General features: G+C 40.1%; 2 protein-coding genes and 1 long non-coding RNA gene across 5 annotated transcripts; 1 reads left to right on the top strand and 2 right to left on the bottom strand.

Moving 5' to 3' along the window:
* Nucleotides 1-12,165: 12,165 nt before the first annotated feature.
* LOC133718864 (uncharacterized) lies at nucleotides 12,166-14,877 on the bottom strand. 3 transcript variants are annotated; one of them, XR_009850630.1, is made up of 7 exons: nucleotides 14,519-14,877; nucleotides 14,101-14,186; nucleotides 13,105-13,173; nucleotides 12,818-12,913; nucleotides 12,532-12,684; nucleotides 12,405-12,445; nucleotides 12,166-12,299 (listed from the first exon to the last, which is right to left on the bottom strand). It is a non-coding gene; the product is annotated as an uncharacterized LOC133718864 (long non-coding RNA). The 3 variants fall into 3 exon arrangements; XR_009850629.1 differs by having other exon boundaries at nucleotides 12,166-12,445; XR_009850628.1 differs by having other exon boundaries at nucleotides 12,166-12,684.
* Nucleotides 14,878-27,794: 12,917 nt separating this feature from the next.
* LOC133713460 (small ribosomal subunit protein eS28-like) lies at nucleotides 27,795-28,734 on the top strand. The gene is made up of 2 exons (XM_062139497.1): nucleotides 27,795-27,965; nucleotides 28,366-28,734. The coding sequence occupies exon 2, from the start codon at nucleotides 28,366-28,368 to the stop codon at nucleotides 28,561-28,563; it is 198 nt and encodes a 65-aa protein (XP_061995481.1). The 5' UTR covers nucleotides 27,795-27,965; the 3' UTR covers nucleotides 28,564-28,734.
* Nucleotides 28,735-30,151: 1,417 nt separating this feature from the next.
* Nucleotides 30,152-45,082, bottom strand: LOC133718870 (DNA-directed RNA polymerase V subunit 1). Its single transcript, XM_062145749.1, has 19 exons — nucleotides 44,904-45,082; nucleotides 43,947-44,050; nucleotides 43,685-43,811; nucleotides 43,430-43,545; nucleotides 42,847-42,900; nucleotides 41,594-41,761; nucleotides 40,669-40,827; nucleotides 38,656-40,548; nucleotides 38,306-38,481; nucleotides 37,856-37,928; nucleotides 37,616-37,755; nucleotides 36,850-37,007; nucleotides 36,127-36,401; nucleotides 35,100-35,273; nucleotides 34,852-34,992; nucleotides 33,483-34,742; nucleotides 32,307-32,731; nucleotides 31,231-31,345; nucleotides 30,152-30,630 (listed from the first exon to the last, which is right to left on the bottom strand). The coding sequence occupies exons 2-19, from the start codon at nucleotides 44,025-44,027 to the stop codon at nucleotides 30,406-30,408; spliced, it is 5,760 nt and encodes a 1,919-aa protein (XP_062001733.1). The 5' UTR covers nucleotides 44,028-44,050; nucleotides 44,904-45,082; the 3' UTR covers nucleotides 30,152-30,405.
* Nucleotides 45,083-72,089: the final 27,007 nt, after the last annotated feature.

Here is a 72,089-nt window from a genome sequence, read left to right as displayed (position 1 = left end):
TTCATCTTTTACTTCTTCCAATTTTCTACCGCTCATACCATACTTTCTTTCTTTTGGTCACATTCCACTCATATTTCTTTTACTTCTTCCAATTTTCTTCCACTCATAACATACTTTCTTTCTTTGGTCACATTCCACTCATATTTCTTTTACTCCTTTCAATTTTCTTCAGCTCATAACGTACTTTTTTTTTTTTTTTGGTTACATTCCACTCATATTTCTTTTACTTCTTCTAATTTTCTTCCACTCATAACGTACTTTTTTTTTTGGTCACATTCCACTCATATTTCTTTTACTTCTTCCTACTTCCTTTTTTCTTTTGTGTTTTACCTTTAATTAATGTTTTTATTTTTCAAAATATTATTTCTCCCAATATAAGTTCTTTTCTCAAGTTTCTTTTTATTCAATAAAAAATGATTTCAATTTTTTTAGGTAATCTATCTGATATTAGTTTCGGTTGCATTCTTATTTTTGACATCTCAATAAAATATACGTCTAATATATTTTAGTTGTTGCGCTAAATTGTCTTATCACTTTGGTAAAAATATACTATATATATTTCAGCCTACTCCGATTTTGAATCCTGAATTCGCCACTGGTATTCGCCTTTGGAGCAAGGTTTTAAATTTCTCCAAAACTGCCGAAATTTCCGTAATTTTAAATTACCGAAACGAAATTCATATGCTGTATCATTTCCGTCAGGAGTTTCCCGAAATTTTCTGAAATTTTCCGTACATTTCCACGAAATTCTTAATTTCTGAAATATCTACACACAAAATATATATTTAAAAATTCACACCGAAATTTTGTCCGAAATTTCTCTAAAATTTCTGTGAATTTTTTGTGTCACCTACAATGAATTTTTTACTTCATACTTTCATAGAGAAAATATGAATTGTTTTTTTTTTTTTTTTTTGCAATCAAGTTGTATACAACAAAAAACCTTTTTGTTTTTATCTGCTACAAAGTTGAATGCTCTAACCACAACATGATTCCCTTTTTGCTTCATCTCAAATATTGTATGCTTCATACACTGAAACATCATATTAGGTAATTCCACAATATCCGATATATGGATTGCATGTGGAAAGGGAACAACACGTACACATACAATACCCATGTGATGAAGTACGAAAATCATTTCCAAAATTCATGTAGTTGGGAGCAGTATTGTATGATACAAAATGAAAGCAGTTCAACCAGCTAGATCGAACTACATCGTAGTAGCTTTTATATTCCTTTTGTTGTACTTGTTCATTTTCATTCACCGGATTTTAGTTTTACGTGCCCCGCCCAGCCCCATTGTAATTTTCTAATTATTAAAAAAAGTAAATCATACTTACATTATCAATATACAACGCATTATCAATACACATAGATAAAAACACTATTTAGCAACCTACTACAGTACTAGTTAATTACTCGTCCATATAAAATATCATAATTAATTCTATTATAAATGTATAATTTTAGAGAGGCTACATTGTAAATAGGTTTATTATAGGTTAGTTTAGTATGTAAAAGTTTCATTCAAAAATATCATTTTATAAATGTAATTAATTTGATTTCTTTATTTTTAACTGAAATTTCCACCGAAATCGAAACTTTCTCCAAAATTTCCTTAAATTTGATGTACTGAAATCGAAACCGAAACTGAAATTTGAAACCTTGCTTTATATGAAACATTAAAATTTAATAAGAAATAAAGCCCAGTAAATGAAGTGGGGATCTCTCCAGACAAATGATTCATGGAGAGATCTAATACCTCCACATGCTTTAGGTAAGATATCTGGTCTGGAATATCACTAAAGATGTTGTTGTTGCTAAGATCCAAGACTAGGAGCTGTAATTGGCTAATTTCATTAGGTATATATGTTTCCATGTAGTTTATTGTTTTCTAGGAATATAAATGGAGCATAAAATAAAAATCATTGTACTGTCAAGGTGTTGCATCAACACGTACTAGGACGGTAGTGGATAGGCAGTTCAATAGAAATATGATTGCACCTTTGTTCAGATACTAACATAGGTAGTGTGCACAATTCCTTTGGAAGTTTTCCGGAAAGTTGGTTGAATTGGATGGTTATAGAATACAGCGAAGAGTCTGCAGCCAATTTGGAATTAAGCTTGTGATTCTGTTGTGATTAAGATTCAAGACCTACAATTTTTTGAGCTTCGATCGCCATGAAGTAATTTTACCACCAAGGTTACATGAACTCAAATCTAAAACTTGAAGATTTTGAGATCCATTAAAACCTACCATTCAACATCGATCGTTCGGCGGTTCCTCACCTAAAAAACTAGATGCCAAAGAAAGGATTACGAGACGTTTGCAACCCATCAGTTGCCCCTGTCACATTGGTTAAACGTTTGTTCCAACCAAGTGAGAGGAAGAACAAGTAATTCAAGGAAAGAATTTCAGGATTTATTTGAACCTCTAGATTATTATAGCTCAATCGAATTGCTTTCAAGGACTTGCATGAGTATAGCCTTCTTGGTAAGATACCAGAGAAGTTATTTTTCTGAATGTCACCTTTACTAAGTTGACAAAGTCTGGAGAAATTAAAGATGGAGATTGTCACGTCTCGGTTTTCAAGCACAAATAATAAACAAATTAAATAATCACTAATACTCCAGGTGTAATGGTTCAAATTTCAACACAGAATACCTGAAAAAATTTCTTTTAACACAAGCAACCAACGATGTCCTGAATCCACAATGTCAATACAAACTCATTCTTTAGAGTCACATATTACATTATACCAAGTTTAAAAATTGAACTGAAACAACAATTCAATAAGTAAACTCACACACTATGCTCACTACACAACGGAAGACTACAAGTGCAACCAACAATTAGGTTCCTAAACCTACAACTGCAACAGCAAGGGACCTCTCAGCTTCAACTACGTTCACCCTAACATGCAGGATAAACTCCTGCACCATTGAATAGTGCACCGGGTTGCAACAATAAATCCTGTAAGTTTTTGAAGCTCATGTGAGTAAACTCAAAACAAACAAGGCAGAAGCACATGCTTAAATCATTTCAACCTAACAAAATCGATAACTTATATCACGACCATTAACAACTTCACATCTTTCAATAATAGGCTTAAACAATCAATTCGTCACTAAAACCCACATGCTGTAATTCTCAACTCAACATTCAATTTCACAAAACTTCAACTAAGACAATTCCAACTCAAGTAACGTTTTAAAATATTTTAAAACGCAACAACAAATCTACGAAATCATCTTTCATTTGTCTCAAATAATCTCAAATAAAGTAATTGTCACATTAATGACATTTCAAATCATTTTTAGTCTCAACGACAAATGCAAGTAATCACACTTCTTTCCTCTCGACAGGAAGCATTTATCACCACTGTGACATTATAAATCATTTCACAACTCACTACAAATCTCGAGAAGAAATGTGAATCTCAAACTACAACTGCACTCACAATTTATAGTAAATAAAACTAGTAATCCATGCATAGAAAATTAGTTCAGGTGATTACCTAAAATCACACAATCCAAGATCATAGTAAGCTCTGCATATAGTTTAGTTTAAGAAACTACATTAAAATCACAACAATATATCGAAATCATAGTAATCCCTGCATATAGTTTAGTGTAGGAAATTACATTAAAATCAATCCATCAGAATCATAGTAACCCCTGCATAAAGTTTAGTTCAGGAGATTGCATTAAAAACCAAATAAACAGAAAACAACAATCCCTCCATAGAATTTAGTTCAGGAGATTACATTAAAATCAATCGATCAAAATTATAGTAACCTCTGCATAAATTTTAGTTCAGGAGATTGCATTAAAAACCAAACAAACATAATTTCACAATATATCTCAGATCAATACTCAAACCACACCTCACTTCTAGGATCAAACCGCCCAAACAAGAGGACGATCCAACAGTTAGATCCTCACAGATTGAAAATAGTACGAACCGAAACCGAAAATAACCTAACATATCCAAAAGATTGAGCAAAGCTAACACAAAACATATCCACATGTTCGTATCAACGAACACATGACTAGACTGCAAAGAACTGCTCCAAAGGTGGCCGGACGTGCCGTTACGCGCCGTCAGAAGCGGCTGCACGTGAGCCCCACTCGCCGCCCAACTGACTTCCAAATCTGGAGGATCAGCTCATACCAACTTGGAGATCACAACACAAGGACCAACTTTCAAACATGTCACCAAGGCCGATTCTGCCTAGATCGAGCTAAATCAAGCTCAAAGGTTTTCGACCTTTAAACTTCAAATCCCCATTCTGAGCTCCACACTTCAAATCGATCTTCAAGGCTTGTATGGATGGAAAGAGCATAAGGAGAACTACAAAACCCAGTAGGTTTCGAGTCCTAAAATCACCAGAATCGGCCAGAGCAAAGCCGGAGACCCGCCGCCTTGTGTCCTTTGATCCACCTTTCACGGTGCAAATCGATCCAAACAACCACCATGGGGAGGAAGAGGGGAGAGAGAGAGAGAGAGAGAGAGAGAGAGAGAGAGAATGGTGCCCGTGGCGCTGTCATTGGGCGCCGGACTGCTGAGTTGTCTCCGGGTCGGGTCGGCAAACACTCGAGTTAGGTCGAGCTGTTGAGAGAGAAAGGTTTCTGGATTTGTCTGGAAACTTTTCAAAATTGGAAAGTGGTGTATTTTTTTGGGATTTTTCTATTGATTCTAAAATTTTCGAGAGAGGAATTAACTTCCGCAGATCATAACTTGTTCATACGATCTCAAAATTTAGCGTGTCGCATGTCCACGAACTCGTATCAACGCGCTCTATGACATTTGTGAAGTAAGTTTTCGAATAAGCTCAACGAATCAAAAGTCAATTCTTGACTCCTCGAAAATAAAATATTTCGAGTAATTATTCGTCCGAAATACTTTCACTTCACCACAAAACAAACGAAAAACATCCAGAAACAAATAATCGCACCAATCAATAACTTATTAATTTTCGGAAATCATCCGAAATTAATAACGGAAATTCAGGGTATTATAGAGATATTGTCTTTCAAGTTGTTGGCTCCCATACGAAATTCTAGAAAGTTTGAGCAATAAATCAAAGATAGGGAGGACGCCAGTAAATTGGTTACAGTAGAGGTCGAGGATTGTAAGGTTAGTCAGGTTGACAATTTCATCATTAATGACATCGGATAATGAATTCCAAGCTAGTGAAATGTCTTCAAGTATGGTAGTATTATAAATATCTTCTGGCAATAATTTGAGGTAATTGTAATCAGCACGAGGAATACTACCATTCAAATTGTTGAAATGTGGGGGTGAAAAATGTTGAGAACGGTTTTAGTTCAGAAATGGATTGAATGAGAGGCAGCCCAATTTGTTTGAGAAAAACTCTTTGAGGCGAAATTCTCTCAAGGCATATCCAAATTGAGGTGATATCCCCTCAAGACGAATCTAGGTGAGGTAAAATCCTCTCAAAGAGAATGCAAATGAGGTGCAATTCCCTTAGAGCAAGTTCACCCGTTGGGTCACCAGGTCACCCACTATTCACTACTTTTTAGTGTTAATTTCACCCTCTGGGTCACGAGCACAGTGTATTTCGTGCCCTGGGTCACGGGCACAGTGTATTTCGTGACCCAGAGAATGAAAATATACACTAAAAAGCAGTGAATAGTAAGTGACCCGGTGACCCAACGGGTGAACTTGCTCTTAAGGCAGATCCAAGTAAGTTGAAATCTGCTCAAGACGGAATGGCAGATTTAGGCATATTCAAGTGAGGTGAAATCCCTCAAGGCAGATTTAGGTGAGGTGAAATCCCCTTCAAGGCTGATCTGAGTGATCGAGGCACAATCCTCTAAAGGCGGAATGGCAGATCTAGGTAATTAAAATGAAATAATGTTCTAGCTAGTCAATGAGATGGGCCAAAAGAGAGACAACTCAATCTATTACGGAGCTCTTAGAAGGTCAGATCCCCTGGAGGAGAAATTCTTTCGACGTGGATCTGGATAGGCGGAACTAGTCAGCAGAATTAGTCAACTAGGCCAAATCTGTAGCAAGCGGGAAGCACTCCCCATGTTGCCTCGAAAACAACGTAATGGATCCACTAAATCATGACTTGAGGACTTTGCACACCACGACGCACGCTAATTAAAATATCGTCTCAAGCTCACCTATAAATACTTGCTGAGGTGAACATTCGAGGGAAGCAATTGATCCAATCTACACCTACAACTCAAAATATTGTTGGCTGCGAAGTTTTTACTCTCACTTGTTGAGTCATAAATTACTTATGCAATTGTGCCCCAAAACTATGGAAATTGATTTATCTTCCATGCTATTTTACCCTCATTAATCCATTTTCTTTTATTTATAGGAAACCATGCTTTGGGAAGAAAATGATCAAATAGGCCTTGAAATTCGGAGATTTGAAGTTAGGAGAGGAAGTCACAGAAATTGAAAGAACATTGCAAATCGGAGTTTCGGGCGACTTTTCCAACGAACTTTTTTGGTGATATTTTCCAACGAGCCACCACTTATGGATGACTCTTTGTCCAGCAAAGGAGGACCATGGTTGTGAGAATCTCGTACCATTTGAAATTTAAATATCTCCTTACACCTTGTCGTTTTGTCACCTTGCAAATTTGGTACTATTTGGGGGATAAGGGTGTAAGAACATCTCTTGCATATCTTGGGACCAAAGGGACATTACTGATCAAAGGAGGTCAAGAACCTTATCTTCATTATTCTTGACTCCACTCCATCATCTCCATCCTAGCCAAGCTCCATATTCTCTCTACAACTCCACCTCCCTTAAATCCAAACACCAAACTCCATTCCACTACTTCCACCATCCATCAATTCCACAGCCACCTAAACTCTACAAACCATCACTAGCTACTCAAGGATTCATCATCTCTACACCATTAAGGAGCTTAAGGAGCAAGGAGGAAGAGACAACCACCACAACATCACACCATGACATGGGAAACCCATCTCCACGACTACTTCCACCACCATCAATAGTCACTTCTCACTCTCTATCTCTCTTTAATTACTTGATGTATTTTAGTATGTTGAAGCTTGTTTATTTTATTATGAGTAAGTAGTGAACTTGTTGGGGCTAGCACTACCCAATCTTGCTTGTGTCAGATGTTTTTTTGTTTATGATTTGATGAAATTCATGTTGTCACCTTCACATGCTAAATTAAAAGTTGAATGCATTTACTTAGACCTAATCAATTTGAGTCAATTTGTTTGCCATGACATAAAGCTTTTCTTAGAAATTGATTACCGTTAGGCAAAAGGGAGCATGAAAGCATACCATGTGTGCATGTGAGGAGTAGTGAGCTAAAATCACCTAGAGATAGATAGGATTGGTTTGCTTGCTTGGTTACCTAAACTCTAAGCTTTATGCATTTAGGGACAAAAAATTGAGACCTATCTGGTAATTGAATTTTTCCCTAGATAATTAACTCTAGACTTATCCGGTTAGAGTTAATAAAATCAAAGGGGTTTAAGACTTAGTAGTCCGGCCTATCCGGATGCTAAGGGGGTAGTTGGACAATTAGCTTTGCATAATTCATATTCAATCGCTTTAATACTTGCATGGGAGACAAAGGGTGAAATCCGATGCCCTAACTCCCATCCATTTTATAACAACTTGTTTAACCTAGCTTAGTTTACATTACTTGCTTTAGTTGTTTCTATTTGAATCAAAACCATTCTCAACATCAAAATCAAATCTCTACACACCATCTTACACATTCTCACCATGAATTTTGGTTCACTTGTGAGCTTTTATTTGTGATTGTACATTTGCATATTCCTTTTAGTTTTCTTCTAGGTCTTCCCTAACTAGAGTGGGATTTGCCAATCCTTGTAGGTTCGACATACTTACTTAATCCCCTATTCTATAACTTGTATCTCTTGCACTTAAAGGTGGCTTCAATGCTAACGAGTTTTTGGCGCCGTTGCCGGAGATTGATGTAAAATCTAATCCCTAGGTCTATAACCTTAGGAATTAGTTAGAAATCTCCTTTTTTTTTTAATTTTATCTTTGTTTACCAACCAGTTTTTGGTCTCCTTCGACCGGTAGTTTGTATTAATTTCGTGTGATTTTTGTTTCATCGACCAGTCGGCAAAAATTTTCGACCGGTCGTTTTATAATACAGAAGTTCACTGACCAGTAGATGGGATTGGTGACCGGTCGATAAAGACCTAACCAAAAAGAAAATTATTTTTCTAATTTTGGTTACTTCACTTTTATTTACTTTTTTTTGTGCCGTAAAAAAAAAAAAAAATTATTTGTTGTCTTTTAGTTAATTTCTTGATGCTTGTTATTAATGTTTTTGGAACCCATAGGTACATATTTTCTTTGAGCCATGGATGGATTGAACCAAGGATGGAACCAGTTTCTGATCTGCAAAATCTATCCATCTTTGGAGGGCTAGTTTGGGATTGATGTGACTTTTAAGTAAAACTGCTGCTGCTGTGTTGTGAGAATAATCAACTGTGAATTAAAACAGTTTCGTGTTTGGTAAATAATATTTTTAAAAATGTTGTCAGTACATAAAACAACCGTGTTTTTATCCACAACAGCTTATAAAAGCAACCTCTGGCCTGCTTCTAAAATCTGCTGCCAGTGACCTATAACTTTCAATTAGAGCAAATGCACCCCAAGAGTCAATAGGCAAGGGCAAAAGGCAAGGTTTTGCCTCCCATTTGTGCACTATTCACTAATATTGCCTTTGCCTCCCAATTTTTTCATGCACCCCAAATAGGCAAGGTCAATGCCTCTCAATCATTCACTATTTAATCCAATGGTTCTTATTTTTTTAGATGTAATCCATTGGTTCCATGTGATCCAATCATCCACTAGTATTCCACCATGTTTAACTACAAGACAAAAATTATCAAAAGCAATTATCTTACATCAGCTTCCATCTGAAGCCCATGTGCCATATTGGTCAACCAAGTCAAAGTCCAAGACTTGCCATTGGGCTTGGTCAGGAAGGCCTCTGGTCGTCCAACAAGTTTGGGGTGCATGCAGTTTTTTTTGTTTTTTGCCATTTTGGCTGGTCTTGGACGTCCAAGATGTATGGGGTGCATTTGCTCTTAAAGCTGCTTTTTATTTATTTACCAAACACATTAAAATCTAAAATTTGAACAAAAGCTGATTTTTTTTTTTAAAGCGAAGCAATCCCAAACGGGGCCGGAGTCTTAGAGTACGGCTTGCAGTCAGTCCCTGCGTTGGCTTTTATAGTACTTTGGTTTGTGAGCTGTCTTTATTTCCTTTTCCAATCTGGTTTGGGCTTTCATTTGAGCCATTGGATTTGTGTAATCAGTCAGTGGTGTGTGGTAATCCAATAGTCATAATTTTATTCCTAGCATTTACCCTATTCAGTTTTTTTTTTCTTTCTTTAAACCAGTTTTACCCGATTTGCACTAGGAGATAGAAGAGTTGAATATTACCTAGGAAACCTTTTTCAATTAGGTATAGGGAACTGTTAGGAACCCAGGTGTTAGAATTCTTGTGTTACTAGGACTATTGCTATCTTTTTCTAAACGCACCGTTTTACTTGCTTTGGTGCTGCGCACCGTTTCAGTATTGTAGATGGAATTGTCAGTCAGTTGCTTATATATATCCATTGTCTGCTTGATGAGTGATATCAATGAAAAATCAGTTTTTATCTACTTATTTTCTCTAGTTTTCTCTTAGTTCCTTTCCTTTGCGATGTCGTTCCATGGCTACGATCCCGGGGATCGTAACAGGAACTCAATGAGTTATGATTGTTGCGTACTTGCTTTTGTACGGTAGGGGTTTGTGTTTCCTTTTCGTAATGAGTCCAAAAAAAAAAAAATTCATTTTAGTAGAGTTCTTTCTATAATGAAATAGGACACTATTAATTCGCTTCTTCCCGTAGCCATTGATCCACAGTTGTTTTAGCATATATATGAGTCAAGCTTGGCTATAAGTTTTTCTAGGGCTTGAAGGTTTAGCATTGCCAGAAATGCCGATGGTTACATTTGTCCATTCAGATTGGAGTTCTTGCTACTTTTCGCAATTTTCTGTCGCATCCTTTTTTTCATCCGACATAAACTACATGATATTTAAATAATGTGAATGAAATTATAAATGATCCCAGAGCAGGGGAGCTGTAATCAAGCTCTGAGACAGTTTTCCGTTTGTCTAAGGTATCTTGCATGTTTCTTGAGGATTAGCTATAACACATACTGAACCGTGGAAATAAGAGTATAAGACCTTTCAATGCGACAACTGATATATGTGCCAACATTTAAGAAAATCTGGTGAATATGTAAATTGGGGACCTGGGATGGAAGAGAAGCATGTGATGGAACTTGAGATGATATAGGAGGTATTATCACCACTCTAAATATATTTTTTTATTTTTTTATTTTTTATTTTTTATTTTTTGGATTAAATTTCATTGATAACGCCAAATATGGGTTGAGGTGGTCTTGTTAAAAACTTTGCTTATTCACAGCAAGTAAAAGATTAAGGAAAGCATTTTTAGTGATTTAGTTTTTGGCTAGTGATGTCCGGAGGCATGACTATATTTGTTTTATGTTCCTGCAAAGTCTGGATCAAGGCTGTAGTTCGTTGGTGTCTAATCCAAATGAATGTGATCCACCTTTTGCAAAAAGTTTTATTTAATTATATGAATTAAAATAATACTATTTGGTAAAAACCCTAGAAAAGAACGCGCCTCACGCGCGACATATCCTGTCCTTCTCCCCCCTTAGCTTTATCGCTCGTCCGGCTGCGCCGCCGTGCTTGTGCGGGCCTTTGGCCTCGCCGGCATGCGACGAGCGTGGTCGGACGGGTTTTGTGTTCATGGGTTCCTCCATGGTTAAGCAACAAGCTCTTCTGGCGTGAAGGTGACCGGGAATGGGTGAGCGGCTCGATGGATTGGAGACCAGATCGGGTCCGGTCTAGATTGCGGAAGGGTGATCGGTTTTCTAGGTCGAAGCATCACCTGGTTTGGCGTCGGCTGGTGGTAGATTTGGGTAGCAGGCGGTGGCGACGAGTGGATCTTCTTGCCGTGAGTGCAGCAGTGAAGAGATTAAGGACGTTGAACGGGCAAAGTCCAGATCTATCCTAATCTTTTGGTTTTGGTTTTCAATGATATGGATGCTGGTTGTCGCCGGTTTTCGTGGTGGCGGTGGTGGGAGAGTGACGCTGAATTGGTGGAGTTGGATTTGGAGGGTTTCGGGCCTGGTGTATCCGCTGGGTTTTTGGGCTGGTTGGTGGGCCTGGATCACGTCATTGGGTTCTTGTTGGGCTGTTGATGTTTTGGCTTTGTTATGTTATAAGTTAATTTTAATTTTATTGTTAGTTTTGATTAGAATAAGTCCCTATCAAGTTTTAGCTGGTCTCTCGAGTTAAGGTTGTAGTCATGGTTTTCTTTGGGTTTGGTTTATAGATTAGGTATTAGTTGTTGGGTCGGGCGCACTGCAGGTTGCGGCAGAGCTCGAGACAATCTTCTCTTTCGCCGTCTAGAGGGTCGTTCCTGTTCTGGAGTTGGGTCAGCAGTGGTGGCGAAAAAGTCTAGCTATGGCTTAGACAATCATCCTTGGCCTTCTAGTGGGTCGTTCCTGTCTGGTTTCGGGTCGGAGGAGATGGCGATTTGGAGCAGTTGTGGATTGACAGTGTTAACACTCGGGAGGTGACGGTGTTGGGTTTACTTTAGTCTCAGGTCTAACGGTCCAGCAATTCATTTTGGTCGGGTTCGAAGTCACAGCGAGTGTAGGCTTGGTCGATCAAAGGCAGGTCAAGTGGACTCTGGGTGGCGAGTTAGTGTTGACAAAGTTGAGTGTCAAGGATTCACTGCTTCTGCGCATGTTGTCTTTGCCGTTTAGTTGTTGTGCAAGTTTTCTTTTAGTCGGAGCCTCTTTGGCTCCTTCAGTCAGTCATTATAGAGTTCCAGTGTGAAGTCTAGTGGCCATTTCTGTGTTAGAGATGTTGCCCAAAATTCGTTGTAACCGATTCATTATTAATGAAGTTTCTTCTTGATCAAAAAAAAAAATTATATGAATTAGTATTCTATAAGGCATCCTGATATTTATAGATGTTAAACTCTTACATTCATTAAACTGTGCGACCAGGTCTAAAATAAAACACACAAAGTGGTAATCTAGTAAACACTGCATGTCTTACTTGAAACCGGGCTTCTTAAACTTAATCCATGTCTTCTCAGTAAAAGCATCAATCTGGACAACATATTTCTCATAGACCACCGGCAGGGTGTGCAGCAAGACAAAAGCTGTCATTCAATTTTCAAGATGATGCCTATTAAAAATGAAAGGTTTCAAAACCAAAATGCAGAAAAACTTCCGAAGGTAGACAAGGGTAGAATGAAATCTTCACTCAAGTAATAAGGTCAGGAAGTCGAACCATTTCCCAATCTTTGACAGAATCCAGAGGACAGCTATAATCTGATAACCAAAGGGACACCTAATGAGTATATACGCCCAACAATTGCTTATTTATACATCCAACTATGAGGGAACAATCAACTTACACCGAGGAATGTCTTCAAACCTCTTCAAAATGCAATATCCCACAAAACATGGAACCCTTTGTTGAGTTCAATCCTCATTGCAGAGGCAAGCTCCATGACACACTTCTCAGGAATTTAACTATTGAGATTTGTGGGGCTGGATCTAGTGGAGCCCTGATCCAGCAACAAAGTGAAGTCAGGGTCAAACGGTATTACATCAAAACATCAAACATGCAAAATATAGCAAGAATATCGAACTACTTGTTGATAAAGGCAGATGCATTGTAAGTATCAACATATGACGCACCAAGGTGATCAAATGGTATTCAAGCAACTCAAAGAAAATCCATAATACAGCGGCTGCACCAAGAACACTTGCTGATACTTTCGAGGATCTCAGCAGCTGCAATGAAAGACTGACATAAGATCATAATTGAAAACATTTTCTTTCAAAGTCCTACTCCCACCCTTCAATCAGGTATAGTTCTGAAACGGACAAATGGAAAACTATTCCAGAAACTTTTGGAGACCATTAGATCATAAAATATCTTTTTCTTTAGATGTTCATGAAAGTTCAAAATATTTAGAAAATACCTGGCTCGCTCAAAATGTGAATTTCATGTCGATGGGTTCACCCATGACAGTTGGCTCGTACTTAATTTCCTAAACATAGGAGCACCAGTAAGATATCAAAGGTTACAACCAAAGTAATAAAAATCTACAGTAGCACACTATGTTACTACAAACAAAGCAGCTGAACATGCAGCTCAAAATCAAACAAATTCAACTCATGCATGGCTTGTAGGGCTCGGAATCCATAAACAAACAAGGTTAGATTTGGATATGTGATTCTATTTACTGCCTTGTCCAGAATTCAAAACATCTGCCGGTACCATCCTAAGTTGTTAGGTCCAACACAGTATGGCTATGAAGGGACTAACCTTACAATATATGGCTCAATTCCACCTAGAGGTGATACATGAAAGTATTGCATCACTATTCTTTTATCCTAACAAATTAAGGAGGGAATACAAAGCATGTTTTGAACACCAATAAAAGCCAAAATATTAACTCTCCTATGCTACTGAACCAGAAACTTCTGCACCACGACTTTGCATGGTTAATCAGCATGAACGTGTAATATGCCAGACCGTCTCACTAAATCCCAACCTTTATCTCTACACGGGCAGATTCAATGTAGTAGTGCTAATTGGAAGTCGCCTAAAAAATTGCACAGATATTCTTAAAATTGTTGCTGTATGCAAACCCTTAAAGGTCATCTCCTCATCGGGGGCATAGCCAGCCAATTCATTTAATTAATTTTGACAAGATTTCATCTGGCTTACCAGTACTATTCACAAAAGTCCTTACAGCATAATTGATATTATGGAGTAACAAGCATAATATCAGACATTATATTCTTTCATAGCATTATTACGAGAAAGGATAATCGAAAGATATCAAAGTACTGTAGTTCTTCTTTTTCAGGTGGAGCAATAGGGTGTAAATCCTACATAAGAATGCACAAAATCTGATAAAGAGCTGCAAAGATCATTCTAGCTACAGTCTTTAGATGCAAGACAATATTACCCGTCCAAGCTCTATTTCCAAGAACAACTTGAGTTCTGCATTATGAAGTAATGTGCCTTATTTGATACCTCCCTCAACTGCCCAACCTAACAACAGAAGGAAAGAAATAAAAATTGAAGAATCAGCATTGATCCATATGCTTACTCACTCCATAAAGAAGCAAAAACAAGGCCACCATCACGCTGCTCTTAAAATAATACACCTAGAGTCTTAGCATGGGGTAATAGTTAACAATATTGAATGCACCTTCAGAGGATTTAAAAGTTTTATACAGAAATCAAGATAATCTAGCTTTATATCTAATATACAAAATGAAAGAACTGCTTAAATACAAATTTTCTAGTTCCACAAGAAACTAAAAAGAAAAAGAAAAATGAAACTTGAAACAGAACATAAAAGAAATATGCATAGAAATTACATGTTGTGTTTCCTTCATGGGAATCAACGGACGGTTTGGACGATATGTATGGTTTTGACACTTCGCCCACAGCCAAAACCGCTGAAATTGAACTGGTATGCCAAACTCCTTAGCAACCATCTCCTGTATAAAATCAATTCATGAAGAATAATGAGAACACTAAGATAATGTTAATTTGCAATAAATAAATACCGACTAGGACAATGTCTTGACACAATCTTTATATTCACACTGGCATCAGAGTAGGTAATGTAGTCATCAATCATTATGCTTTAAACTCGGCTGATATTTATTGTTATTGCCTATCTCATTAGGCTAAAAAATTTGATTGAATTACCACCATATATGCGATAATGCAAAACCACAATACCCTTTATAATATTTCCTTTACTTTTGATTCATCTGCGAGCAAACCTTCTCCCTTCAGATGCTTCTGTAGAGGAATTCACGGATGTTATCGCTAAACACATGTTCCCAAACTACCTTTTCATGTGAAGAAAAAGTTACCTACAATAAAAAGCTGGCTAACCAGTTGTCCAAAAGTTTCATGCTGTATTTTCTAAAATCAAGTCATATTTGAAATTAGTTTGAAGAAAAACAATAGTAGAACAGAAAATACCAACAAATATAAATCTAATTAAAGACCTATCATCCTGTTAATGCATTGGTACAAATGCAACTTTTTTGTTTCATTACTAACAAGCATCATATTTGAAATTAGTTTTTTCTTGCATTTTCTTGCTAACAACCATTTTGTTACCTTTTGTTTTTTTTTTTTTTTGTGGTGAGACCATTTTCTGTATTGAAATGTTTCTTTTTTCGGCTTTTCGCAAACAAAGTCTTAAACCTCTTTTTCGAATTTTGACGATCAAATATTCTTCCTTTTATTTATTTATTGTTTTTAAGAAGAAGAGAAACCTTCATTTAAGTAAACAACGAATACAAACTTTGATAGCGTGGTTACTCTCTTACCGACACTAGTACACAAAAATATCAAATGGTTTTCATGGCATTTTCCAAACATCATGCAGAACGTCGTCTCTACTGGTGCCGTCTTATGTGGCATGATTCGATGACAATTAGAAAACGTCATAGACAAAACAATTTTCGTCACCTCAGAAACACCATTAGATATCTCTAAATAAGATACATCAATTGTTCCACTACTCAGACCTAAAACTAATATGAGGCCCTCCTTATTCCTTAAAGAAAATAAGCTGAAATCATTTTTGAAAAGACCAATAACCATTTCAAGATCAGAATCACCTCGCTGTGAATTGTTTTCCTGATCAACGATAAGAGCTTCAATTCGGCCAGAATTTTTGGTTGCTTGTCTCTGCGCATCATTCGAAGAAGATGGTAACCAATGGTGAAGGAATGAAAATCTGGTTTTATTTCTCAGTCATGCATAGCAACAAATAGCTTCTGCATGTTTATTTCCTGCTATATTCCCAATTATGTTTTCAAGATGCCACTCTATACACATTTTTTTTTTTTTGAAGAGGTTTGGAACCCAGCCAAGCTGGGAGGCCCATCCCCACGCCTGACTTATTATATTAGAATTAAAAAGTTGCATAGAGGGGGACATGACGCCTTGACCTCTAGCAATGTTACAAGCATCCTCATAGAGAACATCCAGAATAATAACAGGAGTCTCATCTAACCAGACATCATTTAGAGCATTATAACCACTCTATACACATTATTTAAATGAACTGGAACTTGCAGTAAATTCAAATTCAAAGATGACATGCAAAAGTGCATACTAGAAATTGTATCTCCCAAACACTTCTTATCTAACACCATATAACATCCAAAGACATTCACATTAAACTTCCAAATGAAAATTTCAGCGCGGGGTCTTTAAATTTTGGGTCAAATTGTTTTATGACTATTATGAAATGCCATGACCCATTTCAGAATCAAAGGCAATTAACAAACGTCATAAAAAATATTTTCACGACATATCCCAAACGTCATGGTCCATTTCAGTCATGACATTTTTCAAACGTCATAAAAACATTTTTCATGACGTTTTCCAAATGCCATGGCCCTATGTAGTTCATGACATTTATCAAACGTCATGAAAACATTTTCAAAAACATCATAAAATTAAGACGAAATTTTTATCCATGACGTTTTCATTAAAAAAGTCATAAACAGGGTATTCAATGACGTTTTCGAACAAATGTCATCAAACATTGTCATTAAAAGTCATATTTGTAGTAGCTAGTGCGAGTAATATATAGGAGCACCACACAAAATCTTAGAAGGCTAAAATAAATATTGGTTCCCGGTAGCTTGTTAAAAACAATCATCATAAGTCAATGAGGCCCAAACTCAGGCTACATAGCAGACCAATTTTCGAGAGCCACGATAAATCCTCGTTATTAAACGCAAGAATAATCACATTAACCTGTTCAAAACCGTGCAACGGCATATCGCTGTCAAATTGACACCAAGAAGATACTGATTGTAAACCATATAGTCCTCAGAAGTAAAAGCCAAATCAATCACAGATCAGTAAACCTGACCCATAAGTCACAATAATTTCTCACAGCCATCCTCAAGAAGAAAATTACTTCTTTCAACATCGCAACCTAAATTTCCACACCACGTGCATGTTGGAGCTTTTCCCCATTACTTTTACCACAAGGAGGTACAACAAATAGCTCCTACATGTGTATCTGGTGAAGGATTGAAAATCTGGTTTTATTCTCTTTGTCATGCATAGCAAAAAATAGCTTTTGCATGTGTATCTGGGAATAATGTTTCCAAGATGCCACTCCATGTGTAAAACCTCTGTTATTTAAATGAACTGGAACTTGCAGTAAATTCAAATTCAAAGATGACATGCAAAAGTGCAGACTAGAAATTGTATCTCCCAAACACTTCTTATCTAACAACATATAACATCCAAAGACATTCACATTAAACTCTTTCACACAAATCACACCTACTGAAGTTGAGATTTCCACCTCCAATTTCCATCAAACATCTTCGCAACAATGTTTGATTTTATCTCCATCTTACTAACAAAATTCAAACTCACTCTTCCACCTATATCACCCAGTAAGATATTGTGAATAAACACATTGGGGCTAATACCACAAACAGAATTCCCGAGCCGGAAATTATCCTAATTGAAACTTAACGAAACAACGAAAAGGCATGCCTCTTTGAGCAAGCCCTATAAGCTAAAGGAAGCTATAACTGAGCAATAACAAAACGAAGCTAATAGGAAACACAATTGAGCAAGAACGCGCTATAATTGAGCACGAACGACTGAAGCTGTAATTGAGCATAAAATCTAATAGAAAACTGTAATAGAGCAAGTGATTCAAGAGCATACCTGTCGAAGCCATTAAAGTAACTTTGAGCACTACACACATAAAAGGAAACCAAACTTCTTCAATGCAGAGGCTGTTGTAGGGTAAAATCAGCAGAATAAGAACCGTAAGAACTCTATGAACCCTAGGGTACTCGATCGATATGAAAAAATTGACCGAAAACGTACCTCTTAGGGTGAGCTTGGTCCTCAAGCAAAGGGGTTTGTCCGTAAAGACTGTACAAAGAGTGAAGCAAGTTTTTTTGGAGAAGAAAAACCAGTCGCCTGGACTTTATTGTAAGTTTGAGGGTAGTGGACTCGGGTCTTTGGGCTTTCAGCGAAAACCCACCATTTTGTTACCTTTTGTTTTGTTTTTGTTTTTTTTTTGTGAAAGACCATTTTCTGTATTGAAATGTTTCTTTTTTCGCAAACAAAGTCTTAAACCTCTTTTTCGAATTTTGACGATCAAATATTCTTCCTTTTATTTATTTATTTATTTATTGTTTTTAAGAAGAAGAAGAAGAGAAACCTTCATTTAAGTAAACAACGAATACAAACTTTTTTTTTTTTGATAAGAACGAATACAAACTTTGATAGCGTGGTTACTCTCTTATCGACACTAGTACACAAAAATATTCAATGACGTTTGAAAAACGTTATAAAATGGTTTTCATGGCATTTTCCAAACATCATGCAGAACGTCATCTCTACTGGTGCCATCTTATGTGGCATGATTCGATGACAATTAGAAAACGTCATAGACAAAACAATTTTTGTCACCTCAGAAACACCATTAGATATCTCCAAATAAGATACATCAATTGTTCCACTACTCAGACCTAAAACTAATATGAGGCCCTCCTTATTCCTTGAAGAAAATAAGCTGAAATCATTTTTGAAAAGACCAATAACCATTTCAAGATCAGAATCACCTCGCTGTGAATTGTTTTCCTGATCAACGATAAGAGCTTCAATTCTGCCAGAATTTTTGGTTGCTTGTCTCTGCGCATCATTCGAAGAAGATGGTAACCAATAGTGAAGGATTGAAAATCTGGTTTTATTTCTCGTCATGCATAGCAACAAATAGCTTCTGCATGTGTATTTCCTGCTATATTCTCAATTATGTTTCCAAGATGTCACTCCATACACGTTATTTAAATGAACTGGAACTTGCAGTAAATTCAAATTCAAAGATGACATGCAAAAGTGCATACTAGAAATTGTATCTCCCAAACACTTCTTATCTAACACCATATAACATCCAAAGACATTCACATTAAACTTCCAAATGAAAATTTCAGCGCGGGGCCTTTAAATTTTGGGCCAAATTGTTTTATGACTATTATGAAACGCCATGACCCATTTCAGAATCAAAGGCAATTAACAAACGTCATAAAAAATATTTTCACGACATATCCCAAACGTCATGGTCCATTTCAGTCATGACATTTTTCAAACGTCATAAAAACATTTTTCATGACGTTTTCCAAATGCCATGGCCCTATGTAGTTCATGACATTTATCAAACGTCATGAAAATATTTTCAAAAACATCATAAAATTAAGGCGAAATTTTTATCCATGACATTTTCATTAAAGAACGTCATAAACAAGGTATTCAATGACGTTTTCGAATAAATGTCATCTAAACATTGTCATTAAAATTCATATTTGTAGTAACTAGTGCGAGTAATATATAGGAGCGCCACACAAAATCTTAGAAGGCTAAAATAAATATTGGTTCCCGGTAGCTTGTTAAAAACAATCATCATAAGTCAATGAGGCCCAAACTCAGGCTACATAGCAGACCAATTTTCGAGAGCCACGATAAATCCTCGTTATCAAACGCAAGAATAATCACATTAACCTGTTCAAAACCGTGCAACGGCATATCGCTGTCAAATTGACACCAAGAAGATACTGATTGTAAACCATATAGTCCTCAGAAGTAAAAGCCAAATCAATCACAGATCAGTAAACCTGGGTCAGGTGTCACAATAATTTCTCACAGCCATCCTCAAGAAGAAAATTACTTCTTTCAACATCGCAACCTAAATTTCCACACCACGTGCATGCAGGAGCTTTTCTAGGTATGGCAAAAATCCCCATCGGGTATTCGACCCTAACGGGGAGAAATTCGGGTAACGGGGATGGGGATCCTCAGTATTCGAATTCTGAAATCAGGTATGGGGCGGGGATGGTATTTTGATCCCTATCCCCATACCCACCCAATAAGAATTATCTGAAATATATATATATATATTATTTATTATATATATTTGATATTATTTATTAATAAATATTTATGTAAACTTCATCTTTTTGTCAATATTTAAATTCTGTTTAATAAACATGTTCAAAAAAAGGAAGATTCTTTTAATAAAAGATTTTTATCAACATGTCAATTTTCCTTGATTGAAATAAGAAATTTATTTTATTTTGATGGTTGATTTTAACTTCATATTTTACAATCTAAGTTTTTGTATGAATTTTTAAATTAGTAATATTGTTAACGGGGATTGGGGCGGGTACGGGGACCTAATCCCCAATGGGGACGGGGATGGGGAATCCCCAGTATCTTATTACGGGGATTGGGGCGGGTAAGGGGAAGGGGAATGAAGTCGGATAAATTACCCTACCTTCTCCATTGCCATCCCTAAGCTTTTCCCCATTACTTTTACCACAAGGAGGTACAACAAATAAATTAAATAGATTATTAATTCATATGTAGGTACAACAAATAAATTAAATACATTATTAATTCATATGTCTTAATATGAGCTAGCTTTTCCCATTAATATGTCTTATAAATGTTTATGTCATTTTAATCAAATCATAATTTATATATTCTCATTATCTACCACTGGAGGTACGTCTGATCAATTTTGGAAGAAGATTTGGAAGGTGCATGTTCGTCCAAAAATTAAAATGCATGCTTGGAGATTAGTGAAAGTCTACCAAGTGCTTCTATTGAATTTTTTTTTGTCTTACTTTGGGCCATTTGGACTGAGCGCAATAATGTTATATGGAAGGGAACTTGCTTTAATCCCTTTCATGTAATAGATTGGGCAACTAGTTGGCTTGAGGAGGTCAGGAGAACGCGCACATGCAGTTCGCATAAGGCTGGAAGTAAGCAAGGTAGTAGATTACATGCTGGACGGTGGTCTTTACCTTCTCCAGGCAAACTTAAATTGAATGTGGATGGGGCCTACTGGTCACAAGCTAATGTTGGTGGAGTGGGGGTGGTGCTTAGGGACGACATGGGTAGATGTGTAGCGGCAATGTCTCGACATTACCCCTTTGTTCTCTCTGCTTTGCACATGGAAGCGGAGGCTTTACGGGCAGGTTTGCTGGTTGCTATTCATGAAGGTTGGGATGACTTTCAATTAACTTACAATCATCAACAATCCGACCTATTGTTGAAGATGAACTTCTATAAGGTTGGGATAGCAGCCAGCAAATCCCACAAGCATGCATAGAAAAAATAGTCAATACCATTCCATCTAACCCAACCATTCCCTAAACATGTGCTTTGAGCCCTTGAGAAATCTGGGTATGCTGAATATATTTGACCATGGTTAAAATAAACGACTAGTTAGTCGCCTTGAGCTAGTCGAATTCCCCTCATGACCGATGTGTGTCAGGGGTTATCCCGTAAAATTCAGCCGGTGCAGGACTTCGAACTTCGACCGACATCGTAACAACGGCGGATGCATGGACTTTATGGAGTGGACCGGCATAGATGGCACCGCACACTATGCTGGCTAGTGACAATGCCTCGTTGCCCCATTCAACTCAGCTCAATTGGACCGAAGTAACAATTTGAGATGCAGTATTTGATGAATTTGGGGCTTCGGTATGTGCGCCATTGGAAATGTAACATATGGTTTGAGGCTTTTCTTCCTAATAAAGTCTGGTTTTAAGCGAAGATTCGATTGAAAACACTTCCGTGTGTGACATGAACATGCAGTTGATTTAATTGATACTATGAAATTCATCGTGCCACTAGAGCAAATCTCGGAACTTTTCGATACTTAGAGGAGTAACAGGAAGATAGAGAAGTGTAAAGGTTCCGCGCCTGAGAAAAAGAGGGGTTTAGAATAATCTAAAGAATTGAGGAAGCCCCTTATGCCCTTTTTATAGATGAACAACAAAGCATAGCATTGCTGTAAGCTCTGCAAATCTTCATCCTTATATCATGACTTACAATGCATTTATAAGATGGCTGAAACCAGTTAGTGATCATGTTATACATCATCTTCTTTGTTCAAAAGATAAACAAATGATCATTGTCTCTCAAAGCATTCAGTTCTTCAACCACTGAGCCGTCGGCCATGGCAACTGTGCTTCCTCTTTTCTCCAACTTAATTTTTCTCTGCATTCACAACATGTAACGAGTTTATGTTAGGATGTACACTTAGCAGACCAACAGATGCTGAAGTATGAGTAGTGAGTTACCAACTAGCTTGTTCGACTATTAAGTCATGGATAACTCCATGTTCCATCAACAACTACTAACAGACTAGTATTCAGCTTTTGTTTCATGTGTATCAGTTTGGAGCAAACACGGATTATGTTTTAATGGAGCTATGTGACGTCATGCATGAGGACGTACATTGTTCACGACAGAGATAGAAAAAGATAAGGATCACCTTAGTATAATACATGCAGTTAAGATTGCCAGCAAAACGGGTCACTTCAGGATGTCGTCAGATCATGAAGACAGAAGCAAGACTGCATCCCCCGGTCACCAAAGAGAATGGGGAATTGTCCAGCTGGAGGATTTTGTTGGAGAGGAAAGATCCCACATTGGAAAAGTGACAAATAAAATATAACTTATAAGTGGGTGGATCTCACCCAATTGTACCGAGGCCTTTTGTGATTAAAACCCAACACCTAATGGGTGGTTAAGTTGGGACAGTATCGGTACAATAGTGGGCCACGGGCCACACTTGTCGCTGTTTAACATGGTATCAAAGCGGGTCCCTCTCCAATTACGTCTCCAATTATCATGGGCCCGAATTTGGGTTCCTTATATTGCCATCGGAAAAATTCCGATCGGATTGTTACCAAGTGTCCGATGTGGGCCTTGGAGACTTGTGTCCCAATTTCCAATGTGGAAATTGGATTAATTAATTTCATGTACAGACCTAGAGTTAGGTTGCACGTGAGGGGGCGTGTTGGAGAGGAAAGATCCCACATTGGAAAAGTGACAAATAAAATATAACTTATAAGTGGGTGGATCTCACCCAATTGTACCGAGGCCTTTTGTGATTAAAACCCAACACCTAATGGGTGGTTAAGTTGGGACAGTATCGGTACAATAGTGGGTCACGGACCACACTTGTCGCTGTTTAACAGATTTTTGGTATAAGACTAGGTCGGTGATAATCATGAAAATGATAAATATAATTCTGACTATGCCAAGCTGAGCTGAATCCTAGCATAGATTCTTAGTTCCGATACATCAACTCAGATTCTATAATGACTGGTAAAGCCTATAATGCAGAAGCGGCTATTAATTGCATGTTTGCAAGGCAGTTGCTCGAGATCAAACTTCCTGCAATTACATGTGTTGGTTTGGAGATCAACAATCTTGTCCATGTCTTCATCATTGACATGGTACTTGAAATTAATCGTATTTCCTCCACGTTCATCTTGGAAGCTTCCTCTAGTGTTTTTATGAGTTTCTGGTTCCCTAAATCAAGGCATAAGATGGTGGCACATAGATCGGTCATCAACCTCCGTTGGGGAAACCATCCCATCAACATGTTCCATATGAACTTAACCAGCAAACAAGTGGGCTGACCACTTGGCTAAACCAACTTGCACCAAGTAATCCCGCGCGCGTTCATTAATTTTAGAAAACGATCGACTGTGGAATTCAGTCATTTTGTATCATTTTGCTGCTCCTTCAAACAAAAACAAGGAAAGATCCTTACTTGTCGGATGCAAGTTTGATTTCATATATCCCTATAGGGATAGAAGTAGTTTACATGCTCCACTTTACGAAAAAAATATTCTTCTCAATACAACTTTTTCTATCCGAAATGAATGCCAAGTCCGGCACATAATTAACCAATCATTGTATGTAGCTTTTGGAAGAACCATTCCCAAGATTCGTCGGTCTCTAATAGCTAGACTGGTGACCTATGCAACTGTTTTGAAGATTGACCTTAGGTTTTTAAATTGATTTATAACCTTATTTTCTAGAATAATTAAAAATTGACCATTTGGGAGAGTAAAAGCCCTTTGTTACCCTTATTACATCTTTGCAAACGAAAATTTCATTCCCGTCATTTTGTTTTCTCCTAGGAGGCTACGTTCTTATACTTTTTAATTATCTTCAACAATGGAAGCATTTACTTCAATTCCAAGCAAGTCATCATATGCCAAGTAAATGAAAATTCCCAGTTCCTTGAGATTAGCATTAAGATATCACGGAGTTATTACAAATTTACAATCTGACATGACTCCTTTAAGTAACAGGTTAAGCGAGTTTATTTCGTGTTCGCCAATAGGCTTTGAAATTTCTGGTCTTCTTCTCATCAATTATAATGTTCATTATAATTCATGTCCTATGGGTGCATCTATTTGGGAGAGTATCAAGCAAGCACAAGTTCGTAACCATGAGGGCCAGGTGGAGGATTGTGCTACATACAGATAAGAATGCAATGCTTGGTCTCCGCCACCAGCTGGAAGACTAAAGTTAAATTGTGATGCATCGGTTGCCGCAAATGGAGAACATGTTGGTGTTGGCATTGTTTGCCGAGATATATAGTGATGAGAATCTTGTCGCAGCGATGTGTGAGAGGGTTGTAGGAGGGTAAGACCATGTGCAGCCGAGTTATTCTCTCTGTCGGGGGGTGTTGATCACTTGATCATGAATGGGCTATGGATCAAGGCTGGAATGGTATCGTTGTGGAAACAGATTATTTGGAGGCTATGAGGCTGGTAAATGGAAGTGATGAATGTTTTACCTGTGAAGGTATCCTTGTGGAGCGGATTAGGGAGCTGTTGGTTTCTTTTGATGTCCATAATATTCATCATGTTCCTAGGGCGGCTAACAAGATGCTCATGTTGTTCCTGGAATGGGCAGAGTTGTTGGTTAGGGGTTGGGGTTTCTTGGCTCATGGATGACATTGGTGATGATGAACCCATAACTGGTTCGGTTTTTAAGGAGGAGAGTGGGGAGTTCATGATCACATTCCCATGCCTTGTAATTTTGTTTAGTTTAAATAAAGGAATTCTTATTCTAAAAAATAAAAAAATAAAAACATTGTTTTAAGTTTCATAGCTTGTTTTTTTTTGAATTGAAGTTTCATAGCTTTTATTGTTGAGAAATATGTATGGGAGAGATCAGAAGTGATGAAAAGGAAAAAAAAAAACAAAAATTAAAAAAAGAGAAAACACAATCATACGTGTAATAGAGGAGAAGAAGAAGTAAACGGCGCGAATTGGAAAGTGTTAATTTTTCATTGAGGTTAATTAAGATATTTTATCGCTTCATACGGTCATTTTTCAACTGTGTTAGAAAACAAGGTTATAAGTCAATTTGAAGACCAAAAAGAGGTTATTCTTCAAAATTTCTCATTCCTTTATTCCTTTTGTGCATTGTTTAGATTGACTAATGCACGTACTTATATTTAAATGGGAGAAGACAACCACTTAATTTTTTTTTTTATGGCATTAGGTGAAGAGATTTTTGTCACATCAGAGTACTTTGTTTGTGGTACGTAGTTGCTTATGATCCTAATAAATAGATTTATCTTTACCTTCTCTCTTTTTCCTCAAAAAAAAAAAAAAAAAAAGATTTATCCAGGAGAATTTTATTGCAGACTAGTAATAGTTAACTAAACCCAATCACCGTCGATTGCATTCAACTTCACACATTTCTGATGCAATTGAAGGTGCTCAATACGTTGCTAATAATAGTCTCACAGATTTGTATCCACGGTTGAGATGTTCAATCCAGTAGTTCCATTTTAGGGCAGTGTAGGGTTAGGGAGTTTTTTAATTTCTACAATTTGTTTTTGCAGTTTCTTTATTTATTTATTTTTTAGAATAATAAACCTTTATTGAAAAATCAAATTACATAACACGGGAATGACCGGTGGTGAACATGAATTCCCCACTCTCCTCCCTAAAACCTAAACCAGTAACGGGTACGTCATCATAAATGACCTCCATGAGCCAAAAGGGCCGGCCCAACCCCTAACCACCTATATCGCCCAATCTCTTGGGCTACAGAGAATCCCTAGAATCTTGATACCACCTCATGAACAACAGCCAGAAAAACCGACGCCCTTTTCCACACAGTGCCCCCAAGATACCAGACCATGTGCAAGGATCGCTCGTCAGCATATTGACCATAAGATAACACCAACAATAAACCAATTCATCCCCAGGATTGACACCACATCCATGGCACCTCTATTTGACCAAACCCTAGCTCAAAGGAGTAAGGACATACTAAAGACCAAGAAAACTTAACCAAAACACTAACTAAAAACACAACTTCAAACAAAATGAAAAAACAGCTGCCACAATCCTCTTCCTTCTCCCCAGGAGGCCCGCCAGTACACCACCACCACAAGGTGAACCCTTTGAGCTCACCTCGCCGAAGAAACCCAAACCACGCAGTAAGCCACGTCAAAACTCCTAACTGTTGTCGGCCAGATCCAGGGTTAAACCCAGATCTCCAAACCACCAAGAATCAGATTGAAGAACATAGTACCTTGCCACCTCAGAATGATATAACTCCAAGAGTCTGTGTCCTTCAGTTGAAGAGCCTGAAACCACCACTACAATCTCCGTCGAACATCCCAATGCAGAGAAGTACCTAGCGCCATACGATCCATGGCATACCGCCGCTATGATTTGGCCACTGGCCACCTACTCCACACTTGCGTCGCCATCGATTGCCAAATAACCATCATCCACGCTAGCGTCGCCGCCTGAAAGGAGTGAAGAATCATCCACGGCCCAAACCGTCTGATAGAACGCAAGACTGAGAGGACAGAGACCTCAAGAACCCATTCGGCAACACCCGCAGCTGGTCAATGAGGGAACAAACCACAATTGACGCGGGGGCGCCGCCGGACAGGCTGTGACTTTTTCCCTGCGATTTCCAACCCTAAGACTCTATTGTTTTCTCGGAGATAAATGAGTTTGGTTTAGCTCAATGTTTTCTGCAATTCCTTTAGATTTTTAGTCTTTTTGGAGTTTCCGTTTCAGGATTTACTCATTTTTTACTTGAGCATCGATTTGTAATATGACGGGATCTCGGACCTCTCAAGCTTGACCAAGTGAGGTCGTATGACTTATGTCAATGGATTTGTTTTCTGTTGCCCTCAAAAAAAAAATACCAAAAATAACTGCTATGTATATTAAAAGATAATTAATTGATTTTGTTTTTGTGAAAGTAAACTCTGCACAAATGATTCTTTATCCTTTTTTATTTTGGGAGTAGATTCAACAAACTAAAGTTTTCTAGGTTCACCTATTTCTCTCCCTTTTCATATGGAGGGGAAGAGAAAAGAAGAAGAAGAAATGCTCGGGGAGATCGAATCAATAGGTTGATGAGGTCATGTGAGAAAAATTTAAATTTCAGTTTTGTGGAAGGTAAAATACTTTTTTAATTTTATCCAAAAAAGAAAATTCGAAAATCTCAATAGAACAACTTCAACTAGAACTACTCGAGTCTCAAACTCACAAACCTCAAAACAAATCAGTAGTATGAGTTATAAAGTTTTACAATACTGCTAACACTCTTTTTTGAAATGACTAACACAATCTTTATGCATTGAATATCTTCAGAAAAAAAGAAATAGATAAAAAATTTGAAACTAATTCCCCGACTTTCGGTATGTGAAGGTGTTTGGTTACTGTTTTCCTTCGTTTACCCATATGGAGGTTAATTTACGGCTTATGGATCGTTCGGTAATTTCTCGCTATATATGTGTTCATATAGTAACCCTACTACGTATGATCACTTCCTCCTCGTTGTTTTGATTCATTCGATCTGCCGCACACAGAAACCTCTCACTTTTCTCGGTGCACTACAGTTTCGTCGATCGGAGGCACCTTTCTTATCCCCAAATTCTCTTTTCAAGCTAGTGTTAGTGCTTTTTCAGGACTCAAATTAAGTTTATATTTCGTCAATTTTGCTTTTCATGACTATATGGCTGAGTTTTCACTTCTAATAATGAGTTTACGCATGATTATTCTTTCATTCAGATGCATGTTGGATTGCGATATTTTTTGACAGGTTTCATGATTTCATGAAAATTCTGTCGAGTTTTAAGTGCTGCTTTCGGGTTTTAATTGTTGTTCTATTGCTAGGGTAGTAATTACTGGTATGGCTTGCCTGTTTATTTATCAATGGGGATAGTCTTGGATGTTGTTGCTTTCTTTTCACCTGCACATGTGGTTTGCACGTAAATATGATCTTACACTTGTACTGTAGATCAGATGGGATTTTTTTTTCCCTAATTTTTCCATTTTATCTTTTGATAAAGATGGAATCCTCAGTGAAGCATGCTGTTGTCGTGAAAGTTATGGGTCGGACTGGATCCCGAGGACAGGTGACTCAGGTTAAAGTCAAGTTTCTGGACGATCAGAACCGGCATATCATGAGGAATGTCAAAGGACCAGTGAGGGAGGGAGATATTCTTACCTTGCTTGAGTCTGAAAGGGAAGCGAGGAGGTTGCGGTGAAATGGAGGCTTTATTCCAGCGTTTGTTTTGCTTAAATTCGTAGTCATTTGTCATGGTAAATGCGGCACTTCTGTTACCAGCGTATGCTATTTTTTTTGTCTATGTTTCTTGGTGCTATACGGATGTAATTTCTAGTATGTCCGAATAATAGATGCTGTTATTAAGTTTGGATACTTTATCTTTATATGGATGAATCTTTTGGGTGACTTAACTTTCGTTTCAGTTATATAAGGTATGCCATTGTTGCCACTCTTAAACAGTTGCAATCTAACTGTACCTCTTGCACCCTCTTACACCGCTTGCTTTGCTCTTTTGAAAATTTGTTTCGTGACTTTCGTCATACTCGCCTAGTGTGCTGTGTAGTAGTACCTTGCTATGAGCCTTGCTCTGTCATTACTACTAGCACTTTGTTAGTGCTATGGCCCTTGCATCAATTCATACAAGACATAATGTAGTAAACTGTGATGAGCCTAGTAGTCTTGTGATCAGATAGAACTGGATTGATTGCTGGTCTCTACTTTATTTTCACCAATATTTTTCGACTCTTCGTCCTTCTTGAAGCCCTAAGTTCTGTATACATTTATAGACCATCGCAGGCAGAAAACCAACAGCCAACACCTGATGAACAAAATATTATTTGACCATATAAACCTGCTCATTAGTAGTCCCTTCCAATGATATATTAGGCCATCTCAACTCTTTTGTTAAAGGTGGACAATAGTTTCATAATGACTAGTAAATAACACCAACTGGGTATTTCGACACATCCAACCGGGGAAAAATGATCTCGCTTATCCAAAAACTCACTTTTCATGTGATATAAATCTCAACTCCGATTACCGAAGTGTCAGTTTATGGTCTCCTTTACCCACATCTAGTTTCGGTAGTCCTGAAAATCCGTAGCACAATATTAGAGTTTGTCATCATCTATTAGAGCTAGAGATATCCTACAAGTTCAACAATTTCTCAACAGGAACAGTCTCCAGGAAATCGGATGACTCGATCTCTCTCCAACATTGTGTTTACCACATATAGAGAATTTTACCAACCAGTGTATGGCTCCATGGAATGTGTTCAAACTCTCCATGCACTGAGCGTTCCAGTTGTGTTGCTGCAGAAGTTTCTCTGAATACTAAAAGGAGCAGGGAGTGGGGATGAGGGAGAGCCATGACTTACAACTTGCAAGCACACCTGAAGCACATAACAGGTAGCCTTGAGAAGAATTTTCAAAGCATATGATCTCACTTGGGAGCTGTGGAAGGTTGATCAGCAGCTTCTTCCATGTACTTAACAGGTTTAGGGTTAGCGTTCCAAATAATCGAAATGTAGCATTGCCTGGGGCAGAGTCAGAGATATGCTTCATACATTCCTCAAGATCTTGACCAAATGGAAACAGAAAATTAAAGTTTATTTAACGGAGTCAGCAAGATTTATCAGTTCAATAGAAGGTAAGTCGGGAGCTGTCAACCCAAAAAACAAGTCAATAGTTGAAGGAGGTGTGACTGGACAAAAACATAATTGAACATAATTACATTAGCAGCAAAACTTTAATTCTGAAACCTTATTTAGAGAATAGGCAGACGCTGGATTGGACAATATGAGCAATCAGACTTCATCTCTTTTTATAAATGAGAATCTTGCTTCTCCATATTCAGGGTTCAGCTACATGGGGATACTAGCTACCGACAACAAAAATGCTCTGATAGAGACAATGGAACTGATTCTGTCGGGAGCTGATACCAACTGCCTAATATTTACAAATCAAAAAGGTAGATCACTGTTTGAACCTAATTACACCAGAGAAAATCTCAAAAAAGGCATGCCCACCAAGGAGACAATGGCCTACTGTGTCTCCTCATTCCCAGTTCTCTCTGGAGGGGTCTGACCGAACATGGGATTCCGCCGAGGTTTGCTGAAGTACTTGTCATTGAATGCTTCAGCTAGCTCAGGATGCTTTCCCTTTATCATATTTTGCAGGCATTTTCTGTAGGAAAAGTCCTCCTTGCGACCATCAGTTGATATGACGAAAAGGCATCGGCTTTCTTGAAAACTTCCATGCCTATCAACCTGGCATTTAAAAGCAAAGCTCATTCAGAAACAAACAAGAATAAAAAAGAACAAAACAAAACATAGAAATAGTGGCCGCTGCTTAAGAGAATGATTCCTTAAATAATAACCAACAGTGGCCATTTAATGAAATAGTAACCAACAAGTGGATATTTCTTTAAAATAACAAACAGCGGTCATCAGTGAAGAGCCGTTCCTCCACCTCAACGGCCTCACTCTGATATTCTATTGAGTTTAGTAGCATTTAAAAGCCATATTTAGGAATTCAATTTGAGGCCGTCACAGACTTGCAGCAGAACAGATATAGGCACACAATCATACACAAGAAAGTTTGAATTTCATCAAAACCCAGGATATGTTGTGATGATGTTTTGCTTCAATAACAAGTAAAATAATGACTAAAGAAAAAATCATCAGTCAAAATTTGTGACTCTAAACAAGAACAAAAATATAGTAAAATGAGGAGTCATGATGTTTTGGTTCAATAACAAGTAAAATGATGAGTAAAAATAAAATTATCAGTCACAATTTGTGAATCTAAACAAGAACACAAATATAGTTCTAAGAAAGGTATGGCAAGAACAGAGTAAGCAATCTTACTGTAAAATAGTCAATTCCAGAACCCATCTTAACATCTTTATCTGGGTGGTGTGTGAACACATTTTCAAGTATGTATGATTGATCCTCATCTGACAACCGATCTCCATCATTGTAGCTGGATAAAAGGAGACAAAAAAAAAAGAAATTAAGATAATGAGAAGACAATCGAACACCATGCAAACAATTATTGCAGAAAAAGCCAAGCAGAGAGAAAAAAAATCATGCAGTAGAAGAATCTAGATGTAACAAATGCAGTGAGATAATGTTCCTAAATTTGACAATTTTTTTAGTATGGAGATTGGTGAGGAAATTATATACTGATATCCTCAAGAACATCTCCACAGGAAACTCATTTGTAAAACGTCAAATTTATTAATCTGTAGTATTCTTCCTTCTGCTTTTGTTTACTTCTTTTAATTATCTGTGTAGGTAAAGTGCGACAGTAATAGAGGGATACAACCTCAACCTCTAAGTAACCCCCACCAAATAAAAAAGTGTATATATATATATATATATAATAAAATGTAAAAAGTTAGTCAACTATACAATAAAAGAATGAGAAAGAAAAAGCAATGCATGTGACTCTACCGCGTCTTATAATGTATAACACAGAACAAATGCGAACAATGATACTACAATCAGAACAGCAATGATACTACAATCAGAACAGCAATGATACAACAGCTTCAGAGTCCACATTTAAGAGAAAGTAAACTATAACGTCCGACAATGCAGAATACAGAATATAAGCCCCCCACGCAACAATTGTGAGAACCATGGTACAGCAGCTTCCTACAATTAAATAAGATCCGGAATGGACAATCATGCAATTCAGAAGAGACCAAAGCCATGGTGATGCTCAAAATATCACTACATCTTATAAATAGTCCGAAACCTACCCAACTTTTCCTTTGAAGTAAGTAGATAGTCCAAATCATTTCTTCAAGAATAAGAAAACTGTTTGGAATCTTCCTGTATAAAATTTCCTTTTTCCATCCTAACTATTATATTTGCAAGAAAAGTGATAAGAGGTACAATGAAAGCACAAAAAGTATGCATATGAATAGAAAACATACCCAGATTGATGCATTATTCTTCTAATAGACAGCATAATCGGCTCAATATGGGAAAGAACATGTTGCTCCTCAGAAGTGAAAATATCCAATCTTTGTCTCGTTGCGGTATATAGTGCAGCCACACTAGAATCAGCATTAGCAGGGCGACTATTCTTACTCTTCCACTCCCCAGCATTTGGACCCCAACTCCTGCCACCTTCAAAACGTCTTTTCTTGTTTGCATCTCCATTATGACCCCATTGTTGCTGTCTTTCACCAGCACTTCCATCTCCTGCACTTGGAGAATCCCATTGATTCACAGTTGCAGGTTGAGAAGTATCAGAAGGCTTTTGTTGCCCCCATGCGCCTTGAGAAATATCAGGAGACTTTTGCCTTCCCCAAGTGCCTTGAGAAATATCAGGAGACTTTTGCCTTCCCCAAGTGCCCTGATGATGTAAGAGCTGGTGATCAGTGAATTAGGATGTAGAAAAGAAAGAACAGAGAGGATTGGGAAGAGAACAGGGAGAAAGGTGAGAATTAAGAAGAGAACAGAGAGAATAACAAATAGAGCATTGAAATTAGAACAGGGAGAAAGAAGAGAATTAAGAAGAGCACATGAGATTTAGGAGGTTTATAATCTTTAGTTAACCCATTTTTCATCAACCTCAATATTACCCGCGAGAAACGCGGGCACATTTCTAGTACTGTATTAAACAGAATCCACTTTGTTAGCCAAAGTGGTGTCAAAAGACCTAATAGTCCTTAAATCATATGTTGAAGAAGCAATATGCTAAATCAAAAGATCAAAAATCAAAATTAAGAGAGAAAAACATAAGCCACCTTCCCTAAATTAACCAAACTACCCATTACCTGTTGAGAGTGGGTTATTATCTGCATATAACCACCCACTATCATATAACGTCCTAGCATTTTGTTTTTTCTTTTTTTTTAATAATATATATTTTTTTTTTCTAATCAAGAAAATTTTCTTTATACATAGAGCATGTGTTTGCAAACTAGTAATACTTAACTAAACGCAGTCATCATCGATTGCATCCAACTTCACACTTTTCTGATGCAATTGAAGATGCTCAATACGTTGCTAATAATAGGTCAATTCACAAATTGGTATCGATCATTCTGGCACATAAAACATTCCTAAAAGCATTCTAAATATCAATGGTTATTTATCATCACCTGAGACATCTCAGGAGACTTTTGCTGTCCCCAAGAGCCTTGAGAAGTTGTATCAGGCTTTTGCTGCCCCCATGCGCCTTCAGAAATATCAGGAGACTTTTGCCGTCCCCAAGTGCTATGAGAATTAGCATCAGCAGGCTTTTGCTCCTGCCAAGCGCCTTTAGAAATCTCAGGAGACTTTTGCCGTCCCCAACTGCCCTGAGAAGTATCGGCAGGCTTTTCTTGACCCCAAGCACCTTCTGAAGTAGCGGCATTTTGCTGCCCCCAAGCATCTTTAGAAATCTCAGGGGACTTTTGCTGTGCCCAAGGACCCTGAGAAGTACCAGCGGGCTTTTGCTGCCCCCAAGAATGACGGGCAGTAGACTTATCTTGTTCCAACTCATTACCATCTTTCTTCTCAAAACCTTTCATGCCCCATCCAGACCCAGCATTCTCCTTTTGGGGTTTTGTTGGCCCACCAGAAAAGGCATTCCAACCATTGGATGTAGAATCTTCTTGCGCTTTCTTGGACTGGACATCTGTTGATTCAGCTTTACTCACCCCACCACCAGACCAACCATTCTCGCTTTCTGTACTAGTCCTCCATGTAGATTGTGGATTTTCTGTCCCCCAGCAAGATGTGGCATCTTCTCTAGCCTTGGAATCCTCAACATGTTTCTTTTCATTGCTTTTTCCCCATGCCGTCGTGGCATCTTCTCTGGCAGTACTTGTCCCCCAGCCCGATGTGGAATCTTCTCTACCAGTGTTGGTCTCCCATGGAGATGTAGCAGTCTTGGCTGTTCCCCATGCAGATGGGGCATCTTCTGTACTAGTCTTGGTCCCCCATGCAGATGGGGCATCTTCTTTAGTAGCAGTCTTGGCTGTTCCCCATGCAGATGGGGCATCTTCTGTACTAACCTTGGCCCCCCATGCAGATGTGCTATCCACTTGGGTTTCTGCTGAAATGCTATCTTGTCTTCCTACTTTAACTGCCCCCCAGTCTTTTCCACCAGAAGAAGCAGTGTTGAGAGATGAATCCCGGCTTGATTTTCCAGGAACATTTTCGAAACTATCCGGGAATTCAACAATATCTTCAAACACTGGCTTATCAGAAGTACAGTTATGTTCTGGTGACAAGGACACATCTCCATTTTCATATTCCGGCACAAGATCATCAATTTCTGCTCCCAAAGCTGCAGTAGTTGATTCTTCTCCATTTGCAGCATTCACCATATGTAGAAAGTTGAAAACATCTATCCCACCCTCTTCGTTCAAACCTCCCTGGAAAAACAATTTATATTTAAATGTGCGGGCCACTCCAATAGAAAGTATGACTAAATTGAATACTGAGAATAACTCTTAGATAATTGAACTAACAATCATGAGATACCTCTCTTGTGTCCCAGAGGATTTCAAATCTGGAGCCAGTACCAACAGCTACATGTTTACCCCAGGAACATGATGCAACTATGCTCGACAAAGAATCCATATGACACTTTTCAGCTGCTCTCTCAAAACACTTTTTTGGTGTCTACAACCGCATAATGAAAGCAAAACTTAGTTGCAATTGTATTTCATTTAATCGGGAACTATAACCAATTTTTCTTCAAAATTAGACGAGAAAGTCCAATTACTTACAAACAATGTTGCTTCTGTAAAGGGTACTTGTATATTCAGTGCGCGAGATAGTGCTTTATAACCACCAGGATTGAAGCCAACGAAATTTCCAGCGCATGTCATACTGTTTGCCAAGAGAATAAGATGCTCTTTGAGAACACCTTTTGCCACCATTGCAACAGCTGTCGCGAGGCGCTGCATTATCAATCACAAAATGTAAGTCCTCGAAAGAGTTGATAAAAGTCTCCCTTTTTCTTTTTAAAAAAGGACAGAGCTAATTAAAGTTTGAACCATAAGTAGGAGTAGGATAGGTATCTCAGATTTCATAGGGTTAGTTAAATTAACTTTCATATGATGTATAGCTTAATAATGAGGGTTACATCCCAGAGGAAGGTAGATATTCAGGCAAATAATAAAGTAAAGCAAAGAAAGTCACTGGAAGGACAGCTCATGGAAATTCAGTCATAAGAATCCCTCTAACAAACACCTGGAAGGTGAAAGGACAGAGTTGACTATTACTTGACTGAATTTACCAATTGATACAGAAATAAGAAAAATTGATCTAGAGTCAAATAGCAATCTTGACAAAACTAATTAACTGGTATTGTAAGAAGAAAATGTCTGAATTTGATTTTCCGGACTTGACTGGTTCTGTATATTCCTTGCAGAGTTAAGATTCCTTGGGTTTTCTAGTATAATGCCTGAGTGCATTTTTTTTTTTCAATTTCTAAATACAGTGCAAGGAGGAATGGATTGAGCTAAGTATAAGAAAATCCTAGTCTAAGTTTTATATATACGATAGCTGTGTCAATATGAACTTAAAACAAGTAAGAAGATGTCGAGATAGTGCCAAGCCATACATATTATTGATCACCTATGAGTGTCAATAAAAACACCTTTTGGTCAAGTCAAGTCATTTAGAGAGAGAGAGGACATGACCAAAACATGATATGACACCTCTCTTGTCACCCCTTTTATACACAGGACATCACTTCTGATAAACGCTACAAATCAGAAATAAGAAAAGTTATGAACTTTATTATAGTACCTGAACTGCTTGATCAAAAGCACAAGAAACCCCCAACAATTCCTGCACTTGTTTGATGGCATATGGAATGGAACGCCTGGTGTCAATCACATGAAGCACTGGAAGGCAACAATCAAGGGCTATTCTCCATGCATCACCACTTTGTTTAACAACCGACTTCTCCAGAACAACATCCAAAGCCAATTCACCCTTCAGAGATTTGTTTGGGCTTCTTATCCAAGTTGTTGATTCTGAGTTTATCCAAATTATGTTCGCCGACGAAATTCGAGGATCACCTGTCCATTTGAAAGAAATTCCATGCCTATGAATAAAATCAAGATAATATTGTTTTATACGAAATGACTTTATTGAATGAAAAGTCTCCAAAAAATTACAATGAAAAAAATAAAGTGGTTTTGGACGTAAACCCAATCCTGAAGCAGAGTTTTAGAAACACTGAATTTCTGTCAAAATAAATAAATAAATAAATAACACATGAAGCTGATGAGATGCAAACTCAAAAGTTGAATCTTCAATCTTGTAAAAACCAAGTGATTTGGGGGAGTTTTTATTTTACACTTTATGCACACTGCAAGTTGAGGATACAAATTGCAGGCACCAATTCAGAAAACCAGTGACTTCATTTAAGAGTCGCAAAAACAAATGAAAGAGCAACATTCACTGCAAGCATGGAAATTAAATCATAAACTCTACATTTTTTTGCATAATTACTGTAAAAGTTACCTTTAATTACTGTTTTTAGAAGAACTGGGCAAATAAAGTCAGCCAAGATTTGTGAAATGGCCTCCAACTCTGAATTATTAAAATCTTGGTAGAAGAACATCAAGCAAGGAGATCCAGATCCATTGTCAGCAGAGGATTGATGAAAAGAACAACATTCACTGCAAACAATTACGACTAAATCATCATGGAGTTTTTCACTTTAATACATAATATCAATAGTTCTGATGTGCAGTAGTGCAATTACAAGCACAACAGGGGAAAGACTGCCAAGAAAGTAAATTAGATGTATTCCATTTATGCCATATGTAGCTCATTCGGGATGAGTTGGGGATATGTTAATCTTCTTTTGAAATGAAACTTCATAAATCTCTAGGCATCCTAAATTCAGCGCTAGTGAGAGTAATAGACCAAAAGGAAACATTAAGTGGTATTGAAACAACAGGGATGATCTGCCTACAATTACTATGGGTGAACTTTGTAGTTGTGGTGCCTTTTCTATTATCGTGTATTCAACTCCTCTTTTCTATTCTTGTAATTTCTAAATGAAGCTTCCGATTATAAATATGAATCCAAATAAAAAAAATGACAGCTTAAAATGTTCCCATCTTTTCTCACTAGAATTATAAATATCATATTAACCTAAAAAGGTTTGATCTTACCTCTGTCGTCTCACATATTTAAAACATCATTCAGATAGGTAACCAAATAAAAAGAAAATGACCAAGTCCACACAGCAAACCCAAATACGAGCCATACAATAACCAACCTGTACGATAAAACTGTCCTTTTAAAAATGTCACCGATGTTCATCTTCTTCCCAACCTTCTTTCTCCGAAATGAATTGATAGTTTCTTCACATTTTTGAAGGATCTCATACATTCCCAGATTTAACTCCCGTAACAGCATCTGCTAAATAAAGCTCTTGTTACTCCAAAGAACCAGGCAACAGCAACTTGGTATAGGATAAATTAAACAAAAATTCATAACAATCAAAAACAAAGTCAACCTCATTCAAATGAACATGACCAACAAGGCCAGAGTCAATTTCCATGCTTCCCGCAGCTCGCTGATTTTGATATCTGCATGAATTATTGATACGCATTTAAGTCAAGGCTTATGGAAAGTCAGGACTGTAATTCATAAGTCACAATACAAGCATGATAGGTCTTATGCTAGACCAACAGGAAGACAATTCTGATGCATAGTCAGACAAGTAAGAGGACCACAATAAAGCAAAAATGCCAAGAATGGTAACTGACATTACTAACCAACATGGGAGTGAGAAATATTTGTATATGCATTCACATATTTAGTAAGTATATACCGAAATGCTGACAAAATATAGGAGGCTTACTAACCAACATGGGCTAAAGGACTGAGAAATATTTGTATATGCATACACATATTTAGTAAGTATATACCGAAATGCTGACAAAATATAGGAGGAAGAGCATACTCAATCATAAACTCTACTGCAGTATCTTTAAGGCTGACTTTTTTCAACTGATTCTTGACCAAATATGCCGCATGTTCTCTGCAGTAGTTTCTTCCGCAACCACAGTCATTCAGATACAAGATTACACGGCGATCAATGAGCTCGTTCTTGAAACTGACTTTGCAGAGCAGTATTTCCTGAGGAAAACAAAAGAAAGCATACGTAATATTATGATGAACATGGATGCATGGAGTGCACGAAAAAAGAAAAGTAGAATAAAAAATAAAAAGAAGGCGAAGGAGGAGGAGGAGGACAAAAATTCAAGTTTTAAAAAAAGGTAGCTATCATTTTCATCAACCAAAACCACCTACCTTCATCAGATCCCATGAAGAGTTGCTGCTTGGGGTAGAATCAAGAACTGCCTTGTATGCTGGATTTGACATTGCTGTTGCAGCTAACACACCCACAGGTTCACCGGCAGGGAACAAATTTTGTGGACTAGATCCGCTCTTTACTCCATACTCGAACTGAATTATAGAATTACTGCACACATTCCTCACTGTGCCATCATAGCAAATGACAACATCTCGGAGAGTAGCCATTAGATTTTTGAATAGAGTCCCAGGTTCAGACAACCCTCTTGAGGACCGAACAATTACTTCCCTTGTAGCAATGGAATGAATCATTCCCTCAACAGGATCCAACCCGTGAACAAAACCACTATGAACTAATCCGAATTCTGCAGAGGGATAATCCACGCTGTCAGATGGATACTTGCTCTGATACAGAGAGCTCACATCCTCAACCAATGTTTTTGAGTAGAGTTTCCCCTGGTCATAAAGTTGCCGGCCAAGGAACCCAACTTGTTGAGTTACTTTGTTCATGGCTGAATCACTCTTAGAGTCAATTAAATCACCCAATGCTGATGAATTTGATATAAAATTCGAAACTGGTTGTTTCACCGTTCGAATGTGATTCTCCAGTTGCAACTCAACAAGCTCATTATATGTTGTCCTCATATGATACAGCAAAGGAGAAATGATTTTAAGTCCCTTTCTAATCTCCTGAATGGACTCCCTAGACATGGCAAAATCCTCCAAACCTACACTGAACCCTTCTGAAAATAAATTCTCCATCAGCAATGGCTGCATAGAATTAAAGAAATTGAGAACATCTTCAGCACTTTTCTCGAAGAAAATAGAGGTACCAATGTCATTGATAAGAGCTGGTATAAGACTTGTATTACAATCAAGTTTGAGGACCTCACTAGCACTGACCAAGTGCCTGTCTCCAGAGCACTCAAAATGAGCAGGCAATGCAGTCTGCAATATCTGCAAAGCAGTCCAATATGGAACTGCAGAATTAGCTTTCAATAAAGCTGGTTGTGGCAATGAAGATGAAACAAACATGGCCAATTGCTGCGCTGCTGCTTTGTCGAAAAAATATTTCTTAAACATCATTTTTAATGACAAAAGTGAATCGGTGGCTAGTTGCAAATTGGGCTTGCCACTGTGAGAACTAAGCAGCTGTTTCTCCACTGAAAAAAGCTCCATAACTTCTGCCTTTGCAGCAAGTGACTGGGGATAGAACAAATGAATGCAGTCTCCATCAAAGTCAGCACTTAGTGGTCCACATATTAGAGGATTAATCTTGACCACATGGTCATCATGGACGTAAACTTGAAGTGCTTGAAGCGAATGTTTATGGGTAGTTGGAGGCCTATTTACGAAAACAAGATCCCCATCCATTATCCTCCTATGCACCACTTGACCAGGCCTCAGAAATGTGTGCCCCTTTGAACCTTCCCTTAAAGAGTAAGTTGATGAACCATCGCTGTAGGTTAGGCATAACTTGCTATCTACCAGCTCTTGCAGACGCCTAATATTATGTACATTGACCTTCTCCTCGAATGTTATTCTTTGAGCAATTTCATATGGGATACCAACTTCATTCACCCTTCTATATGCATCCCCAGTAATTACTGTGCGGGAAGAGAAGCCTGAACCCTTTCTGATGAACAATGTCCTCATCTTTTCAAGCCATGCTTTTGTTGAAGAATCGTTGAGCTCCTTGGTCACTCCAAATCTTGCATCAATATCTCGGGATGCCTTTCCAGTACCCCTAACTTGAAGATACTGATCAACAATTGCTTGTAACTCATTCGCCTCAACAATTTCAGATTCAAAATTTGCTGTACCAGACCTTGAACTAGTGATCATTTCAACTTGCCTTAGAACTTTTTTGAGCATTGATATTGAAGGATCCTGGAAAAGGACATGCAAACGCTAGTTAGGTGTCTCATGGACCCTTTATTGTATAAAACCTTTTTCTTAAGCACTCCACTCGGAAATGATTAAGGTTTATTATCATGCCAACCAACTTACCGCAGACATAACAGTAACACCATCAGATATTTCAGGCACAGACAAGCAATTAGGAGGGACAGGTATATGATTCAAGATGTATCCGTCTTGAGGATTATAGCCTTTAGCAGCCAGTTTTCTTCTGGTATCTTCAGGGATTCTTTTAAGAATCTGCATCACCTGGTGGTCATAATCAATACGAATAACAAGTATTAGCGTGCCATAAAATGCATTCTATAAGAAATGTATGATTAGCAATCATGACTATCTAACCAGTGGGAATTTTTTTTTTTTTTTTTTTTAATGTTCTGAGAAGAAACTTAAGTTTTTTGAACAAAGACAGCAACATTGAATCCCTCAAGGAATCTTTACTTTCCAAGAACAATAGCATTGAACAGAATCATTGAATGTTGTCATTCATTTGGTCAGAATCCATATACCTAGCCAACTAGTTTAACCATCAGACTTCTTAAATGAATAATAGAAACTATTCCAGTTGAAACCACAGGTAGCTGATAGAAACAAGACCACCCTTGATCGTTTATTGAAATAGTTCATGTGTACAGGAACCCAAGACTAGGTTACTCAGTTCATCAGATTGCTGTGATTAGTGAAGACATCTAGGTGCGTAGAACTAGAAAAGATGCAATGATCATATTAAATAATAAAAATGAAAAAAATAAATAAAGACCCACTATATTTTAATAAAACCACAAAAGAGCAAGAACTTTAATGATCCAAATGATTTAACCGAGATGGGGAGATAAGACAAACCATACCACTGGTTTGAATAAAACAGCACATTTTGCCACTGCTTAAAAGAGCAAAGAATTTAAACTGAACTAGATGCAATGACTTGAACCCCGTAACTGGAGAGCAGAACTCCATTGAATTTCAAAAATGTGACATGATAAAGGAGAAAACATGCAGGCTGCAAGAACCTAACCTCTCTAGGAAGCAAAGTGCGTTTCACGCCATCACCATAACGAAAACCATATCTTTCTAGGAAATTCCAAAAACCAGGCGGTGGTTTTTTATTAGAAGGTAGTTTCAATTGCAAGGAGCAAGCCCCATCTGTAGGTTTAATCTCTGCGATAGAAACTTGTGAAGCATCCTGCACAAAAAAGGACAGAACATATGACTTGTACATAGAACATACAGAGAATACACATTGCACAAAAAAAAAAAAAAAAAAAAAAGGATGCTTTGATAAGAATAGTTTAGTAGCTCAAAAACCGCAAACTAACTCCATCCTCTGTCATATACAAAAGTTGCTATAATAGAAATCACTGATACTTGCATTCATCTGCAAAGCTCATCCAAGGAAAATAATACACTATAAGCTGATAGGCTGTCAAAACGATAATAATAAGCTTATAGAAGATAAATCCTCACTGTTGGTTTTAATTTTTTAAACCAAAGAGTCAAAGATACATGCTCTGAAGGACATCAGGAGCAACAGATGAAGACATATGATATAAGAAATATTTGTTTGATATTACACAAATCATGTTCTGCTACATGTTATAATGTAATTCACAGTTTACCCGTTTTTAAAAACTTTTTAGGGCTTTTACAAAATAAACCACACTTTTGTTTCTGTTTTAACCAAAGATCAGATATACATTAAGTGGGCAAAGAGAAGAAAACATATTAGAATTAACTGGCAGCGACTCCAATCTAATAAAATGGCAGATACATTAAAACCTCTAAAACCATTTGAAGCACAAACCCAAGGATTATACCAATAAGCACTCTGCCCGTAGCGCAACCTCTGCACCTCTAAAATCCTCAAAGGTTGTTTATTCCTCATTTTTAAGGAGCTAAATTTCACATCAAGATATAAAAGCTCTCTAACAATAAAATGGATACACATTCCAATTTTCTGTATTTTATCAGAAAAGAGGGAAACTCGTTCCATGTATTCAAGTATTATCCTTTTGCAAGCTCATCCCATGTGTATCATTCAGATAAAACTCTTTGGAAACTTAAAGTAATGAGAACTTCAATCTCCAGACAAATACTGGCAGTTGGGACATTAGTTGAATCAAAGAGTCCTAACTAGAAGCATAAAATAGTAGTTGTGTACCCAAGGCTCAAAAATATTGATTCACAAAAATAGCAGGTGAGTAGAGAATAAGAACAGTACCTGACAGTTAAGCACAACAGACCTAATTTGTAGTAAGGAAAAGAACTTACCTCACAACATACAGATAACAATCTTTCAGCCAAACCAACACTCTTGCTTGGGACCTGAATTGTATCAACCCAGCAAATCAAGCATAAAGAATATTGTACAGAAATTTTATGGCTAAGAAACAGCTACTTAAAAACATGCCAGAAGCCCAGAAAATAGTTTACTGAATTTTAATAACTGACGATCGAGCAACATTTGAAAAACAATCTTTCCAGAATGACAGGTTCAAAGGAACAATAAAACACGTGAGACTCATGGTTGGCTTGCTAGCAGAACTTTTCATATAATAGAAATAACATAGTTTTTAAGTACAGACTACAAACTACAAACTACAAACTACAAAGGCCTCCACTTTAGCATCTTTATAAGATTTGAAGATAACAGTAAAAATAGCATGAAATGCAACTGCTTATTCATGTAAACCTTTTCTCCCTGGGCTAAAACAAAAACATCCAGCAGCCACATTGTCTCAGTTAATATAGAAGAAAAATCCCATGACAATCTAATAAATCATATATGATCTCTGCTGTGCATGCATAGATCTATCATAGACTGTTACAAATGGTGAGGTCAATCAGGTAGTACCTTGTTCTTTTTCATTTTTAAGCACTTCAGGCACAAAAAACTCAGCAAGCGCTTCAGCTCACTGACGTGGTTAGGATGATATATCGGTAATGGTAAGTCGATATATCCAAAATGCCCTGAAAATAGCATAAAACACACATTGTCATTACAAGAACAATAGGTGGATATATAATTTGTTTCTTTCCTGTTACCTAGTTTTGCAGCATTCTATCAATTAATGAAAGATAAAAAGGGTAAGAAAAGAGAGTAATGCACCTTCGCACTTTCCAGGTTCGGAAGTGCCACAAGATTCACACTTCCCAAACTCGAGAGGAAGGCCAAGAAATGGGTTGGAAAGCTGACTGGCATGGCTAATGGAGCATCCCATCATCGATGCTGTACACTGCCATATACAAAAAGTAAACACTTAAGTTTAAACACTACAATCTAAAATGGGCTCAGATTATTACATCTAATATGGACCATACAGGACAATCCTCCAATACACACTGAATTAAAAGGCGGAATTTCTACTCACAATTTCATGATGAGTTGCCAAACCAAATTTAATTCCAACTAACTCCCCATCTAAAACCGGTGAACAAGACGCTTCCTCCATTTCTCTCAACCTTTCTTTCGATACTGCACCATAAAATACAGATACAATGAGATTAATGTACAAAGGATTTAACTTTTATACGAAAACCAACATGCAAGTGTACCAAAGACAGCTTCTTGAAGTAGCAGGTAATAATATTTCAAGAAAAAACTAGTCTGAGGGGTAGCAACATCTGAGACCATATATACACAACTAAATATGGAAAATAAAAATTAACAAAAGTAACAGTTAGAATAGCAATGTAGTATGCTTGGTTCATGAGAAATTGGGAAGAAAAGAAAGCCAGGACAACTCAGCCACAAAATAAACACAAATCCAAATGTTCCTCTACTTTTCTCAGCTACAAAATGCAAAACAATCATGCAGAAGAAACTAAAGAAAGAAAAACTACATGGGTCTTTGCTTTTGTTTATAGCTAAACAGCTACTTCAAACCAGAAATCCTAACAAGAAACCCAAAACGCAAAAGAAAAAGAAAAAGAAAATGTAGAGTCCTTGGCTACACAAAAGTACAAAACCACAAAACAAACCCACATTCCACCCTAAGCTCTCAACAAAGCAAAACAAAAACACCCATCTACAGAGAAAGACCTTTTCTTTTCAAAAGTCGTAAACTTTCTCAGCAAACCAAACACCCCATAACAAAATGCAAACAAGTTAGAGCCAAAATTCTCACAAATTTCACTCTGGGTTTGACTCAAAAACCCTAGATTAAGCCCTAAAACCGATATAGAAAACTTGGGTTTTGAACGGAGAGAGAGCTCTGCTCAAAATTAAAGAGCTTTTTCCAAACCAAAAATTTCCGTTCTTTCAAGCAAATTTGACCCCTACGAATTTACCCAGAAACGAAAAAAGCTTTGATTTTTAACCTTCTTACCTCTCTGAAATCAGAGGGAGAGAAATGGGTTTTGCATGAACAAGGGGAATTGAGTAGAGAAGAAACTTGAAAATGGTGAGTGACTATTGCTTTGGGTCCTCCCCACTGTGAGAAGTGAGTGTCCAAAACACAAACAAGGATTTTGGGTTTTTCAAGAGAGAGAGAGAGAGAGAGAGACAGAAATGTATACGTTATTTGGGTTTTGAGGTTTCAACTTTAGGAGCCGTACATGTCATTGGCTTGTGTGGGGTTGTTTCGAAATGACATGACTGTCCTCATTGACTATTTTATTTGCTTAGGGATTTGGTTTTGGTTTGTCAATTTGTGAAGGGTGTAATCGGGAGTGAAGTCCGTAGTAATATTCTTTGTTGGTTTGTGATTCCTCTTACGGAGGGAGAGGGAATGAAGAGAGAAACAAACTTCACAGTTGGCACTTGGCAGCGCCATGGTGCACCCACTACGCTCTGGCGACTTTGACCACTTTGGTTGAGTTCATTTAACCATGGTTTGGTTGAGTTCATTTAACTTGTGGTTAAAATGTGTGGCTGATGTGGAGAGAGATTTTCAAATTTTGTCACCTCGTCCTCTAAGAATAAACGTTATTATTAACGCACCACAAATGTGAATCTACATCGAATTGTTATTATATTATTTGATTACATTAAAGGAATTGAATCTTTCAACATAACCTTAACCTAATTCTCAACTTCCCTCACCACTTGGGCTAACCTTGGTGTTTTTATCAAATTGTTATTAACACAACCTTAGGGGTCATAGGCCAACCCTACCCAAAATTTTAGGGATTAGGGTCAGGCGGGACCAAGCTTAGTCAAAATTAACAAAATTTAGAGCTTGGCCAAAGTTTAAGAGCAACTCATTCTTCCTTAAAATTTTAGAGATTGTTGTAAATTTAGGGAATTTTGTTTTCTCTTTCATCACTATCCCTATAGTGGGAATAGTTATAGGAAACCTATTATGTTAACCATTACCCGCCCATTAGGACCGAACCGAAAAGGATGGGCCGGGCCAACCTTCCAAATAGGGCCGAAAAGGCCTCACTGTTTAACAAAAAGAAATACATTATTTTTATTTTTATGTCAAAATGGGGCTCAATGGTTATATAGATAATCCAAAACTCATTTCTCTTTTTTTTATACTATTTAATATATATATATATATATATATATATAGAATTAACTTAATAACATTTATAAATATTTAGTTAATGCGGTTATATTCAATTAATTATCTCTCCAAATCTCTCATAATTAATTGTTGTTTAACAAAGAAAATAAAAATTAATGAAAATAAAGCTTACGAAATCAATTACAAAGAAAGACATAAGTTGTATGTTATATAAAAAAAAGAAACATATTTAAAAAATAGAAAATTATTACACCTCGATTGGGTGAGCTTAAAAGGTTGTGCTGGGCTTCGCCCTAACAGGCTCAAAAGGATCGGGCTTCATTTCAGGCCCGGCCCTGCCCAAGGGCTGGCTTGGCTACAGCCCAGGGGCCAAGTGAGAGGGGGGGGGGGGCACAAAATTTTTTTTATATAAGGTTATATATATATATAGAGGGCCCTTCTACTAAGGGATCCTTTTTTTTTGTTTTTCTAGGGATAGAGCATTAGACCAACTTTTAGATCACATTTTGGCATCTCAACCGTTCAGCTTTTAAGTCCTAATGTGTAGATCATTTCTGTAAATTTTCAGCCAAATCGGTGATCGTTAAGATATCAAACTAGATTAAATCAACGGACGAACCAAATCTGTCAAACTTGAACCGTTCATACTTATAATCTTAAATTGCCATTTTGAATGCCTTAACGATAATCAATTTGGCTGAAAATTTTGCAGAAGTGATCTACACATTAGGACCTAAAAACTGAACAGTTGAGATGCAGAAATATGATCAAAAAGTTGGTCTAATGCCCTATCCCTAAAAAAGACAAAAAAAAAGGGATCCCTTACTAGAAGGCACTGTATGTATGTATATATATATATATATATATATATATATATATATATATGTATATGTATATGTATATCTATGTATATATATATATATAAAGTTATTATATGGACTAAATACTGTTTAGTCCTTGAGCTTTTGACCATAAAACACTTCAGTCTCTGACCTTCTAATTTCACACGTTTAGTCCTTGTACTTCAAAATTTCAGACCAATAGGTCATTGCCGTCTAAAAGTCGCGGCGAAATGTCTATTATGCCCTCAGTTCTTTTTTTTTTAATTAATTAAATTTTTTTTTTTTTGGAAAAGGAATTTCTTTTCCTTTCTTTCTTTCTGTTTGAAAAAAAAAAGAATAAAATAAAGAAAAAAGAATAAATAAAAAAAAGAGAAAGGAATAAATTAATTAATTAAAAAAAAAGAACTGAGGGCATAATAGATATTTCGCCGCGACTTTTAGACGGCAAGGACCTATTGGTCTGAAATTTTGAAGTACAGGGACTAAACCTGTGAAATTAGAAGTGTTTTATGGTCAAAAGCTCAAGGACTAAACAGTATTTAGTCCTTATTATATATATAGTATATGTGATAGTTAATCATTTTGTAGATCTAATTACTAAAATTTTCTCTCTCTCTCTCTGAGGAAACCCTAAGGAGGCTTCAGAACCTTGAAAATATTCTCGTCCGGCGGCGCCCGGTCGCCGGGGGGTCTCCAGCCTCACCGCCACCATGGGTTTGCTGCCGGACGGGAGGTCTAAATGCTCAATGGGATTGTCGGAGGGAATTTGCTCGGGTTTTGTCACCCGTTCGGCTGGGTTTGTTCGATGGGGTGTTCGTGGCTTTACGGATCCGGTCGTCGATCCTCGCTGCGATGGTGTTCGATGGGGTGCCCTGGATTTCGATTCGACGGCGGGGTACGGTCACGGGCCTGGAACAGCGTTGGTTTTCTGTGCTGGATGCATCTCGTGGCGGCGTTGACTTGGGACGGCTTGGAGGCAAGGTGGACTAGGCGACGCGGGTCGGGCGATGTGGGTCAGCCGGAGCGAGGTCCGGTCGGTGGAGGTCCGAAGGGATGGTGGGAGGCAAGGTGGACTGGCCCAAACCAGCGTGATGGGCCTGAAGCAAGTTTTTCTTGGTGGACTTCCTATTGGGCCGCTAACTTTTGGGCTGGGGTTTTGCCCTAGTCCATTGCTATTTTGGGCTGGGGTTTAGGCTCTTGGCCCAAACCTATGTTTTTAGCTTTTGTCTAATTACAATAAGTTTCTTGTATTAGAAACCTACCGAGTGTAGTTTGGCTTGTCTATTCGCTATGTTTCCATAGCTTTTAGGCTCGCTTTTAAAGTGAGCGATTAGTTCGAATATAGTTGGTCTATCCTATGTACTACTGTGGCTCCTCCACGAAACCTTGATCTGGCCATTGTTATGTGTCAGCGGGTGAGTATGTAATGGCCTTCTTGGCATGCGCTATTATCAATGGAATTACCATTCATTCAAAAAAATATATATAGTATATGTTGACAGTAAATGAAAAAAAAATTGTTTTGTTCCCGTCTTCTCTTCTTTGAGAATGGTATACACATTTATAGCTGACGAATTCCAAGAGTCTCTTAACTCTCTCTCCAAAACTTTGAAAACAAACAAATTTTCTCTTTAAATTTTGGGGTTTCAATGGTTATTTAATCAAGCAATTTATTTTCATCATCTGTCACCTAGCTCATCTCAATCTTTCTCTCCTGTATTTTTCTCTTCTTCTACAGTGATCAAACACAATTTTTGGCATTCTATCAATGTAGTGTAGTTGAATTGGGTGTTCTTTAATTTTTTTTTCCTGACGGTGGGTGTTCTTCAATTTTTAAATTCGTTGAAATTTTGGATATCAGAAGTTCTTTTACTGGCATTTTGTGATATTTGTTGATTATTCTAACAACTATGGTAATTTTTAGGGCTGTAATCTAAAAATCTCAGTTGTACCATCACCGTTGGTGTTCAATTTGTAGCTTTCAACATCCTTAATTACAAGTTTGATCTATATTGAACAATAGAATACTTTTCTCTTCCCCCTACAATGGAAGAGTTTTTTTTTTTTCCTGTTCTTTTTCTCTTTCTCTACAAACGTAGCAGCTTTAGATGCATCAATTGGAAGCCAAAAGTTGCAAGTTGTTTTGTTGATGCATACGTCTTTACAATTACTGCATCGCAATCTTGGTTTATTGTTTTATGCTCGAATGTTTATCGTTTAAAGTTTTACTGTTTCACATGTGAAACAAAAATTACATGTCTATTTATGAGTAGTTGGACACTAAATTTTATTTTCGCCCGAGGCATCAAAAACCTCAGGACCGGCTCTGCTTCATTTGCATGGCTCATACCCTACCCTATGAGAAAGGGTCGGGCCGGCCCATCCAAATATAAGGGTTGGGCTGGGCTTCAGCCCTACAGGCCGGGTGGGCTTAGGACGGGCTTAGGGACCAAGGGCCAAATGATGACCCCTACACAGCCCAAACTATTATTAACACACTTTTTTGCATTTTTGTTAATTTATTTTATTATATATATTATCTATAAGAAAAATTCTAGAGGAACACACCTCTAAGCATGCGCGTCTTCACGGCATTGGTGTTCCCTGTCCGACAGCACTCCTACTCCTACAATAGGTCTCTATATAGTTGGTTTGTAGTGGTTGCGGCCGGACGGGCTATTGGAAAAAATGGCCCTTTGACTTGGACCGTGGAAGTAATCACAATGATTAGCAAAAGGTGTTTGGGCTGGCGGTGTGGATTGGAATCGGCAACGGTCGAAGATAGAGAGGCGTCAGATTAGGTCAGATGTGAGATTGATTGTAATACCCTAGAAATTCGTTATTATTTTTTGATATTTTTTTGGAATTTATTCAGTGATTGTTGGGACGATTTCGTGGTTCAGGAATGGAGTGGAATTATTTTCGGACGAATAATTATTCAGGAAGCGTTGTTTTAGGGGAGGTCATGAAATTTGACTTTTTATACGTTGGGTTTTTCCTAAAACTTCCCTCACAAAAGTTGTAGAGCGTGTCGGTACGAGTTCATGGATATGTGGAACGCAGAAATCGGAGTTTGTATGAGAAAGTTATGGCCGTCGGAAAAAGTTTCTATTTTGGTATAAAACTATAAATAGGATTTTTCTGGAAAATATTTCATAAATTCCAATTTTCCTTTTTTAGAAATCTCTTTCTCTCTCTTCTCTCTCGGCTGAAACCCTCACTATCCAAGATTTTCGACTGACTCGACCCGGCTTTTCCGGCGAGCTCCAGCGACCCCATGCCACGTAACCGGCACAGACCTTCTCGCCTCCTCCGTCCTGTCCTCCTCACGGTGGTGGCTTGCACAGATTCTCCCCCACGACGGCGAAGGCAGACCCGATCGGAACTCTCTCCTCCGGCGACGGCAGGGCTTCAAACCGGTCTTGTTAGGTTCGTGGAGCTTCCCCTTTCGATCCATGGTGGTGGTTATGGACGATTTTCACCAGAAAATAGTCAACTCGAAGTGAACAGTGATTTCCGGCTTATGGGCTTGATCGGCGGCGATCTAAGCCGAGTTGGCTCAAACCCCAGGTATTAAAGTTGATCCTTGATGTATGAACTCCATTTTGGACGAGTGGATTGTTGTGGTTTTGAGTTTGGCTGGTGCTTTCAGGGGCAATTTTCGGCTATGTCAGGGGCAGTTTATGGTCTTATTTATCATCTACTCGTCGATACGAGCATTTTGATATATAATACGAAATTTTTGGAGGTCGTATGAAATTGTTAGGATTTTATCCGTTTTCGATCGTCTCGATTTTCAATCTGTGAGGATCTGGCCTTTCGATCGACTTGTAGTTTTTTCATATCGATTGTAGAAGTATTCTTGAGACTTTGGATGGTCTCGGATGAAATTCTGCCTAGATTGGTGTTATTTTTCGGTTGTAGTTCGATTGGGGGATTCGAACTTTAATCACTTTGTGTTTCGAGTACTGAGATGTGACCTTAATGTGATTAGGTACGTTGGAAGTGTGTTGAGAGGATTGCGGCGATTAGTGTTTATCTCAGTTTGTGTGTGAAGGTGCAGCGGGATTCAGAGGTGAGTAATCTTACAATGTTCATTTATGAACGAAGTTACCTTTATCGTTTTGGGAGTTCTTTAGTTAACTGCAAACTATAGTTAGTATTAGTGGCATTCCTGAGTGAATGACTACATATATATATATTTACGTAAAATATATATGTTCTTGTGAGTGTGATATGTGATGAAAACAATATGCATGATTTTGTTGACGTTATTATTTTGAGATGTGACTTTTCGGAAAACAATATATTTTGGAAATAAAGATTTCTATTGTTTTGAAAAGTATTGAGATTGGCGTAATATTTTGGGTTCAGTGTGACTCACTTAATGTTTTAGTCTTGTCACAGACGGTGAGCAAGATTGGGAAATCTTTGGGTAGATTTGTCTAACATTTAGGTCCAGTGCGACTCACGTAATGTTTTGATCTTTGTCATGGATGGTGAACAAGATCAGGTCTTGAATGGTGACGGAGATTGGGTCACAGATGGTGACTAGGATTAGATCACAGATGGTGATCGTAATTGGTGTAACATTTTAAGTTCAGCATGACTTCTTTAAATGTTTTGATCTATGGAGATCGGGGTCTGAAGACCAGATGGGTCTGAAAATCAGATGTCACAGATGGTGACCAAGGCATTTTATAGGGAACCAAGCCTGGATAGGGTGATTGGTTATGATCAGTTAGAACTCTAGTCTGTCTGCCTAAGGTACTTCATGGAGCTAACTACGGGTTACCGGAGACTTATGAGTACGAGTTTTAAAAGAGAGTCTTGAGAGTAGTCTTTCTTTTATTGTCTATGAGGGACATTGACTTTCATATTTGAATTGTTGAGATTTCAATTAATATGATTTGTCACGGAGTGACACGTGTTTTCTTTTAAGAAAAGGATGTTGAGTTTTGGAAAAGAAAACAATGCTTGAGTTGCTTGCGTGAGTTGTTTCCTCAAGTTGATTTGAGTGGATTTATTGCGATTTGTGTGAGTTGCTTCCTCAAGTAGATTTGGGTGGATTTATCGCGATTTGTGTGAGATGCTTCCTTAAGTAGATTTGAGTGGATTTATCGCGGATTGTGTGATTTTGTAATTCGCTTTCGAGTGTGAAAATGATTTCAGACATTACTTGATGTGGTTTTGTTTTGAACTAAGATCATGAAGTTGAATGCTGATTTGACGTTTGAGCATATAGATTTTGTCATGAGTGGACTTATTGATGCATGTTATTGAATGGTGAGAAATTAATAGTTGATGCTGTGATATATGCTTATTGACTGTTAGGTTGAGAGGACTTAAGCATGTGTTCTGTTCCCGTTTTTGAGTATACTCATACAAGCTTGCAAAAGCTTACCGGGTTTGTGTTTGCAACTCGGTGCACTATTCTATGGTGTAGAGGTTTATCCTGCAGGTTAGGGTGAGCATGGTTGAAGCCGTAGAACTTCCTTGCTGTTGCAGTGGTAGGTTTACTACCTAATTGTAGTACACACTTGTTAGTCTTCCGCTGTGTAATGAGAGTAGTGTGTGCAGTTACTTATTGAATTGATGTTTCATTTTAATTTGTAAACTTTGCTTAATGTAATATGTGATTCTAAAGAACGAGTCTGTATTTACATTGTGGGTTTGGGACATCGTTTGGTTGCCTTGTTTAAAGGAAAAATTTTCACAACTATTTAGTATTGGTGTCCGAACCATCACGCCCCGTGCTTGGTATTGATTTATTTGTAGTACTTTTTGTGTTTGAAATTCGGGGCGTGACATTGATGGTAGTAGGCGGCCTGATTTGGTGCTGGGGAGGAGGGAACAGTTTCTGAGTTTGAGGACGGCAGTGCAGATTGGTTTGGATATTGTGAATCTGTAGCACATAAATCGGGTGGGGTTGACTATGGTGGTGGGGATTACTCCTATCTTGTTAAGAAATTTGGGCGGAAGGACTAGAGTTGTGAGGGTGGGTGACAACCCTCACAGAGTCACAGGTAACATGCTACTGCTGGTGGTGTAGCTGGGGTATTTAAATAGGAACGGCGAGCCAATTGCACCATGGTAATGGTGTCTCGCGATTTGCTAGGATAACTAAATAAATATTATTAGAGTGGTAAGTTGCAGAGAGAACTAGAGAAGGCAATAATGTTTTCAAATTTTTGAATAACTATATGACCAATTTATATAATAAAGGTAGATTTTGAATAACAATATGATAATAAAGTGAGTATGTTCTTCTCCTCTCTTCCTTCCTGAAACAGACATTTTCTCTCTTTGTCCAACAAGGATATTATCTCTCTTCATAGACGATGTCTGCTATTTAGTGACATTTCTACTTTAAGTTTCTTTCTACCTAGTTTGATATTTTTATCAATTTGGGGGAGGACACAACCCCTTAATAAGCTATCACACCTCTTCCTCTTCCATTTTTCCATGTGAAGAAATGTTTGATACCTACATGTGGCAAGGCTCAAGTAGCAAATAGGTGGATCGGGCCCATAAGGCACTTTTGCTTCTAAGGCAAAGCTAGATGAGGCGCCAAGTGTCACTGGTCGAAACTCGTTGTATCGTAAGGAAGCCGCTATGGTTAGTAAAGTCAGCACCACAGCCCATTTGACAGTGAAAATATAATTAATTTTGATATTACAGTCTGACTGGGCATTCAATTGCAGGTTAAGTCAACATCGCAACCACCATTTGGTCGCGAAATTTTAAGTGATATCAATACCGCGACACAATTGTAAGTTAAGTTAATACCATGTCATATTTAGTCTTGAAGTTGTAAGTACTAGCCGCATATTATTAAATGAAATTGCTGGAACCACGATTATACGTTGCGGTTAAATATCTCAGTTTATGGTCGACACCTTGGTCAAATATCCTAGTTTATATATTGCGGTTGAATTGATAGCTGGATAGTAAATAAAATTGGTTGGGACGGCGCTCAAATGGCGGCAGAGTAATGAACGAAATTGTTGGAACCATTGTAAAATAGTTCAGCATAATTAATGAAGGTGGTCGGCATTGCGGCCAATCGGTTTGTGATATTGCAATATAATGTTGGCACAACGACTAAGTTAGACTGCGATGACGGCCAAGTTGGGCAGAGGTTGATCGGTAACCTAGGTTGAGGTTTGGCTAACCTGCCGAAGCTAAGTGTTAATCAAGTTCATAAATGACATGAATTGCAGACATTTAAAAAATTTGTGACATTTAAAGTCGCAAAGAACAAAATTTGGGATAATCAACTTGAATGCACAATTATGAATTTTAATTCCTAATTTAGCAGTTATCACATTCAAATGTATGTTAACATGCTTTGATTCTCAACTTTCAACGGTTGTGATTTATACAATCTCAATAGTTACAACAATTGTATATATTATTTATTAATTTCATCTTTCAACATAAAAAGAACCGTAAGCATATCTGTTAAAAATCCTTGAACAAATCTTGAACGTGATCACATATTTCAATACTTTATCAACATTTCAACTCAATTATCTATCTTTATCTGCTTATTCTATCTTTTTCTTTACCAATATTTGTCTATCTTTTTGTTCTTTATCTTACCGTGCTTTATTCTCTATAGTTTACAACTCTACATTCACTACTACACAAATTTAATCGACAATTGTCAAAAGCCTGTTGTCTAAATGAAAATAGAGTTGTTGTCTAGTAGCTTGTGGTCTGATTGACTTCAATCAAACAATAGTCTTTTATGGTTGCTTGTTTGCTTATTCACAAAACATGTGTAGGTAAACATGTGTTGTCTGAATTTACCCAATTTCTATTAATTACTGGAGATTGTCTGACAATAACTTATTACTTCAGTGTTGAGTGAAATTATTCTAGGACAGCAATGCTTCGACGGGTGTGTTGTCTGTGATTAATCTCCAACAACAAGTGTTGGGTGTATATATTGTCTTAAGTGAACCTCAGACTACACTTATTGTTTCTTTCTGTTGTCTGAATTGCATTTAAGATAACAATTTGCAAGATGTATATGTTGTCTGAAATGTATTTAAGATAATAAGTGTTGGATGCATGTGTTGTCTTGAATGAACCTCATACTACACTTATTATTTCTTTTTGTTGTCTGAATTGCATTTAAATTAACAATTCACTGGATATTTATGTTATCTGAAATGCAGTTAAGATAACAAGTGTTAGATGCATGTGTTGTCTTAAATGAACCTCACACTACCCTTACTATTTCTTTCTGTTATCTAAATTGCATATAAGATAACAAGTTGTTGGATGCATGTGTTGTCTTAAATGGACATTAGACAATAGGTATTATGTGTTTGTGAACACTTGTGTTGTCTGATAACTTTGCACTACTATGTACAGTTACTTGTCCTATATGTTATGTGAATTGAATTGGCACAATTGTTTTATGGAAATAAGCAAATATGAAAATGTTGATACAAATTAGTTCCAAATATCATTTAGTACACGTCATTCTCATACATTGCCAAAAATACCTAAACTATAACGAGGTCTCCTAGTATAATGTACTGCTTACATATCAGTTCAAAGTACAACTTGCAATTCATGTCTAACCAAATCTCTTGAACTGAAATAACAAAATAGATCTCCAAGTTCACAACTTATTGCGCACGATAACAAGCCAAGCTACCTGGAAAATAGCAAATGAGCAAAAGATGAGAGGCAAGGGAAAAAGAAAAACATAAAAGTAGAATGAAGTAGAATGATCACAACGATAAAGAAACTTGAAAAATTAGTGCAAAACGCCGCGCGATGCTGCGGTTTCTTAAACAATAGTTGTGGTAAATGCTTTTCCAGTTGTCAACATAGTGTACAATTGAACTTCTGGCTAAAGAAATGGGATAGTTTGAAGAGCATTCTGATTGCTAACCATACTTTTAGAACTTTGTTTGCTTTCTTTGTAAGCCAAAGAAGATAAATGAGCAAAATGGCATGTTTGCCTAGTTTATTTATTGCCTCAAAGAAACACACAAAACACCAGCACGTCCTTTCTCAAGTATAAGAAAAATGAGCTAGAATTTTTTTTTTATCGAATTATAGCCATGAGAGAAAGCAAAACCGAATTCAACCAAGATTGCAAATCAAATTAAGCATAGGGAAGAACAATATGCCTAACATTGATGTTGGCCTTCATGTTTTCATTACCAACCATATCTACAGTTTTCTTATTTGATTTAAGGAACCTTTTGGAAACCTGAAAAAACAAAATGAAATTTTATCAATATGTGTATAACGGTGGTAAGAGAAAGGCATAGACAATTTGTTTGTACAACTTATTTTAGATATAAAAGCAAAATGAAATTTCATCAATATGTGTACGTATAACAGTGGTAAGGGAAAGGTATATCATAACATAGGCAATTTATTTGTACAACTTATTTTAGATATAAAAGTTGAATCTAAGTATACATCAAAATTCAAACTTTCAGAACTTGGTTAATATACTTACATTTTGCACCCAAGAGGGCAAGGTTGTGCTGAAGAGAAGTGTTTGAACGTTAGTTACATCTTTGACCTTGCCTGCAAACCAAAAAAAAAAAACAAAGAGAAGTTAATATCTGATATAATTCTTACAAAACTAACAACAAAGAAATTATCTGACACATATATTATAATACTTGGAAAGTGTTTAGCTAAAATCATATCGGACATAGAAATTTGGCAACACCACCAGCTGTATTTATAAAAATGTATAAAATATCTACTATTGATCCCATTGGCAGTCACAGTCTGGATCAAAACTGACTGTAAGATGACATTGCTCAAACGACAAAAATCAAAAGCAAAAATCAAATCTACAGGTTCGTAAGTTCCGATCATTTCTCAAACGACAACCAATGTAACAAAATTCATATCTACAAGTTCATAACGCTAGCTTCACTCTACATAACTGACCAAAGCAGAAGACCTGAAGTTGCCGGATGTGCCCCAACGCACCACTGTCTCTGACCCTAAATTGGGTCACCATACCTATGTCAAAATGTTACTTACAACAAGACCACCACTTTCTTCAACTACAATATCGATCGAAAATGAGTAGAAAAGCTGAAATTTACCTTTGAAGTTTCGGAACCTGAAATCTTCAATCATTTGATTCTCTCAACTGCAATTGATTCGTGCTATAAGGCTTGTACTGGGATGATCAGCAAGGCGAGAGCTTCAAAATTCTGGTGGTGACGTCGATTGAGGTGGCTGGAAAACGGCGATCGGACCTAGTTTCTCCGATCGGCACCGCGACTGATTTTCTCATCGATTCTCTTTCCTCACTGCTGGATAGCTCAAACCACATTGATGGGTTTGTAGAGGAGGAGGCGGTTCGAACGGCACTGGCAATGTGGCTTGGGGTGGCTGGATAGTGAAGAAAAATACCAGATTTTTACTTTGGGTTGCGTCGGTAAGCTGGGTTAGAGAAAGAGAGTTCTGCAAGGGTTTATATCGACTGAATGGAAAGTTTCCTGAATTAGAAGGGTCTAAGTGTCTAATTGCTATTTATATATAGTAGGTTTTTGAAATAGTAACTTTTTCACTTCAGATCATAACTTCTTTATACGAACTCCGATTCTTGTGTGCTGTGCGTCCATATACTTTGTTTAACATGCTCTACAACTTTCCAGAAGGAAGTTTCTCAGAAAACTGAGCTGAAGAAAAAATCAACTTTGAGTTCCCTAAAAGTATCGAAACGAAGGTTAAAAGTAAAGATAATTGTTGTTTACTGTCCAAATGACCTGTAAATGGGTAGATCTAGATAATGGGGCGTAACACTGGGACAGTCTTCCTCGGTTTCTCTTGGCATATGTTTGATCCAGATGAAACAATCTCCTCTTCAAATATCCCCTGTCGATTACCTCCCTGGTAAGAAGATCATGAAAAAGAACATACATGGGAAAGAATGTCACAAAGCACAAGAATTGAGCATTTAATTGAGGAACAAAAATTAAGTGATGGGATAGGTTAGGTACATATAAGACATCATGTAATACTAAGGTGGGTGTGAATCTTATAAACCCAATACCTAGAACAGGAAATGATTCACCATTAGCACTGGTAACATGTGACACATCAGGGGTGGATAAGCTAATATAGTATTTTCTATCATAAGTCATATGGTCTGAAGCACTTGAATCAATACTCCATGTATCTGAACCTACAAACTTATAAATTTTTAAACCATGCTAATCTTACCAGTACCTTTATTAACCATTGAGAATGAAGAATTGTCATCTTTGCCTGAGGTATGATCTTGCCTAGCAACACCAACGTGTTCTGAATTCTGAGCAAGATGAATAGCATCCTTCCTTCTCCCTCGAGGTCCAGTTGGCTAGGATTTGCTGAAGTATCCAACGGGATACCCAACCAGCTTATAGTAGTTCTTCTTGGTATGTCCAACCAAATTGCAATGTTGGCATACTGACCCATTTGAGTTGGTTCCTGATGAAGGACTCTGAGCCATGCGACGAAGTTCTGATGATGGTGTAGAGAAGCCAAGCGGTGGGCTTAAAGCCCGTGGGGGCTTAGCTTCAATGGTCAAGCTAGAGATCTCTGAATGGATTGCCTTTGCGTTATCCTGCTGAGATCCATCATTGCGGATGTAGGTAAAAGTCTCAATAAGAGAAGGAGGCTCTGTTAACGTGTGTGACCAAGGGTTTAGTTAACGTTAAAGAAAGAAAGAGAGAGTGAGAGACACGACTAGAGGTGGCAAACGGGTCGCTAAGCACGAGCAAAGCACGGGCACAGCACGGGCCTGGCACGCTTAAAAGCAGCCCGGCACGGGCCAAGCTCGTTAGTGGCCTGGCACGACCCGAGCACGTTAGAATAACGGGTCGGGTTGGGCCTAGGAATATTGGCCCATTGACCTGGCCCGACCCGAGCGCGTAATGGGCCCGACACGGCCCAAGCACGACATATTGTGGGCCGGCCCATTATTAACACAAAATTTCATTTTATTTTTAAAAAAATTAAATAACCACAATGATGAGATTTGAATATTAGACCTCTTTATTTAAAATCTCATGACAATTCCACCAATGCTATTTCTTTTATGTTGTCAAAATAGTGAAATAAAACATTATATCCTTATTTTGACATAAAGTATTTTTTCTAAATATTAAATATATATTTATTTTGAATCAAGCCCACGGGGCGGAATAGTATATTCATCACAAGCCAGAATTGGTCATTACATATACTTTCGCTGTCATTTAAGGACATAGACAGAACAATAAGGTAGTGGTAGTACCCACAGCAGTTGTTAATGCTCAAAGTCCGGCGGTAGTCGAACCTTCGTTTAACGCGGGTCTGGTGGGCGGACCGCTACTCTGAGGACTTGATGATCTCCGCTAGCTGTCAAATGAAAGACAGGGCGTCAGAGGGAGACCGCGTTGGGAGGTCTTCACTTCTCCGATGCCTAAGTCAGTCGATGCATATAGACAGCATAACAATAAATGAGTAGTAAATGCGTAATTAATGAGGAGAGAGGAGAGAACCTTTTATAGGTGAGGAGAAGGCTGATCTTCTCCTTGTTTTCGATGTGGGACTGATGTGCTTCAGTTCCCAGCGTCAGGAGCTTCTGATGCTATCTTGGCACGGTGCGTGGCGACGCGTCAGCGGTGATCTGGGGGCAATCCGAGGCTCAGGCGGTAGCTCGCCTGGCTGTGTATCCGTAGACTACTCCTTTGGCGGGAATCAGTACCTCTGGCGGTACCATGAGCGTAGCTTATTATAGCTAATTATGCTTGCAAATGTACATGTATGTACAAGTCCCCCAAGTCCCCAGTCAAGTAGGGCAATCTTGGTTGGGGAGTTGCTCAGCGGTTTGAAGCGTTACCTTCCGCTAGACTTGCAACAGCATAATTAGCGTCAGTGAGTTGTCAACCATGGATTTACTTAGCAAACGCTTTATACCATTTCGGGTAGGCCCCTGCTAGGCCCCCCAGGGAGTCCCCCACTCCCCGGCTAAGATGGACCTCCGGATGGTCGGTAAATTGTTTGTTGAGGGGGAGCTGCACGGAGTAGAGGGTGTTGGGTAGCGAGCCCAATCTTTAGTACCCAAGTGACGGGGGTCAAAGTGCCTGATCAGGGCCGTCATAGACTGTTGATAAGTCCCCGTGTCCCGTAGGGACGGTCTGACCGTAACGCCGCGTGACGGTCTTTGTCAGAGTGAGGCGTAGCCTCGGGATCCGCAGCTGGCGGAAATCCCCCCGCTGGTTGTAGCAGGAAGTAGCGTCGCGGAGACGTGCCTGGCGGTATTTTATTGAGCGGTGTTGTGCTCAGCAAAGTACGGATTTTGCAAGATGGAAAGGGAGTTCCGCTAGCGGTGTCGTGTAGCGGAAGATGTCCCGCTTGCAGGGTGACAAGGGAGAAGTTTCGCTAGCGGAGTTTCGCTTAGCGGAGACTTCATCACTTGAAGATGACAAGGGAGAAGTTCCGCTAGCGGAGTTCCACTTAAGTGGAGACTTCGTCACTTGAAGGTGACAAGGGAGAAGTTCCGCTAGCGGAGTTTCGCTTAGCGGAGACTTCGTCACTTGAAGGTGATAAGGGAGAAGTTCCGCTTAGCGGAGACTTCGTCACTTGAAGGTGACAAGCGAGAAGTTCCGCTAGCGGAGTTGCGCTTAGCGGAGACTTCGTCACTTGGAAGGCGACAAGGGAGAAGTTCCACTAGCGAAGTTTAGCTTAGCGGAGACTTCGTCACTTGGAAGGTGACTAGGGAGAAGTTCCGCTAGCAGAGTTTCGCTTAGCAGAGACTTCGTCACTTGAAGGTGACAAGGGAGAAGTTCAGCTAGCGGAGTTTCACGTAGCGGAGACTTCGTCACTTGAAGGTGACAAGCGAGAAGTTCCGCTAGCGGAGTTTCGCTTAGCGGAGACTTCGTTACTTGAAGACGACAAGGGAGAAGTTCCGCTAGCGGAGTTTCGCTTAGCGGAGACTTTGTCACCTTGGTGATCTTCCCCTCTACCAGTTACTTCCATTAGACGTTTCGTCTGAAGGTGGTCGACACGTGGCTGGCTTCTAAAGGGTTAGCGTGCGGAGGTGTGCCTCCTCAGGCTACCTGTCTTCTCGCCATTAATGCGAGTAATTATGGATTTTGTAACCGAGGCGTCGCCTCGGTTAATCCGGAGAGTAAGTGTAGACGTGGGACACGTGTACGGCTGGTGCATAACGTCGTTTTTTAGCGGACGACCTAGAATTCTTTGACGTTGACATAAAAGGGGGGGGGGGAACTTAGCGAGATTTGACACTTTTGCGAAAACTTCAAACCTGAGTAGTCGTCTTCAAGCTCTGTTCGTCTGCGTTTTGTGAAGAGAACTACCACGACTCTGTGGTGTTATCGAACCTTGGGGGACGAAATCTTTACCGGTGAAGACAAGCGCTCCCGATCAGACCAGAGTTTGTGTTGAGGTTGGTATCTCGAATCCCATTCCTGTTTCATTGGATCTGTGTTGTTTACTGCCAGTTTCTGGGTTTTGTTGTTTTTGTTTTGGGGTACGATCTGTTCTCCCCCAGTGTGTTCTGAGGGTGTAAAGTGAGGTTTGGGGGTATGTTTATGGTGTTTGGCCGAGAGTTAGTGTTTACGGATTTGCTAGATGGTTGAATCTGGGTTGTGTGTGCGTTTTGTTCTTGTTTTGGAATTTTCTGGTTAATTGGTGTTGAGGTTCTTTGATGCAACTGATATAGGGATAGGTTAGATTTTGTGTGAACTGACTGATTTGGGTTTTAGGGTTTGGGATGGCTAACGTTGTAGAAATTTCAAGCAGTGAGGACTCCGAGTCTGACGTGTCGTTCAGCGTGGCGGATAGAATTTTTATTGACTCGTTGCGTCCGTCTGCCCGTGCAGGAACCTCACTGCCAGAACCGCTAGAGATCGAGCCGCTACAAACCATACCCTGGGAAGTAGCCATGGGTCGTGCTTCGCGTCCAAAGAGTTCTAGGGTAGGGGAGGCGGCCGCTGCCCAAAATAGGCGTGACGAGCGGCTAGCAAGTAACAGCTCTGCCAGTGGCTCCGCTGACGGGGGAGAGGTGGCGGGGGAGGATACCGAGTCAGCGTGGGTCTTTCCCGACGGCACCTATGTTGACGAGGCGGGAGGGCGGATGACTGTTGCCGCCGTCAACCGGTTGAAACGGATGTACCGGTTGCCAGGCGTGGTTAAGCTGCGTCAGCCGACGGTGGACGAGAAGGCCTTGATTCTTCCAGCGGGGTTTGCCGTCGTGCACAAGGCGATCTTCCGCCAAGGGGTGACATTCCCGCTACTGCAAAACCCCCAAATCCTGGTGTGCGAGTTTGGCCTCTCCTTTGGGCAGATCTGCCCCAACATGTGGCGGTTGATGATGGCGCTGAACTCGCTAGGGCGCTTGTCCGGCTGCGAGGGACCAACTGCGGAGGTGCTACACTTCTACGAGCTGGTGTATGTGAAGTGCCAAGGTTGTAGAGGGCAGGTGAACTTGAGCCGCCAGGGGGCGCCCAAGCTGATCGAGAACCTGAAGGACTCCATGTCTTACTGGCGGGGTACCTTCTGTGTTGCCACGGCGGGGTGGGAATACCAAGTGGGGTCCAACGAGGGGGAGCCGACGTTTAGGATTAAGTCGAAGTTTCAGCCTATCCGAGGTTGTTTGTCGGTCTCCGCTGATCAGAGTTGGCGATTTTTCTTGTGATAGTCCTTGTAGTTTGTACTAACGGTTACCTCTTTTTTTGTAGCGGGCCTGCGCTATAACCTGACTCGTGAAGAGGAGTGTCGTGTGGCACGTATCAGAGGCTGTTGGCAGAATCGCAACCTGTTGGACCTTCATCTCCTGACTGGTTGGGAGTTGTTAATAGAGCAACAATTGACGCGTGGCATTGGTAAGCAATCTCCGCCATACTGTGCCTTCGTTCAGTTTGTCTCAGTCTAAGTTGCTTCGTCTTTTTTTTGTAGAATCTCCGCCGGGTAACAAAGTGAGTCGCGACGCTTTCGCCAAAGCCATGGATCGTGCTGAAATCGACAACTTCCTGGAGAGTATGTATGCCTCCGGGCTGGCGGCTCAGCAGACAGTCGTTAATCCGGACACACTGGCGCTAAGCCAGTCCGAAGTCCCCGTGGTGCTACCTATGCCGCACCACTCTCATCTTGGTAGTGATGGCTCACCCGTCGTTCAGGCGGGGACTGGTACGGCTAGTGGGGCTGCCGGCGGGAGTAAAGGCCCTTCTGCAGCCATGCCACTGAAAGAGAGGGCGCCTGCCAACCGGCGTGGGGCATACAAGGAGAAAACGGTGCCGCCGGAGGAGACCGTCACCGTTGCGGGGTTGGAACCACCGCCAAGGGGCTCACAGCCCGCTCCTGTTGAAAACACAAGGGTGCTTCAGCGAACGCGCCGCCAAAATGACCCTGCTGACGAGGAAGAAAGGGACGATGTGGAGACCATCGGGGCCCGCCAGCAGAAGAGGGCTCGACAGGCTCCGCCCAAGGCGCCGGTGGTTGCTGAGAGGGAGGTGCCAGCGAGCGATTTGGATTCGTTCTCCGCATACGCAGAGTTCATGACCGATGATGAGCGGGAATTTATTTATCACCTCTGCGAGCGGCTTGGGTTTGGCGGCTTAGCGGGGATCGCGCGCCCAACCGCCGTTGACCAGTAGCCATTCAGTTCGGCCTTCGGTCATCTATCGGTTGGACTGCACGAGGTGTTCCTGGCGGCGTCGAAACAGCCCCGGGTTGAGCGGGAGCTCAGGGAAGAGATCCAGGGTCTCCAGAGAGAGCTGGGGGAGGCTAAGGACAGGCTAGCGGACATGGAGCGGCGCCTGACCAAGGCGGATTGCGATGCTGCGGATGCTCGCGGCAAGCTGGCGATCGCCGTCGAGCGGGACTTGGAGCGGAATAACCATGTCTGCAAGCTAGAGCAAGACGTATCCCTGCTGCAGGATCGGCTGGTTGCCAAGGATAAGAAGGTTGAGATCCTGCAGCGGGATTCTGCCACCAGACTTACTGAGGTGAAGAGGCTGGAGGGTGAGGTCGCCCGCTTGGGAGCTGAAGGGAGCCGTGCTGCGGCTACCGCTATGAAGGCATTCAAGCAGTCGGCGGACTACAAGAAGGCCCTGACGGAGGCGGCGAAGGCTGGTGCCGTCGCCAATGTGGAAATGTTGAAGCAAAAAGGCGCCATCGACTGGGTGAAGGAGTCCCAGCCCACCTTGCCGCCAGCTCATAATGTCCCGCCGGCGAAGGGTATGATCCCCATCCAAGCTGAAGGTGCCCGCTCGGGTAGCGGAGAAAGTGGCGCACGTCCGGCGGATGACTCCCAGCGGACTCCTCCTCCTACCCAGTTAGAGGTGTCCCGTGCTGGTTTCCTGGCGGCCCATATCCGGGGCGGATGGTACAATAGAGACTCCCAGTCCCACCGCTCGAGGGTCTGACCAAACAAGCCGCCTACATCCGCCGTCGCATGCCGAAGGTGAAGACGCTGATGGCAGTCGTGCCAATCCTTGAAATTGATGTTGAGCGCCCCCCTTTTTTTGTAGTCGCTGAGGCGTAATTTTTGATGTAATGAATACCTTTGGGTGGGGAGTCCCAGCCCTACGTATATGAAGTGATATTTCGAATTTTTGTTGTGTTTGTCATGATATGCCTGTACCGCTAGAGCTTTGACTTGAGTTTTCTTTTGTCAATCAATGAAACATTAAAGGAATTAAGATTGGTCCAAGTGCACAATGTAGCGGACGTGGTCCGCTTACTATTGCTGGCATTGCCAGTTGCTCTCTGTGCTAGACTTGGTAACAATGGTTTGAATAATTCCTCGTTTCATTGATAGCTGACTGATCAGCGTTTACAAAAGCAGGGTAGTACCCGTTAGGTAGCTTCCCTTAGCTAAATATTGAACAAAAATTTAGCTAAGTCAAGATGCTCTTGGGTAGTGGTATGACTATTTGTAGTAATACCGAAGGTGTTCGGTATTCCAAGGGTGGGTCGTTGTGACGCCATCCTTGTCCATTAAGTAGAAGGTGCCTGGGCTAACGACTTCCACAATTTTGTATGGACCTTCCCAAGTTGGGCGGAGTTTTCTTGGCGGTGGAATTACTTCCTTCATTACCCAGTCCCCCAATTGAAGGTTCCGGGCCTTGACCCTGGTGTTGTAGAAACGCGATATCCGCTGCTTGTTTTGCAGATTGTGCAAATGGGCCTTGAGTCGTTTTTTCCTCTAGGAGGTCTTTGTCGAGGTTGACGCCGTCACTGTTGGTCTCGGGGCAGTAGCCTTCGACCCTAGCGGTAGGTTGAGTTACCTCGACAGGTAGGACAACCTCAGTTCCGAACATCATACAAAAAGGAGTTTCGCCAGTGGCGGAAGTTGGGGTCGTCCTGATGGCCCATAGAACTTCAGGAAGCTTCTCCGCCCATAAACCCTTGGCGTTGTCGAGCTTCTTTTTTAGCAGCTTCTTGATTATCTTGTTTGCTGCTTTGACCTGGCCGTTGGTTTGGGGGTGAGCGACAGACGCAAAACTCATTTTGGTGCCAAGGTTGGCGGTGAAAGATATGAGTTCCTTGTTGTTGAACTGTGTGCCGTTGTCTCTAATGATTGTATGTGGGACACCATAGCGGCAGTAGATGTTCTTCTAGAGGAAATGAATTACCTTGGCGGTAGTTATTGCCGTTAGTGGCTCTGCCTCTATCCACTTGCTGTTGTAGTCGATAGCAACAATGATGTACTTGAACTGGCCTTTGGCGGTTTGGAATTTTCCCATCAAGTCCAGGCCACACGTTGAGTGAATCCATGGACCGATGATGACTGACAGTGGTTCTGCCGGTGCATGTGGGAGATCAGCATATTGTTGGCATTTGTGGCAAGATCTCGATATCCGCCGGGCATCATCACCGAGTGTTGGCCCAAAGTAGCCTTGTCGCATTGTGTGATTGGCCAAGGATCTGGCGCCCGAGTGGTTTCCACATTCCCCGCCGTGTATCCTTGCCAGCACGAAGTTGACACTCGGTGAGTTCAGCAATGAAGTCTGCCACCGCCTGGCCCTTCATGGCGGTTCTTGGTTTGTAATCAATGTCGCACTCGCTGAGCTCAATGGCCCACTTGCTGAGGCGCCCTGAGTGTTCAGGGTTCTGCATTACCTGTCTCAGCGGTTGATTGGTTAATACATGGATTGTGTGGGCCTGAAAGTACTGGCGGAGGCGCCTGGCGGCAACGATGAGTGCGAGAGCGAGTTGCTCTAAGGGAGGGTATCTTGTTTCTGCTCCGTTCATGCCTCTGCCGGCGTAGAACACTGGGAGTTCCTCCTGGCCTTCACGCCGGACAATGGCGCAGCTTACCGCTGACACTGATACTGCTAGGTATATGTACAGTGTTTCTCCTTGCACAGGAATGGAAAGGGACTGCCGCCAGGTATTCTTTCAAGCCCTGGAACGCCGCCCGACACTCTGGGTTCCAGTTGATGACCTTCTTGTGAGTCGTTTTGAGGACTTTGAAAAATGGGGCACACTTGTCAGTGAGTCTAGAGATGAATCGAGAAAGGGCGGTTAACTTGCCCTGGAGGCTCTGGACGTGTATCTTCCACTCAGGGTCCTTCATGTCGAGGATGGCTTGTACCTTGTCCAGGTTAGCCTCGATGCCTCGTTCGCTGACGATATAGCCCAGAAACTTGCTGGCGGTAACGCCAAAGAAACATTTTTCTGGGTTGAGGCGCATACCATAGGCCAAGAGAATGGTTACTATGATCTTGAGGTTTGCCACATGTCCGCTGGCTTTTATGCTCTTGACCAACATGTCGTCCACGTAGACCTCAATTATTTTTTCGAGATGTTCCGCGAACATGGCATTCATCAGTCGTTGATAAGTTGCGCCGGCGTTCTTCAGACCGAAAGGCATAACATTGTAGCAGTATAGGCCCTTATCGGTGGTGAAAGTGGTACATTCCTGGTCGCCGGGATGCATCTTGATCTGATTATAGCCGGAGAAAGCGTCCATCATGCTAAGGAGCTCATGTCTGGCGGTTGCATTAACCAGTTGATCAATGCGGGGTAGCAGGAAACTATCCTTTGGGCATGCCTTGTTAAGATTTTTGAAGTCGACACACATCCGCCACTTTCTGCTGGGCTTTTTGACCATAACCAAGTTGGAAATCCACTGGGGATAGATGACTTGGCGGATGAACCCAATGCCCTGGAGCTTGGCAACCTCCTCTCCTATTGCACGGTACTTTTCTTCATCAAAGGCCCTCCGCTTCTGTTTGATAGGATAGAAGGATGGTTTGATGCTCAACTTGTGCGTGATGATTTCAAGGGAGATACCTGGCATGTCCGCGTATGACCATGCAAAGACGGCAGCGTTATCACGTAGGAATTGAGTGAGTTCCGCCACTACCTCTGGGTCTAATTGGGCGCCTATGCGGACTGTCTGCTCAGGGTGCTTGTCCGAGATGCAGACAACTTTCAACGACGTTTCTGGGTTGACTGGCTCATTCTTTACATACTTCTTCTCGTCATCCCTAGGGTCCTCGAAGATATCTGGCGGCGGTGCCTGGTTTCCCACCGTCAAGATTTCATGGCGGCGCGTTGACCGTGCTATAGTCATTGAATAACATTCTCGTGCCAACTGCTGGCTTCCCCTCACACAGCCCGTGCCGTTGGGTGTGGGGAACTTTATGAGAAGCATGTACCCGGCGATGATGCATTTGAGCTTGTTGAGTGCCGGTCGGCCAATGATGGCGTTATACGAGCTTAAACAATCGACGACTATGAACTCTGTATGTATCTCCTCCATACATGGACTAGTGCCAATAGTCAGCCGCATGTAGTCAGAACCCAGCGGTTGCGTGACGTCACCGGAGAAGCTGAGCAATGGCTCATGATCCTGGAGTAATTTCCTGTTCCGCTTGAGGTGGTTGTAGCAACCGCTGAATATGACGTTGACGGCGGACCTGCTATCCACCAGGATTCTCCCCACTGACCATTTGTCGAGAATGGCGTCGACTAAGAATGGGTCGTCATGGGGTAGATGCACTCCGCGTTCCTCCTCCTCTGAGAAGGTAATGGGCTCCCAACCAGACTTTGGGAGTTTGGCGGATCTCTCTTAGCGGATGTTGCAGACTTCTTTTGGGTGATTAGCGCGTGCATAGCGCTTCCTTGCCCTGTGAGACATGCTGGTGATTGGAGCACCGCCGTCGATGGTGTTGATGCGGCCTAAGGGCTCAATGTTGGCGATCACGGGTGGCGGTTGGCACACCTTGAATTGATCCATCTTGCCGTCACGGTACAAGGTCTCAATGGCTGTTTTGAGAGCATTGCAGTTGTTGGTATTATGACCGCTGTCCTCGTGGTATTTACACCACCTGCCGTTGTTTCTTGGTTTTCCCGTTTTTGGGTATCTTGCTGGGGGTGGCGATGGGATCTGATCCTTGCACTGATTGTATATTTCCTCATACGAGGCTGTGAGGACTGTAAACACTGCATACCGCTGAGAGGATTCCGTTTGTTTGTTGCGGTTATCCCTATGGGATGGGCGGTTGCCCTTGTTGTAGTGTTGGTCCTTCTGCCGCTTGTTCTGGTAGTGGCCCTGTTGCCACTCCCTCTTCTTGTTCGTTGGTGGCGCAGCAGGGGTCTTGCTAGCGGTCTCCTGATGACTGGAGGAGGGTTGTGTTGACTTTGTTGGTGTTGCTGGTGGCGATGGGGTTTCTCCATATGTGATGAATTCTGCTTGGGCATGAATGACTGCTTCACTCATGACGTGGTCATATATCGCATTTGGATGATTGTAGTTGAGGTGATAGAGGAATGGCCCCTTGAGGAGTCCCTGCTTGAAAGCCGCCGATGCCATTGTTTTGTCTAGATCGCGGCACTGAGATGCTGCCGCCCGCCATCTTGTGACGAATGCCTTCAATGATTCGTCTGCCCCTTGCTTGACGCTGAACAACTGACTTGTGTTGTGATGTCCGGCGGACAATAAGATGAACCGAGAGAGGAAGGCGTGTGATAGCACGTGGAATGAGTCAATGGATCCCGGCGGACACTCGAAGAACCAGTTCATTGCCTCACCGTCTAACGTTTCGCTGAACAAGTGGCACAGGGTGGCGTCGTCAAATCCCTTGTTGTTGGTGACCTTCTTGAAGGTGTCCATATGGACGAAGAGGTCAGACATGCCACTATAATGTGACATCTTTGAGGTTTTTGCGTATGCTGGTCTGATAGCCTGCAGAATCGCAGCGGTGAATGGTCCTGGTCTGGACGCGAAAAGCGGATTTGGAGTTGGCGCTGGGGCGCCTGACTCCGCCCGGATTAATCTCTGCTCCAATTGTTGCATTCTTTCCAATATTTGGGCTGTTGCGTTGCCGGCGGGACCTGCCTGGATATTCCGCTGCACCTGCCTGCGTCTTGGGGCAGGCAGATTGCCCTCAGTCCTTGCCCTAGCTTCCGAGCGGCTGGTGTGCGGTAGTGATTCTGCCTCCTGCTCCAACATTAGTTGGGGGACGGCAGTGGTCCCATCCCCAATAGTTCAGGTGGGTTCAGCGGTACCTGCATCTGTATGATTGGTCCCGGTACCAATGTGCCAGTGTTGGGCCGGCTACGCCCGGTGCTTCGTGATTGCTCGCTCTGCGCTGGGTTGGCGTTTGCCTCCAGCGTCCTCTTTAGTTCATCAAAACGTGACATCAGCGTAGCCACTTGTTTTTGGGCCTCGGCCTTCTCTCTGCGCTCCTCTTCACACTCTCTGTTTGCCTTGTGAAGGTCCTCCAGTGCCAGCTCGTACAGAGCGGTGAGATCCTGGCTCGGTCGGTGGCTGTTACTTGGATTTGCCTCACCGCCAGGGTTGGCTGGGGTACTGAATAGTGCGCGGTTAATGCCTACTGCTGGGTTGGTGGGTTGGGGAATGACGAGTTGGTCCGCCTGCTCTTCAGCGTTTCCCCCTCTACCGTTAGTCATGGTAATTGTGGTGGGATGACCTTTTGTTCAAGTATTCCCACAGACGGTGCCAATGTTAATGCTCAAAGTCCGGCGGTAGCCGAACCTTCGTTTAACGCGGGTCTGGTGGGCGGACCGCTACTCTGAGGACTTGATGATCTCCGCTAGCTGTCAAATGAAAGACATGGCGTCAGAGGGAGACCGCGTTGGGCGGTCTTCACTTCTCCGATGCCTAAGTCAGTCGATGCATATAGACAGCAAAACATTAAATGAGTAGTAAATGCGTAATTAATGAGGAGAGAGGAGAGAACCTTTTATAGGTGAGGAGAAGGCTGATCTTCTCCTTGTTTTCGATGTGGGACTGATGTGCTTCAGTTCCCAGCGTCAGGAGCTTCTGATGCTATCTTGGCACGACGCGTGGCGGCGTGTCGGCGGTGATCTGGGGGCAATCCGAGGCTCAGGCGGTAACTCGCCTGGCTGTGTATCCGTAAGCTACTCCTTTGGCGGGAATCAGTACTTCTGGCGGTACCATGAGCGTAGCTCATTATAGCTAATTATGCTTGCAAATGCACATGTATGTACAGCAGTACGTAGAAATAGATCCACTCATTATACATTTCAGACTGTAGAGATAGCGGAGAGCTTCCTTTGGTACTACGCCGGAGGCGCTAAAGTTCTAGGTTCCTAATATAAGGAAACTTATTGTAATTAGACAAAAAAATCTAAAAACATAGGTTTGGCCCAAGAGCCTAAACCCTAGCCCAAATTTAGAAGCTAATAGACTAGGATATAATCCAGCCCAACAACTAGGCCCAATAGGGTAGCCACCAAGGAGAGCACTCTAGGCCCAGCAGCTTGACTCGGGCCCAATCCACCATCTTCTCCCATCCCCCTCGTCGTACGACGTCACCTGCCGGCCGAATTCCATCTGACCCATGTCGTCGACTCGCGTCGTCGCGATCTACACCGCCATGCCACCGACCCACGTTGTCCTGAGCCACGCCGTCGACCTGCGTCACCAAGGAACAAAACCATCCCCGATCTGGGTTCTTTCAAGCCCACACCACCGTCGATCGAAACCCCAGGCGGCGTCGACGCTCCAAGAAAAACCAGCGCAGGGACCGAATACCGACCTGTAACAGCACAACCACCCCTCCGCCACCAGCCCAGCCGAACCAAACTGACAAAAACTTGGAACAGAACCCCTCCGACAAAGTCCTATGGGCGATAGATATCGATCTCCCATCAGACAGCAACCCCATGACGACGGCGAGGCCGGAGCGCCGCCGAATGAGAACGATTTTGCAGCAAAACGAAGAACGCTCGGCTTTAGGGTTTCTCTATGTGAGAGATGTATCCCAAAAGGATCTCTTTTTCCATATTCAATAATATTAAATATATATTTATTAATAAAGACTAATCTCATAATAATACAACTATAGAATGAAGGAAAGAATAATATGATACTAAATCTTCATTATATAAATAAAGATTAATCTCACAATAATATACTAAAAGCAATATATTTTGAGTTATTTTTTTCTTTCTTTGTTTCTTGTAGTGGAATATAAAAAATTATTAGAAAACTAATCTTAAAAAGCTAAGATTAAGAAAAACATTGTAAAACTTAATTTATTTTAATTTTCTAAATAGTTAAATAAAATTAATTTTTATTTATTCAAATTAAGATTTTAAAATCGTGCTTTATAGTGGGTAGGCACGACCACGGCCCGTTTGTTGACCCGACACGAGCACTGCCCGGCACGATATGGGCTCAGGCCATGGGCTGGACCGGGCTTAATGTTTAATTAAATGGGCCGGCACGAAAATAAATGGGCCGGCCCAAGCACGGCATGAAGCACGACTAGGCCCGCTTAAAATGGGCCGGGTCAGCCCATTTGCCACCTATAGACACGACGTATAGTAGTTCATCTCCCCCCTTAGCGGGAGACTACGTCCACTTGAAATGTTTAACTAGTGTTTGGGCCTTGCTACGCAATAGGATTACATGAAAATGTAATGAAATGTTGAGTAAGTGGGAAGGAGTCTCCTTTTAGAGAAATTCTTAGGTGGGGGTTTCCCCACCACATGGCTTTAGGGCCAACCAATCAGAAGAAAGAAAATTTTCTCTCTTTTCCGAAACTGCCCCTGCTCCCTAAAGTGCAATACCCAAAACACCCCCCTGTTGGGCAATGATTGGTCTGCCCACCACGTGGCCGTGCGGTTGCCCCACGCAAGATTCTCTCCTCCGTTTATAGGGAAGGGAGGCTCATTTCTTTACATTTTCTTCTATGTGGGACAC

This window comes from Rosa rugosa, chromosome 6, assembly GCF_958449725.1.
Source record: "Rosa rugosa chromosome 6, drRosRugo1.1, whole genome shotgun sequence".
NCBI classification, from domain to species: domain Eukaryota; kingdom Viridiplantae; phylum Streptophyta; class Magnoliopsida; order Rosales; family Rosaceae; genus Rosa; species Rosa rugosa.
This window is presented reverse-complemented; position numbering and strand designations above follow the sequence as displayed.

Coding starts and splice junctions, on each gene's coding strand:
- LOC133713460 (XM_062139497.1), top strand. CDS start 28,366: ATGGAATCCTCAGTGAAGCATGCTGTTGTCGTGAAAGTTATGGGTCGG.
- LOC133718870 (XM_062145749.1), bottom strand. CDS start 44,027: ATGGAGGAAGCGTCTTGTTCACCGGTTTTAGATGGGGAGTTAGTTGGA. Junction 43,812..43,946: donor TGGCAACTCATCATGAAATT/GTGAGTAGAAAT, acceptor TGTATATGGCAG/TGTACAGCATCGATGATGGG. Junction 40,828..41,593: donor GCACTTTGCTTCCTAGAGAG/GTTAGGTTCTTG, acceptor TATGACCACCAG/GTGATGCAGATTCTTAAAAG.